At 40.2% G+C, this 72,089-nt stretch overlaps 2 protein-coding genes and 1 long non-coding RNA gene across 3 annotated transcripts; 1 reads left to right on the top strand and 2 right to left on the bottom strand.

The window, feature by feature from the left end:
- Positions 1–5,913: 5,913 nt before the first annotated feature.
- On the top strand, positions 5,914–7,661 carry LOC114298898 (putative pectinesterase/pectinesterase inhibitor 58). Its single transcript, XM_028243549.2, has 2 exons — positions 5,914–6,880; positions 6,979–7,661. The coding sequence occupies exons 1-2, from the start codon at positions 5,914–5,916 to the stop codon at positions 7,659–7,661; spliced, it is 1,650 nt and encodes a 549-aa protein (XP_028099350.2).
- Positions 7,662–38,726: 31,065 nt separating this feature from the next.
- On the bottom strand, positions 38,727–40,742 carry LOC114298890 (uncharacterized). The gene is made up of 2 exons (XR_003642133.2): positions 40,654–40,742; positions 38,727–39,038 (listed from the first exon to the last, which is right to left on the bottom strand). It is a non-coding gene; the product is annotated as an uncharacterized LOC114298890 (long non-coding RNA).
- Positions 40,743–46,883: 6,141 nt separating this feature from the next.
- LOC114298886 (RING-H2 finger protein ATL2) lies at positions 46,884–48,533 on the bottom strand. The gene has a single exon (XM_028243539.2). It carries the CDS (start codon positions 48,141–48,143, stop codon positions 47,253–47,255), a length of 891 nt encoding a protein of 296 aa, XP_028099340.2. The 5' UTR covers positions 48,144–48,533; the 3' UTR covers positions 46,884–47,252.
- Positions 48,534–72,089: the final 23,556 nt, after the last annotated feature.

Below are 72,089 nucleotides of genomic sequence, written 5' to 3'. Positions count from 1 at the left end.
TTTGTGAAAGTTTGGGGCTTTTGTGTAATTTTACAAAAGTTGGGGTTTTATTCATAATAAACCTAGATGCATGTTTGGCATAGAAAAATGGAATGATTGTTGAATCATTGATGAAAATGGGACCTAAGGGTTGAAATGTTAATTATGGGAATTGACCTAATTACATTGTTTAATTAATTGGGATAATTAATTGAGAAGAATGAAGAAATGAAATGTTGATTGAATATCCATTGTGTAATTATTTTCTGTTTAGAAATAACTGCTTTGGGCTATCGGTGGAGGATAGTCGTGATTGTTGTAGACAATGCATGATGATTAGGCAAACTGAAACTAATCAATGAAATGTGTCATGGAACTTGACGGTTGATAGAATACATTAATTGTATGTATTGGGTGATTGTATATAGAACCAATGTGTTTATATACGTTATGTGTAGAGGAGGAGATAGGGGATGTACTCCGCGGTTTAGGGGAAGATAGGGGATGTACCTCTAAACCGGTTAGTGTTGGGAGAAGATAGGGGATGAACTCCGTAGATACAGCTAATATGCTTGTCTAGAAGTGAAGATAGAGCTTATATGCTTATCTTTGTGATGTGTGGATATAGCTCATATGCTTATCTGTGGATATTGTGGTTATACATATCTGTTGTAGAATGTGGATATAGCTTATTTGCTTATCTGAGAATGTGGATATTGTTGTTATACATATCTGTTGAAAATGTGGTTAGTGCTTATATGCCTATCCGTTGAAAAAGGGAAAATGAAAGGAAACTTGGACTCATAAGTCGTATGACATAAATATGTGATTTATGTGATTGCATCAGTGTTGGCCATCTATCAATTGCTAATATTTTAGTCATTGTTCATGGTTGGTTTAGTGTATTTCTACTGGGCTGTGGCTCACCCTATATGGGAATATCATTTTCAGGTGCAGGTAGCATGCCACCTCCAAGGACATAGCTGGGAGGCTAGTGGTGGGCATACTTTTGTTGCTTAACTTTTGATGTATTACATGTAACTTCAAGCCAAGGGCTTAATGTGTAAACGAGTTAGCACTCTTTTGTTGTAACCAAGTGATAACTTGGAAAGCTGTAAGCCCGTAGGCCATTTTGTTATGATGTTAACATGTAATACTTATGTAATGGAACTCTAAGGAATATAAGAATGTGGCTAGTTCATATGTCAATGCATGTCTTATTTGATGGGTTTAATGTTATTATTTTGAGGGCGTTACATTGGGTGTCACCAATAGTGAAGCAGAAGACAAATACGCCTTGAGCTCGGTCAAAGCCCTGTCACATTCATCGTCCTATGAAAACTTGGATTTCAAGGCTCGAAAGAAAGGGCGGCAGCGATTTGATGACCGACTTATGAATCGATTAAGCGCGGCGGCCATTCTGGCCAGATGCTGCATATCCTTCGCCGAGTTGGTCTGCTTCAATTCTTGTATGGCTTTGATTTGTGTGGGGTCCACCTCGATGCCTCGGTTTGTTACTAGGAAGCCTAGGAATTTCCCGGATCCCACGCCTAAGGCACACTTTGACGCATTCAGGCGTAGCTTGTGCTGTTTGAGAATGGCAAACATCCTGGCTAGGTCGGACAAGTGGTCTGCCTGATGCCTGCTTTTGACCACCATGTCATCGATATAAGCCTCCATCGTCCGGCCTAGCAGAGGAGCGAATATTTTGGTCACTATTCTTTGGAAAGTTGCCTCGGCGTTCTTCAAACCAAAAGGCATGACTCGATAGCAGAAGAGTCCTCTTGGAGTGGTGAAAGAGGTTATCTCGCGGTCGGGGCCATGCATGGCGATCTGATGATAACCGCGGTAGGCATCCAAGAAACTGAGCCTGTTATGCCCGGCCGTTAGATCCACCAACTGGTCTATTCTGGGCAGAGGAAAGCTGTCTTTAGGGCAAGCTCGGTTGACGGTCTTGTAGTTAACGCAAACTCGCCACTTCCCATTCTTTTTGGGTACTACGACCGTGTTTGAAATCCACCGAGGGTAGTGCACTTCCTGGATAGCCCGTGCTTCTAACAGGTTCCTTACCTCCTCCGTGAGTACCTCGGCATGATGAAAGGTCGATCTCCTTGTTCTTTGAATGACAGGGTGTGCGTCCAGGAAGACATTGAGTTGGTGGCAAAAAAAGCTTGAGTCAACGCCGGGCATGTCATACGGCGTCCAGGCGAAGACTTTGTTATTCGCCATCAAGAAATCTACCATCTCGGTCCTTTCTTGGGCGGTCATGCTTAACCCCAGCAAAAAGAATTTGTTTGGACTTTCGGTGTTGATCCGCACTTCCACCAATTCTTCAACAACCTTGTCCTCGGCCTTGGCGCCCACATCTTCAAGGACACCCTGGTCTTCCGGACCTTCAATCATTTGGAAGAAGCCTTTGGCAGCTCAGTTCCCGTTCACTGCCACGAAGCATTGCTTCGACATGACTTGATTGCCCAAATTTCCTCAACTTCCCCCATAGTCGAGGGAAATCTCATAACCTGGTGGTAGGTCGATGCTACAGCCTGCATAGTGTGAAGCCATCCCCTACCGAGGATCAGATTGTATGTGGACGGCACCTTCAATACCCAAAACTCCACCTGCTTGACCACGGATCTGGCTTTGACCGGTAAAATTATCTTTCCCATACGCCACTCCGATTACGAGTTGAAACCAACTAGTGGCAAAGTTGCCAGAGTCAAGTCTGTATCTCGGAGTTTGAGTTGCTTGAACGCATCGTAGTACATAATCTCAACCGAGCTTCCTTGGTCAATCAAGATGCGCTTGACATCGAAGTCTCTAACACAGAGGGTGACCACTAGGGCGTCGTTGTGTGGCATTTGAATGCGCTCTAGGTCCCTAGTTAAGAAACTAATCACATCTTTCTCCTCGGTCTTTCCCTTTTTGATCGTGGGCTGGACTGACAAAACTTCCTTCATATGTTCCGCCTTTTTGATCATTTCTCGGAGCTCGCATACACACGCCGGCTCCACTATGCCGTGGATCACATTGACCACTCCTTGAGGGGGCGCCTCTAAGTCATCCAAACCATTTGGATCAGCCGGGATAGGATGTGCAGCTTTGACGCCTCCATCAATGTAAAGGTCTAAGTGACCGGCGGCGACTAACTCCTCCAAGTGTTGCTTCAAAGGCAAACAGTCCTCTGTCCCGTGGCCATGCTCCCTATGATATGTGCAGCGGTACCGCGGATTGAAGCCCTTTTGCGCATCGCCTAACTTAGCAGGAAATCGGACGTAATCCTCGTCACGGATTTCACTAAGTATATGATAGATTGGAATCTTAAATACCGTGGTGATGCCCGTCCGGGCGTTTAGTCTTCTATTAGCATCAGCAGCGTCATTGCGGGGATATTCTGTTCGGTCATTACGGTGACCTCTACCTCGGTTTCGATGATTTGGTCCACGGTCAGATTCCCCAGCGCGATCATTTGGACGGCTAGTCTCCTGTTCGACCGCGTGTACCTTGCCAGCTGCCCTTTTGTCTGTTACCACCGGATTTGTCTTCACGGTGGATGCCGCCGCATCATCCTCTACTCGGAGGTGCTCATTGATGCGCTACATTAGTTGCCCCATCGACGTCGGCTGGTTCATTGTAAGCGAGTCCCTGAGCCTATGCCCGACTCGGAGACCGTGCTTATATTGGGTGATTGTCAGGTTGATCGGGCAATTTAGGATCTCATTGAAGGTTTCCCAATACCTAGAGTTGTATGCCTTGAGGGTGTCACTCGACTCCATCTTGACACTTAGAATGTGGCCCACTTGCTTTGGCGTTTTGGTGTTGGTTTTGAAACGAGTCACGAATGCTTTCGCCAACTGCTGCCACCTCTCAATGCTCTCTTCTGGGAGTCTCTCAAACCATTTCAAGCCCAGTTCGCCCAAGCTGGATGGGAAAATAAGGCACATAAGAGCATCATTACGCCTGTGTCCGGCCATGACCTGCCGGAAGTGGCTCACATGCATGTACGGATCGCTTTTTCCGTCATAAAGTGTAAACTTGGGCTGGTGAAACCTCGCTGGGAGCGGCATGGTCTCTATTTCAAGGGAGAAGGGGGAGGCGTTCAGGCTCGCCAAGTCGGTGTCCAAAGGAACTGGTACGGTCAAACAGGGCGGCGGTATCATAACCTCCTCACTATGGTGACCTCTGTAAGATAACCGCTGGAACGCCGGCACCCTTTCAGCCTCCCGTCGGCGAGCTCGCTCCTTCAGGACATCCCTCAAGTCCTCTGAACGGACGGAGTAAGAATATCCTGAAGTGGTCGACGGACGTGAGGGATGGTAGGTACTATCTTACGCGCTAGACTTCTCTGCAGGCGTGTCTAGGTCTCCACCTCTATAGCTTCTGGTGATAGAAAGGGAGGGAGTGCACCACTGGCTCTGGCTGCCTGAACGGCGGGGTTGGGTGCACTCACTGTGGTCTCCCACTCCAGCAACACCCTTCCCTTTGACCTGGAGTTTGAGAGCTTTCATCTCTGCCGCCATTCTTTGGATGACGGTGTCTTAGTCCCTTAACTTGTGCTCCAGACGTCGAGCATGCGATTCTCTTTGCCGCCAGTGTCTGTCTGGGCTCCGTGAGCGACCAAAACTTCTGGCGCGGTTATCTCATTCATCTCTCGGAAGTCCTCCTGGGGAAGTTTCTAGGTCCGCCATGTTCGGAACGGCGGGGAGTCCGTCTCTCCGTCTGGTTGACTTCGGGGTAACACCGTCAATGGCGGACAACGGTATTTCGTCGTTGTTCGCCATGGAAGGTGATCAGATGAGCTCGGAGGACAAGGTTGTGTCTGCAAAAATATTCCCACAGACGATGATGTAGTTGAATCTTATGTGGTTCCATTAAAATTGTCTGATGTAGTTGTACAAGTAATGTACTTATAACAGAGTGAAATGCTACTATAGTATGAATTCAACAATAAGATGAAATAGTTGAATCAAATTAACTTGAATGAATTTAGTGATAAATGTTACTCTGGTGGTTTAGATTTCAGTTTGTTGGCTTGAGTTGGAAATACAATTTTATGTGATGAACAATTCAACATGAACTACCATTACCATACTCTCTGTGAGTTCATCTCTCCTTTAACAAGTTTCCATATTCTAGCAATGGTAATATATGCTACAAACACAAACACATAAGCATTCTTAAGCAGCAGCAATCAAATATTACCAAACATTTTTGTAGCACATTCCTTCTCTATAAAACTCTTCTTTGAAAATCAGATCACTACAAGCCATAACACCAAAAAGAGATTGAAAATAAAAACAATTTTTTTAATATATAAAAAATATTGGAGACACATGTGAAAACTGCATTTTCTTAACTAGGGTGCTAGTTTAAGAGAAATTCAAAATTTTAATGTGACTGTATATTTGTTCAATAACAAATGATTATCTAGCCATTTTATTTATATATTTATTGAAAAATAATCATGCGCCTCTATTATTCAATAAACACATAATCATGTGATATTCTCAGTAAATCAATTAGACAATTTCTCACACCATTTTGCTCAATGCCAGGTGTCATGCATATGAACAAATTAAGAACCAGTCATATCCATCCTAAAAATTAGAAAGGTTAAAACTTTTGCATGCAACAGATGGCCAATTCCAAAACCCATGCATGATTCTAGGGCTAAATTTAGATACCCCCAACTATTTTAGCTTATGACACTCCTAAATTTGGAAAACTCCCCTGAGCTCTTCACTCTCAACCTCACACCTACCCAATCCCCTCTCATTGTTTCTTCATTCTCATCCCAATCTCTCTCCTCTCCCACCCTATATAAACCCTCATTGCTTCTCAATCTTCCAAGCCAGAGCCAAGGGGCACAACAATCTCTCTCTTTTCAAAACAATAATAATAAAGCCCCAACAGCTCTGTTCTTACTGATTTTAAAAAATGGCTAAGAAGGCAGCCATTATTGGTATCTCCTCCATCCTCCTGGTTGCTATGGTGGTTGCCGTGACCGTCAGTGTCAGCCGCAACAACTCCTCAAGCAGCTCCGAAGGCGGTGAAATCTCAACCTCCACCAAGGCCGTCCAACAAATTTGCCAACCCACCGATTACAAAGAGGCCTGCGTGAAGAGCCTTTCCGAGTCCGCTGGAAACACCAGCGACCCCAAAGAGCTGATCAAGACGGCATTTAATGTTGCCGTCAAGGAGATCAGCGCGGCAATCCAGAATTCCAGCCTTCTCCAGAAAGCCGCAAAGGAGCCCCGGGCCCAGGACGCTCTGGAGAATTGCAAGGAGCTTCTGGATTTCTCAATTAACGATCTCCAGAACTCCTTCGATAAGTTGGGGTCCTTCGACGTGACGAAAATGGACGAGTACATGTCCGATCTCAAGACATGGCTCTCCGGTGCCATCACTTACCAGCAGACTTGCATCGACGGGTTCGATAACACCACCGGAGATATCGGTGCTCAGATGCAGAAGCTTTTGAAGCTCTCCGGCGAGCTCACGAGCAATGGTCTCGCCATTGTCACCGAGCTTTCTACGATGCTTGGGTCATCCGGTCTCCCGAGCACCACCAGCAGGAGGTTGCTATCCGAAGATGGGTTCCCATCATGGGTCAGCGATGGCAAGAGGAGACTGCTTCAGACAGGGAATGTGAAGCCTAATGCAGTGGTTGCTAAGGATGGGTCTGGAAAGTACAAGACTATTACTGATGCACTTAAAATGGTGCCCAAGAAAAACAAAACACCATTTGTCATCTACATTAAAGCTGGTGTTTATAAGGAGTATGTTAGTATCACCAAGCAAATGAGCAATGTTTTCTTGATCGGAGATGGACCCACCAAGACCAAGATCACCGGAAGCCGGAGCTTCGTTGGTGGCTACAATACATACAGAACCGCCACAGTCTGTAAGTGATATCTCCCCTCACTCTATCAATCTGTGTTCGATTATGTGATTAGTTTTTGTTTTTTGTTAGTTTATATCTAATTTTTTTCACAATGACAGCCGCTGATGGAGAGCACTTCATGGCAAAGAACCTCGCAATCGAGAACAGCGCAGGAGGAGACATGCACCAAGCCGTGGCACTTCGCGTCTCATCAGACAGAGCGATTATCTTCAATTGCCAAATCGACGGTTACCAAGATACCCTTTACGCCCACACCCACCGTCAGTTCTACCGCGACTGCTCCATCTCCGGCACAGTCGACTTCGTGTTCGGTGACTCCGCCGTCGTCTTCCAGAACTGTAAGTTCATCATCCGCAAGCCCCTCGACAACCAGAGCTGCATGGTCACCGCCCAAGGCCGTACTGACAAGCGCGGTGCCACCGGTATCGTCATCCAGAACTCCGTCGTGACTGCCGAGCCCGCTTACATGGCCGTAAAAGGCAAGTTCAAGTCATACCTTGGACGCCCATGGAAGCCATTCTCAAGGACCGTGATCATGAACTCTCAGATCGACGGTGTGATTGACCCCACTGGCTGGGCCCCATGGGCTGGAACCATCCATTTGGACACTCTTTGGTATGCTGAGTACAACAACAGAGGGCCAGGATCAGTGCAGACACAGAGAGTTAAGTGGAAAGGCATGCAGAAGATTTCTCCTCAGGCGGCTGCAAGTTTCAATCCCAGCAAGTTCATTGATGGGAATACATGGATTAGAACTGCTGGGGTTCCATATAATCCTTGAAGGATTTGAGTGAGAGTGGAGTTGGGAGGGGCTTTATTGTCTTTTTGTATTGGGTTTTGGTTTATTGTTTGATTTGGTTTGGTTGTTAATAGAGATGATCAGGAAAAAATGTCTGATGATGATCATAGTCATTTTGTAATCGGCGAAGAATATCTCACATTGTTTCTCATTCATGGCAATATATGGAAGAGATTGTTTTATAATGGTTTATATAAAAACTTTCTGATTAATGAAAACATACTATACATACCTATATAAACATGTTTTTTACTCGGTTTTTTATCAGTCAATATAAAGATTGGATCACTATCTTTGTGTATAATGATAAACAAATCCAGTAGTAAAATGAAATACAAGTTCACCTTTTAGACTCACTTTCTAAATCCGGTGATATGTCAATAAAATAATTGGTTAAAAATTAAAAAATATTTAATTATCAACCAATTATTTTTTTAATACATTATTGAATTTAGAGAGTGAGTCTAATTTTTTAGACTGAAAAATAATGCTCAATGGAGTAAGAATTATTTATTTCCAGCATTGCTCAAAATAAATTCTCACAATAAGAAAAACTAATATGATTTTTTTTATATATAATATTACTTTTTCTATTTAACAGGTGGTCACCAAACGGTAAATGGGAAACAAGCAAAAAGTCATGATAAGTGAAAAGTGCTATTCAATATTAATTACAGAGGTGCCGATCAAAAAAATATATATATATTAATTACAGAGATATTCTTGTATGTAATTAAATTTTCAATTTCTCCAATAAATAAAAAAAAATTCAAGTTCGAAAAAAGTTGTATTAGATTTTCTTTTTTTTTTAAAAAAAAAATCTCGAGTTTGATTTAATAATGTATTTCATTTATTTTATCATTTTTCTTATAAACTTAATATTAAAAGATATAAAAATTAATAGTTGTTATTTTAGTTAAATGATATTACAAATTTAATATGATATTGTGTGTGAAAATTAATATCATTATAAAATACCAATTTTAAACTAATAACTAATTGACTCAATAAATTATAAATATGGCATTGGCGCCCTCTCATGAAGAAAAAAGAAAATATACTGAGAGCATCTCCAACGGTAATAGGCATTTTACCTATTTAAACATTACTATAAAGTATATATTTTAGTTTGCCTATCAACTATTTCATGTTTTTACTCCAACCATGCTCTTTATTTTAGCTATTTATCTAAATACTATTAATTTTATAAAATGTCACATCAGCAACAAAGATGGAGGGAAATGATCCTAATGATTAAATACATTTTGCCTAGCCTTGAAGGCTAGCTACATGTAGCTAGTGAATGTGAGTTGAGCTAAAATGCCTAATCATATGCCTAGTGCATTCGAGTTGAAAAAAATGAGTTATACTAGGCATTTTGACTAACAAACATGATATACCTAGTGGGTTGGAGATGCTCTGATATAGATATAGATTTGTATAAGTTTGAAATGCGGATATAATTATGATAATTCCTTGTACAAATTTTAATTCCAAACAGAACCTACAAAAACTTCTATATGGGCCTGCTGGCTCTCTAAGCTTCCATTTAGGTTGTGTAACTCACCACAGGCCCAACCCAACAAAAGCTTTCACCTTCTCTCAAACAAAAACCACATCATCATTTTCTGAGCGCCAAAAAGGGCATCCAATTGGTTTGTGTCTGTAAAGTAATTTTTGAGATAAAAAGTACGAAAATTTGTTTGGTTTATCTTTTTTTAGAAATAGTTTTGGAAAATAATTTTGGGAAGAAAGTTTTAAAAAAGTGATTGATTTGATGTGTATGAGAGATATTGTGATTTTGGAAAGAAGCAAACCAAACAAAATTTTGAAATTTTTTTAAGAAAAATTTATTTGGTTTGATTACTCTTGAAAATTTGTTTGTAGAGAATTTTTTTCAAAAACCAACCAAACAAGCCCTTCATTTCTCTCTCTCTCTCTCTCTCCAAAATTTTCAAATCTCTCTGGTTTACATTCGAAACTCCAAGCCGATTTCTAGGGTTTTTGATGTCTCACTTCGAATTGTAGAACTAGGATTTGAAATGAAGTACGAGAGTAGCACCGGAATGGGGTTCGATTTGACGGAAGATAAAACAGCGATGGAGCCAATTTCACACACTGCAGCCACTTCATGAACTATTCGCGTTCAATTGGGCTGTCGATCTCTCCAAATACCTACTGGAGATTTAGGGTTGGTTTGGGATGTCCTAAAAAAATGTATTTTTTGTCTTTTTATGAAAAGATGTGCAGAAAAGTAGAGAGGTAATGTAATGGAAAAAAGATAAAAAGATAAAAAAATGGATTATATAGGTTATGCCAAACTCCGGAGAGGTCGCCAATCTCTCCGAGGGTTCGTATATCTGGACTCTGTAAATCTATTTTCAATTTTTGAGTGTGATTTTTCTTTTTGTTGGGTGTTTGTAGATGCTTTGCTGATTCAGGGCTCCATTCACTCACTGGTTATTCTTCTGCATGCCTCGGAGTTTATTTCGCTCGCAGAACAGAACAGGTTCGATTTTTAGCTACATTGATTTGATGTCCGCTTACCCAAATATATATTTTTTTTTTTGGCTTGTGTTGGTAAATTTTGACTACAAATTATTTAAAATTGACATAAAGTCCTAAGTATTATTGAATCCTGCTACAAGCCCACCCCCTTTGTCCCAAATTTTAACAAATTTTGAGTTTCTCAAATTATTAACGGTTGGTTTGAATGTAGGTTGATTTTTTATTTATTTTAATTTGGGATTAAAAAGTCTCGTTTGAGATAAATTTTTTGATTATTTTGACTTTTGTGGAAAAAAAAATGAAATGATTATGATTTGAATGTAACATTTTATCTCATTGGACTGAAGTTTTTTTTTTAAAAAAAAATTATTTTAGCCCAAATCCACTCCAACCTATTATGCCAAACGAGTGCTATTTTGAGAAAATTGATTTTGTTAGTATGTGAACAAATCATAGCTTACGATTGGTACATAACCAAAAAGTAAAATTCATTTAAAGTTGTGGATTCTGTTAATTTTAACTAGATATTAGTATTATTTTTTTCACCCTGTCTCTCAATTTCTCTTTAAAAAAAAAAAGATCAAATAGATAATAGCAATATCGATATGGAACATGAGTCACGACCTTACACAACGTAGGGCTATACACTAATTGGGAAAATGCCCCAAATTTTTTAAATATACGCATATATTACAGGTTCTACGAGTTAGTTTTAATTAATTTATTTATTTATTCTTCTCTCAATTTATAAATTCTATTTTTAGGATAACATATGACACTTTATATGTCATAATTCTCTCATAACCATTTTTAATTATCTCAAAAATTTTAATCACGAAAATCAAAGGACTCATTTTGAAAAGACTTTTACCTAACACGTTCAATAGATATGTGTATGAGAAGCGGTGACAGAAAAGGAAAAGAAAGGAGAAAAAAAAAATGAGAGAAAGGCAAAAGAGAAAGGGAAATAATGAAAATGGCATTTTGATAATTTGAAGGTGATTTTCACCACTTTATAATTATTTTTGCTCTTTTCATTTTTATTATAACTGTGCGTATCGAATACCCCGCATTAGATTATTGTGGACTGGAGTTTCGCACCCGATTGGACTATCTAGGAACTAAGACCCTGCAATAATGAGCACCGTTAGAACTGTCCGGCCGGAGTTGGCCGGGTAACCCCCCTGGTGTGGGAGTCAGCGATCGGAGAAAATGAAATATGCTCTCTAAGTGTAAAGAGTTGTGCTTAAGTGAGTATGGTTAAGTTTTTCTTGTTACTTTCAATGTGAACTCCTTGTAGTTTATATAGAACTCATTACTTGTTGCCCAAGATAGTTTCATGAAGTTTCAGTGTTGCCAAGCTTTTTTTAGCATTGCTAAAGGTAGGGGGCCATCTGGTAGTTGACACTGGGTGCATATACTCGTTGTAACCATGTTGATAACAGACTTCATTCCATTGATCAACCATTTCCGTGATTATAGGGAGAGGAGACCAGTTGAGGTGGCAGCCTGCATATGTATGCATTCATAGCTTCTACATTTCCCTGAGAGGTTCTTTCAGCTCGGTACCGTTGTGCCTTGGCTTGGCTCTTTGTGAGACTGCTTATAGAAATGGGCTGTCCCATTTAGATATCTTTATGTGGGCTCGGCCCACTTTGGTTTTTGGTGATGGGTTCAGCCCATTTGTTCGATCTAGAGATTATGTCTTGTAGCTCGGCTTAGCCCAGTATTACGGCTAGACTGACCTTTCCATTGCGAGTTGAGCCCAAGTTCTTGAGGACTTGGGCGGGCTGTTGACCATAGAATTGGGCTTAACTAGCTTGCCCACATATTTATCTGACCCACATGGACTTGGGTTTAATGGATTGAGCAAACCCAAGGCTTGGGTTCGACCTGTTTATATTTTGCTCCTTCATTTGCCCCCTAACTCGCGTTAAGGTTTCCCTTGAGGGGAGCTACTGTCCAGCACCCCAAGTGTTGTGTCGCTTCGGATCCTTCCCAGTTCGGCCTTAGTGACGGTTCGATCTTGATATATGCATTTTGCATGTGTTCTATCATGATAACACATAGCGGTGCTGAACTAGTGTGTAGAGGTAGTGCGCCAAATCCATACAGAGGGACATGATTTTGTACCTTCGCACCAATTGAGGGTAATAAATGCCCTAGGGGTGTCAATTCAAACCTCTTCGTCTATCTCTGAGTTTCAGGAAACCCCCAAAACCCTTTCGTTCTTTTATTTTGGTTTCGATAGTGTTTCGCCCAGACTCTTGCTGCCATAACTGTTGCCATTCTCGTTCCAGTCTCAAGGACCTCCCCTTGTTGTTGTTCCTTCGTTGAATCTCTATAAGTTCATTTGAAACCTATCTCTTCTTTCATTTTTTTGCCCTGATCGCCCTTTTTGGCCCTCGCGTCACTGTTTTCGGCGACTGGCTCTATTTTTTGCTCAGTTGAGTTTTATTCTTGCCCTACTAGGTCTAGATAATGGGAAAACTTTGAGCGTTGGTGGATACTCTTCAGGCAATGGCCTTGTTCCGCCATGACTATGGTATCCCTGATGATGTAACCCTTTTGCTGGCGAAAGTTGACGCCAAGCGCATGGGTAGCAGAAACACTGTTGCTTTACCTATCGTTGCTATTATTGAAGGAGGGATTTGGTTTCTCCTTGATCCATTAGTACGCTGTTTCTTGCACCAAGTTCAACTTACCCTAATGCAGGTGTCCGTAAACTTGTTCCGAGTTGTCTGTGGTGTCTTTGCCCTTAACAGGTGATTGCGTTTGAACCTGGACATCTGGGACATTTTAGGTTGTTATACCCTTTCACACAATAAAGATCATAGCACCTATTATCTCTGTGTCTGTTCGGTTGACTGTCACCTTGTCACCGGCTTACTTGATTCTGACAAACATAATGACGCTTTCTTGCAAGTTGGTGGTAACTGGGAGTTTCTTGTTGGGACCTAGTTCCAATCTGAATGGATGACCCAAAAAGATGGCTACCCAGGTCTGAGTCCTGTGCCCTATTATTTTTGTACTTTTGTCTTATTTGAATGCTATGCTAATGTTGTTCCTCATCTCTGTAGAGGCTTCTCGTTTCCAACGCAGGCTCAATCGAGAGAATGCTGAGGCGATCAAAGCCGTTTTAAAGTACAAAAAGAGGTTTACGCTTGAACTGCTAGACTATCAGGCAACCAACCGTACCACAATCCAGAAAAAACAAGGCTTGCTGCATCTCTTTTTGATTTCGATATTGAGACTGACACACCTCTTGTCCCTCTAGTCACAAACTGCCGTCGCGACCAAAGCTTGCTTGTTGAGAGGACCCATTTTCTTATCCCTAGTTTCATAGAGGGTGGGTCAATGTCGAAAAGGAGAGTGTTGGTGGATCTAGAAGCGGGGGCTTTTGGTTCTTCTGACGCTCTGGAGGCTTCTTTAGTCAATGTCGAACAAAAGAGCCTTATGGACGTAAAACTGGAGAAAGAGGCTTCTGGCCTTTTTGCCGCTACTACCAAACCCTTTACTTCAATCACTAAAATGGTGAAGAAGAGGAGAAGGGAGACTGGTAAGGCCATAATTGGAGAAGCTTCTAAGGATCCTGTTGAGGAATGAGTCATTTAAGAAGTGAGAGTCGCCTATGTTGCATCAAGGTAGACTTATTTCTACCTCTGATTCGGTTGTTGCTTCTGGGGACTTTGCTTTTGACCTAACCAAGACTTTGTCCATGTCAGTAGACATGGAGGGTCACAATGGGCCCCGTGATATTCCGATCCTGAAAGGGACCCTTCAAATGATGGTTGCTGTAAGTGATTCTATACTCCTTTTGGTGTTCTTTGCTGGTCTGTGCCATTTGCTTTCTTTTAATACATTGTTATCTGCTGTAGTGTATCCAAAGGATGCATCTGTCCATCACCCAAGTTGAAAAATTAGAGAGAGTCGCATTGGAGGCCACCATGGATGTCGAAAGGTTGATGGCAAATTTGGAGGTCGAAAAAGAAGGTAGAAAGGGAAGTGTTCCGCCTGAACAAGGTTGTCGCCTCTGTTGAAAAATTGAAAGAGGCTGCTATTAGGGTTCAGGCCTAACTTGAGAGCAAGGTTGCTGAACTGGAGGCAATTATAGTAGTTATGGCCGCTGAACGTTTGACTTTGGAGGCTAAGCACTGGTAGCAGAGTTGGGACGAAGCTGGAGCCGCTTATAAAGAAAAAGTGTTAATATTGCGTGACAAGTTTTTTCTTAAAGGCTGGATGAGTGCCCTTGTTGCTGCTTAGATTCCTGAAGAATCCTCCTTGTTTTAGAATATTTTTGTTCCCTCGAAGCCCTTGAGTTTGAAGACCAATACCAGCCTTATTACTCCTTCAGCAAAGATTCCTTTAGAGACTGATGCTGCAAGTAAGATTCTGGAAGGTGGTGATGTCAATGAAACAGTGGATGTTGAAAGGGATGAAAACCTGGAGACTGAAGTTGTGGGAAATGTGGTTAAGAAGTTTTCTGCTTCTCAAGAAGTTGGAGCTACCTCTACTTGTCCTCCCCAAGATGATGTGAACCAAACTGTGAATGCTGTCCCTGAAGTTCTTCTTACTGATGAGAGTTAGAGTGGTTTTCATTTGAAAAGACTTAAAGTTTATTTTACACATTTTTCCTTTCCTTCTCGTTTCCTTGATGTACTGGAGCTTGTTCTTCTTGACGAGTTGCCCCCTAATGCATGCTAAGACAATTTTTTTTTTTTTTTTTTTTACTTTTTTTTGTTGTGGCCAGTTGTGCCTTTTGTTGGATGATGAAATTCGTCTTTTAGACCTTACAATCTGCTGTTTAATGTTTGTGTTATCTATGTTGTTTGCCCCTGGCCAAGCATTGTTGAGACTGAAGGGCCGAATATATGCTCAGTCTAGTTTATTTGACATGCTGCAGGGTTATGCTTGACTTGCAATTAGAGTGTCTTACTTAAGTCCAGGTTGATTCCAAGAAAACAATCGTTTGCCCTCACTTGGAGCTAAGTAAGATTGGTACTGAAGATCTGTTCTTTGTGGCAGAACTGTTTGAGTCTGTTCCAAATCTTGAAGTCTTATTCAGGTCCAGGTTTGGTCTTTGAGAAACAATTGGTTGCCCTCACCTAGAGCTAAATAAGGCTGATGTTGGAAGTTTGGTGCTAAAAGAATGATCCAAGTCTGTTCCAACTCTGGGTGCATGCAGTAGTACTGAAGCAATTTCACCAAGCAATTCCACTTGGCTAAGGTCCATTTTAAAAAATAATTATTTGAAAAATACGTTAGTACAGTTTCCACCAAGCAATTCCACTTGGCTAAGGTCTGTTTTAGTTGCCAAACATAATTTCACCAAGCAATTCCAAATAGCATGTTTGAGCGCTAACTAAAACTAAATTTCGTTCGCTCGCTCCGAAACTAGGTCCGTTTGGGTTAAACCAAACCTAAATCCATTTGATAAACATCAAAGTTAATTCAGTTTGATAAACATCAAAGCTAATTTCGTTTGATAAACACCAAAGCTAAATCCGTTTGGTAAACACTAAAGTTAAATCCGAAAACTCTTGTAATGAAGTTGTTCATATATTGAATACAAAAGAAAAAAAAAATTCAAAGAAGTGGGGAGACATTTGTATTAATCAAAAGATAAATGTCTTTACACTTTGAGAGATAAGTTTGAGGCAATTTTATTGATAGTACTTCTTGAGGTTTGCTACATTCTAGGGCCGAGATATGGCTATGCCCTTAAGATTCTCTAGGTAGTATACTCTATTCCCAGCAACAACTGTAACCTTGTAAGGACCCTCTCAGTTAGGTCCCAGTTTGTCTTCACCAGGCACCCTTTTGTGATCCATGACTTTCCTTAAAACTAATTCGCCAGGTGTGAATTGCCTTGGGAATACTTTCTGGTTGAAACTCTTGATAAGTTGCTGCTGATAGGCTACAAGTCTAATCAGTGTTGCTTCTCTTCGGCCTTCTGCCATGTCCAGTGCCTATGCAATGGCTTCTTCATTACTTACATCTCTAAACAATTTTGACCGGATAGTTGGGAGACCGACTTCGAGTGGAATAACAACCTCCATTCCATAGGTTAAGGAGTAAGGCCTTTCCCCTGTTGAGCGCCGTGCTGTAGTTCGGTAGGTCCACAACACGTAGGGTAACTTTTCAACCCATTTTCCTTTTGCATTTTCAAGTCGCTTTTTTACCCTGTTAGTGATGGTCTTGTTCGAGGACTTTGCATGCCCATTGCTTTGTGGGTAACCAGGAGAGAGTTCTGATATTCAATTCTGAGATCGGCACAGAACTTCTTGAAAATCGTTCCATCAAACTGCATTCCATTGTCCGCAATCAGTACTAGTGAGATGCCAAAATGGACCATGACACTCTTCATCATAAACTGCTTTGTGTCTGCTTCTTTGATGCTTGCCAGGACTTCAACTTTCATCCACTTGGTGAAGTAATCGGTTGCCGCGATGAAGAAGCGTCTGTTTTCAATGCCTCGTGCCAAAGGTCTAACGATGTCTAAACCTCACTGAGCAAAAGGCCATGGGTTAGTAAGTGGAGTTAGATTTTTGGTTGGTTGATGAATTAGCGAAGCAAACCTTTGGCACTTATCACACTTCTAAACGTACTGCTGTGCATCTTGCTGCATCCGTGGCCACCAATACCCGTGAGTGAGGGCATAATGTGCCAGTGACCTTCCGCCAACGTGGCTTCCACAAATCCTATCGTGGATTTCATAAAGAACATTCTCGATTAGATTTGGATGCACACATAGCAAATAAGGGCTAAGGTAGGAGCGTCGGTACAATTTCCCGGATGGTGAAATCCAAAATCGAGCTGATTAATACCGATTTTGTTGGCTTCTTTCTTATCTTCAGGAAGAGTGCCCAATCTTAGAAAAACAAGTATTAGATCCATCCAGCTCGGTCCTAGGTTAGTGCAGAGGGCTGGATCTGGAGATACAATACTTGGTTCTGGCACAAACTCAACCCTGACTTTTCTAATACCTTTAGTGTCCACTAACAAGCCAAGATAGGTGAGGGCATCAACATGACTGTTTTTGTCCCAACTGATCCGTTTCACTCGTATGGATTGGAATTTCTTAAGCAAATCTATTGTCTTTTCTGCATACATGGCCATTCTTTCATCTCTTGCCTCGTAGACCCCAGTGAGTTGATTGACAACCAACTGAGAATCACTGAATACCAGTAGTTGATCTGCATTGAAGTGTTCGGCACTACATAACCCAGCTAGTAGGGTTTCATATTCCACCTCATTATTAAAGGCCTTCCATTCAAGTTTTCGAGTCTGCTCTTAGATGAATCTTTCTGGAGATATGAGTACCACTCCTGCCCTCGAGCTTAGTTATTGGATGATTTGTCGACGTAGAGCTGCCAGATGTCCTCAATGAAGAGTTTCCATGCTTCTGAAGCACTCTTTTTATTCAGTTCGGTGGTTTTTGGCGCCTGTACCAAGTTGGAGTTCTGATGTTCGATGCTCTGGGCGGCGGTGTATTCGGTGACAAAATCTACCAAAACTTGGGCCTTGATTGTTATTTTAGGCTGATACTGTATGTCAAACTCATCAAGCTCTACCGCTCATTTCGTCATTCAGCTCAAGAAATCAGCTCGATCGAAGACAAATTTGAGGGAGAATTCAGTGAGGACATTGATGGTATGAACCTAGAAGTAGTGTTACAGCTTCCTTGAGGTAATGAGCAGCGCATAAGCCAGCTTTTCCAATGGTAGATACCGTGTTTCGGCATCTAGGAGAGTCTTGCTAATGTAGTACACTGGTGTCTGCTCCTTTTCAACTTCACGAATCAATACTGCACTTACCACATGATCTGAGACCGCCAGATATAGGTACAACTCTTCCCCTGGTTCTAGAGTGGAAAGGAGATGTGGTGTACAGAGATATTTCTTGAGGTCCTACAGCGCTTCAATATAATCTGGACCTCATTCAAACGTAGACTTTTTCCTTAACAATTGAAAGAAAGGCTTCATCCGATCTGACGACTTGCTGATGAATCGGTTTAGGGCTGCTGCCATTCTAGCTAGCTTCTGCAATTCCTTGGCCTTTGTTGGTGTCACAACCCAAACCCGCCCCTATAGGTTTAGCATCGTAACCAGCCATTAATCATGGGATTACCGAAGGACTATAAGACAGACTAACATAATATTAGGGCTAGAGGAAGCAAATAGCAAATATACAACATCCATTGAGATGTGTAAACTTATATGAGACATAAAAATTTTAAACTTTACATTTACACATCATATATGTATATATATAAGTTAAACAAAAAGGGACTTAGCCCTATTTACATAGTAAAAAAAAACTTGTTTAACCAATCAAGAAAACAAAACTTAAACTTTAATCACATAGCCATAACCACTTGACATATCTGGAACCCCCTTGGGAGGCACATAGATTGGCTAACAAAAAAAGATTTCAAGCAGACGCCTTTAAGCCTGATCACGCACCTAATCACCTACATACGTAAGTAATACAGTAAGCTGGAGCCTAGTGAATAATAACAAAGTAAAAGGTTTTAATGAATGATGTCCATCACAAAGTCAGAAATTAGAGTTTATATCAAAAACATATGCTTATCATAAATAGAGTCTTATGCATATTCTGATTTCAATCAGAAACAGGTTCATATTTATATTCTTGTTCAAATCATATACAGAAATCAGAGTTCATGCTTAATCATACATGGTATATCCATTAGCGTTATCATGCTTGTCAGTTCCATTAAGGAACCTCCGGTACTTGGAAACTTGTAACATACTTGAGCTACGGCATTATTACCCCCGAGAAATGGCCTTGGGACTACGGTATTATTACCCCCGGGTACGGGCTATGAGACCACGATATTGTTACTCCCGGGCAAGGGCCCTATACTTATAGACCACGATATTATTACCCCCGGACAAGGGCCTTGTGCTAAGGATGCCACGAATACATTTCAGAAATTTGGACAATCATTCATTCATATAAAACATCGCATTTCAGAAAATTGATCATTTCATAGCATTAGAAAATAATTAAAGTTAAACATAACTTTACAGAGTTATTATTCATAGATGGCTTCGCTAGCAGATCAGATAATGCAGACAAATCAAATAGATCAGGCAAAAGATAGCGCGTGACCTACACAAACCCATAACATATACACATTGAAACACAATATTAATTCCTTGATTAAACTTGACTTTTCTTGTCTTCTGTTTAAATAATCCGAATGCCTACTGTGTGGGTGATTTTCCGATCACACTGCCCCACTCAGTATTCAGCTGGAGAATACTGACAGAATAGATGACACTTGGCTAGCCTGTAACAGAAAGAGAAGATTCCGGCGGTGGTTTCGACCACCCGGGGGCACTCCGATGATCAAGTCAGTATATCTCTCAAAGATAATCAATAATGCTAAACTCAATGCTCAAAGCACAAAATTGCGTACCTTAGACCCACGGGGGTGCCTTTCTTCTATAGTTACCTCAATCCTAATCCCAATAGAAGCCTAACTTCTATGGATTCCTGTTTAGTACTTACTTTGGACTCCCTCAGAGATAAAGATAAACTCCCTAAGAGTTTTATCCTTATCTTGGCTAACTCTCCTATTTATTCTCGGACTCTTGTCCCTTATCCGCTTTTCTCGGACTCTGATATCTTCGGAAATAATCTCGGCTTTACCCGAGATAACCTCGGCGTCATGACCCTACCACGTGGCACCTTGGCTGACATGTCGGCGTCACCTTGCCACGTGTCGGTACTCAAAAATATATCCCCACAACTGCCCCCTAGGTTCTATTATCTCGGTATTCTGAGGTGATGGAACCTATACCACTCCGTTTTCACAGTACGTCGGTTTTCAGTATCTCAGCAGAGATCATTATTTTGGCCGACATGTCTTTGCTGAAGAACAAGAACTTCAAGAGCCTTTCACGCGTATGAGCTGCCATATACTATAGTTCAACCATTTTTAGCCACGCGTTTCTTTTTTACTGGTTCATACCTGTGACGCACCGGTAAGCCGTCTCTCTCTCACGTACGCCGTTTGACGCATACGTTCTTCCAGGCGTATTAATTACTTTTTGCCGCCGTTTTTATTTTTAACAAAACACCCCTTCGATTTTTCCCTTTCACTTTATTCTCGTTCTTGGAAAACTTTTTCTCTCTCTGGCTTTTCTCATTTCTTCCATTGTTCCAGACCTCAAGCTCTGCAACTGCCCTCTTTCTTCTTTCCGGTGAAACTTCCGCTGTCTTGTTACTTCTGTAACCATCGCCTGACTTCGGCGATCCTTACACCGGCTTTATTTTTTCTGGTAAGCAACTGTTCCTTTTTTTTTTCAGTTCTTGATTATTTTTCTGGAACTTGTTGTTAGTACTGCTTTATTCGAATGTTCAATTTGTGAATCTGAATGCGTTTATTCCATGATTTGGCCCTTGCCCATATCTTGAACACACGCACTATTTCACCACTTCCCTGTATTTTTGCCACTGATCTTGGCCCTATATTTCTTGTATTCTTTATGCTCTTGATAGACCATCTGTGTCCCTGATTCTGAAACTCCGTTCTTGCTTTCTCTTTTTTGTGTCTTTTCCAGATCTATGCCTTTGATCTTCATCTCCATAGTTTTAGGTTTGGGATTTGTCTGTAGAACCCATAATTTAGGGCAAAACTGAAACATCCCTTACAAATTTCTGTACCAACTCAAACCTAGGTTTTTGTTGAGGTCCCAATAACCCTTTTTTGATACATCTTCTTTCTGAAATCCAATACCTTTAGTTATCCCGATATCATGGGTATGTGAAAACATCGGGTAGACACCCCTTCTAAGCTAGACTTTTTTAGGCAAGAGTTTGAAATCCTAGCCGATGTCAATCTGAGGTTGGCTGGGGATGATGACTCCATCATGCCTACTGATCACTCCATGCCCTTCCCTGTAGTTGCCTTTATTGAGTGTGGACTTCAGTTTCCACTTGACCATTTTTTTCGTCAAATCCTTCACTTTTATAAGTTAAACCCAATTCAACTCGCCATCAATTCTTACCGAGTTATTACCGGTACTATAGCCTTAGTCAAACAAGAGAATGCTAGGATTACGCTTGCCGATTTCCAGTACTGTCATACCATGTGTCGTCTTAGAAAAGACACAGACTACGTCTACTACCTAAAGCCGAGATCTACCGAATATAAAATCGTAGCCGACCTCCCAAACTCCAACAAGGGTGCTGGAGACAATTACTTCATCGTCTCGGGCAATTGGGAGTTTCAGCCAAACGACGACCTCAATCTTTATCCCTTAAGCCGAACTGTTTTGGGGAGAAGGAGCTGGTAAGGGCCACCCTTCATAAGTTTCTTTCTTTTTATCTTCTTGCATAAAGTTTTCAATATTTTTTGTTCTAATATCTGTGCTGTTTTTATCTTTGTAGTTCTTCCTCAGCCACCCAAGAATTTTCGCCAATCCTTTTATCCCAGCAAGGATTTGAAAAAACTTCTGAACTTGTCACTTCACAAACGAAAGGCGCCTCTGTTCTTCAACTTTATCCCAACTTATAAGTTAGCCTTGCCCGATGTCCCTAAGAGGAAGAAGAAAAGCCTCTCTCCACCTTCTGCCACAACTCCACTGACCGCATCCACATCCCGGACAGATCAGGGATCAACCTCTGATCCAGCTGAGTAACTGTCAACTTCAGCTCCATACTTGGTTCCAATATCCCAACGCTGCCGTCGACACCGATTAGTTTCTTACGCCGAGATGGGTCACCAAAAACCGGTTGCAAAAGATCTTCTGGCCAGTATTCCGTCATCCGTTGATGATCAACCAGCACATACCCTTCCTCCACCGAAACCGAAAAGAATAAAGAAGGCTCAACCCAAGGCTAAGGTAACTCAGGTTGAGTCTGAAGATACCTTGCCTATCTCAAAGTTGGTTGAGAGTGACAAACCTCAACCCTCTGTTGGGAAGAGGCGCTCTGAAGCCCAACCATCAGAATCCCCAAAATTCAAAAGCTGAAGTCATCCTCTGCTACAACTTCATGGTCTAAGAAGGCTGCTGCCCCCTGGGCCCCTGAAATTACTTTGGAGGATAATCCAGTCCTGGCAAATGATAGTGCCGAGGATATTAATGTCGGCATTGCGCTCAACACTGCTCTGCTGTTACCAGGCGATCTGGAGCGAAACGCCGAGTTGAGCGAATATGAAAACTATGCGTTGATGCTTCAACGCTCTGTTCAAGTAAGTGTCCTTCATCTGGCATTTTTCCTTTTCTTTTTCATACTTAGAAATTTTTGAAATAACTTTTACCTTGTGTTTTCTTCAGGCTATCCAACATGCCTATCTTTTTCTGTTTAATCTTTTGAAAATCGGCAGAAGCTGGTCGGTATGAAGAGGGAGTTCTCTTCTCTTTAAAAAACCAACAAAGGCTTACAGTCAAAAATGAAGAAGCTGGAAGACCAAGCTGAGGCCGCCATCAAAGCCCAAACTGATGCCGAGAAAAAGGCTGAATCTGCCGAGGCCATCAGGAAGGTCTTTGAGGCCCAAAGAAAAGAGGCCGAGGAGAAGATGGCCCAAGAAGAAAAAGAGCTTCAAAAAGCCTTGGCCACCAAAGAGGCTGAAATTAAGGATGCCGACAAAAAAGCATACGCTCAAGGCATGGCCGATGTCACGGAGGCTTATAAACTTCAAGTGAAGCAGGCATGCAACAAGGGTTTCACCCTTGGTTGGATGTCTCTTCTAAAGAAGCTCAATGTCCCCGAGGACTCGCCTTTCAGAAATGCCAACCTCATTCCTCTTCCATTCCCTCCATCTCCACCTCCAGGTCAAGACGTCAGCGAATCTGAGTCAGAGGAAGGTGATGAGGATGAGAATGAGGCCTTGGTGAGAAAATCCAAGGATGCTGATGGGGCCAAGTCCCCTCTTCAGAAGGAGCAAGTCCTAGACTTGACCCAAGATGAGGAAGGTGATGAGGTTCCCAAAGATGCTGCTCATGAGGAGTTATCAGCCGACGTTCCTTTAGCTAACAAGAGTATTGAAGAAACTTTACAAGAAATTGATGCTAAGCTGACGGCAGAGAAGGCGGCCGAGGTTGCTTCTCAACAATCGTCTAAACTTCAAATTCAATCAACCGCTACTGGGGAGGAGTCTTAACTTTATATTTTTCTTTTTCTTTCTTGTACTTTTGCTTCTTCTTTATCTTTTGAGACAATGTAAGCTCTTTGTATGGCCGATGTGCCCTTTTTTCGTTGAATGCTAATACAACTTTTCTTTGCTGATTGCTTGTACTTTTGTCTTTTCTTGACTGCTCTGGCGTGATTTTATACTTAGAATATTCTGCAATCCCTTCACACACTCTTCCTTCTTTGTACAATCTTCTCGGGGTGACACACCTCGAGTAGACGAACTTCTTGGTTCTAATCTTAACTTGTAAACTTTTAACAAGTGTTGAATATCATACTGGTTTAACTCAACTTATAAATTGTCCACAAATTTCAACAAGTGTTAAACAATGACTTCGGCTTAACTTTAACTTGTAAATTGTCCACAAATTTCAATAAGCGTTAAACAATGACTTCGGCTTAACTTTAACTTGTAAATTGTCCACAAATTTCAACAAGCGTTAAGTAATGATTTCGGTTTAACTCAACTTGTAAATTGTCCACAAATTTCAACAAGTGTTACACAATGATTTCGATTTAACTTATCTTGTAAATTGTCCACAAATTTCAACAAGTGATAAACAATGATTTCGGTTTAACTTAACTTGTAAATTGTCCACAAATTTCAACAAGTGTTAAACAATGACTTCGGCTTAATTTCAACTTGTAAATTGTCCATAAATTTCAACAAGTGTTAAACAATGACTTCGGCTTAACTTCAACTTGTAAATTGTCCATAAATTTCAACAAGTGTTTAACTTGTAAATTGTCCACAAATTTCAACAAGTGTTAAACAATGATTTCGGTTTAACTTACCTTGTAAATTGTCCACAAATTTCAACAAGTGTTAAACAACGATTTCGGTTTAACTTACCTTGTAAATTATCCACAAATTTCAACAAGTGTTAAACAACGAATTCGGTTTAACTTAACTTGCAAATTGTCCACAAATTTCAACAAGTGTTAAACAATGATTTCGGCTTAACTTCAACTTGCTAATTGTCCACAAATTTCAACAAGTGTTAAGCAATGATTTCCATTTAACTCAACTTGTAAATTGTCCACAAATTTCAACAAGTGTTAAGCAATGATTTTAGTTTAACTCAACTTGTAAATTATCCACAAATTTCAACAAGTGTTAACCAATGATTTCGGTTTAACACAACTTGTAAATTCTCCACAAATTCCAACAAGTGTTAAACAATGATTTCGGTTTAACTTATCTTGTAAATTGTTCGCAAATTTCAACAAGTGTTAAACAATGATTTCGGTTTAACTTAACTTGTAAATTGTCTGCAAATTTCAACAAGTGTTAAACAATGATTTCGGTTTAACTTAACTTGTAAATTGTCCACAAATTTCAGCAAGTGTTAAACAATGATTTCGGCTTAACTTCAACTTGTAAATTGTCCATAAATTTCAACAAGTGTTAAACAATGATTTCGGCTTAACTTAACTTGTAAATTGTCCACAAATTTCAACAAGTGTTAAACAATGATTTCGGTTTAACTTACCTTGTAAATTGTCCGCAAATTTCAACAAGTGTTAAACAATGATTTCGGTTTAACTTAACTTGTAAATTGTCCACAAATTTCAACAAGTGTTAAACAATGATTTCGGCTTAACTTCAACTTGTAAATTGTCCACAAATTTCAACAAGTGTTAAACATATTCTTCTTCTCTCTGCCCCCTAATGTGAACCTGAGTTCTACTTGGGTTCTCATTATGCATGTATTCTAGAGACAATGTCAAGTATCTTGAAAAGAGAACTGCATCTTTATTTATTTACTTCGGTAAATGGCAAAGGAACAAAAGATTATAATGATAGAAAAATTTCAAATTACAAGTGTTCCAAGGTCTTAGCAACTCTTTGCTCTCATTATCTTCAAGTCGATATGCCCCATTACCCAGTACCGAGATGATTCTGTAGGGTCCTTCCCAATTTGGGCCAAGTTTGCCCTCTCTGGGATCCTTCTTTTTACCAATGACTTTCCTCAGGACTAGGTCGCCGACTTGAAACTCTCTTGGATTGACCTTCTTGTTATAAGTTTTTGTAAGTTGTTGCTGGTATGCTGCAAGCTGGATTGCAGCTTTCTCCCTTCTTTCTTCTAAAAGATCCAGATCTCGGGCTAAGAGTACATCATTAGCCCCGTTTTCTACTCCTTGAGTTCTGATCCCAGGGATGCCGACTTCCAGTGAAATGACTGCTTCTGTGCCATAAGCCATGGCAAAGGGGGACTCTCCTGTTGATCTTCTCAGCGTAGTCCAATATTGTAGACACCCAATTTTTGACTGTCCTTAAGACTTGGACGTCATCGTTTGAACACTCGATGATTACCCTTGTTTGTGTTCGTCTCGAGTTCTCGGAGGTTTCGGCTACACGCCTTACCTCAAGACCTCTCGACTTGTTTTGTTTTGTGTTTGGTTTTGTATCAAACACTTGTTGTTTTGCTTCTGAGGGTGGGAAATAGCTTGTAGGCCATCCCCACACCTCACCGGCCATGGCTTGAGGCCACCGGCCTTGTTTCCTTGCCACCGGCCATTGGTGATCGCCGGTCGACACTATTTATGGTCGACCGACCACTGATTTTGGTCAATCGGCCACTTTTTCTGGCTGAGACCTTTTCTTGAGAGGGGTTTGAACCTTTTGAACCCTTGGTCTTAGCTTCTTGAGGAAGCTTGAACCTTTTGAACCCTTAGTTTTAGCTTCTTGAGGAAGCTTGAACCTTTCGAATCCTTGGTTTTAGCTTCATAGAGAAGCTTGTACCTTTTGTACCTTTGTTTTAGCTTCTCCAAGAAGCTTGAACCCTTGTCTAGCTTCTCCAAGTAGCTTAACCCTTTTGTTCTAAGCTTCTTGAAGAAGCTTGGCCCCTTTACTTTAGTTTCCCTTAGAAGCTTGCCCCCTTTGACCCTTTTGCCTTAGCTTCTCTAAGAAGCTTAGGCCTTTTGCCTTGCTCTATAAATGGAGGGCCTCTTCTCCCATTTCAAGGGTTAGAAAAAATCTGATATATAGGATATATATATATCACTCCCTCTCTATATCTCCCCCTCTCTCTACATTTGTGTGGGTTAGAGGGGTTCAAAAGGGTCTTGTTCTTGCACATTTACACTACAACTCTTGGCCTAACACCTCCATCATCAACCTAAGGAGCTTGGAGGCCATTTTCAGAGGCTAAGGGACTGTTTTTTTGGACCAAGAGGCTGCTGTCCCCTTTTGGCTACAAAGGTAACTCCTTCTCCTTCTTTATTCTCCGTTTTTGCACACACTTTTAGCCTATCTTTCTTGCTGTTTTGAGCTTTGTGTATAACATAAAAAAGTTCTATTTTTTTGTGTTTAAGATACTTCATTAAGGTCATTTTTGTGTTTGGGGTCGTTTACCCCTTCTTAGGCCTTGTTTGGCCTCATTTTTGTGTGTTTTTGGTGAGCTTCGGGACCACCTTGTTTGGGCCTCCTCACCACTGAAATCTTGAGGGATTTCAGTGGTAAGGATGGTGGTTTGAGGTCCTGAGAAGGAGAGGGCCATCCCCTCTCCTTATTGTCTTGATTACTTGCATTTTTGGCCTTACAAAGGAGCTCCTATTTGCAAGCTTCCAAGCTTTATTTCCAGCATTTTTCAGTGGGTTTTAGGACCCCTATAAGTCATTTCCAGATCTGGTTTTTCCATGTTAAGTGTCCTTGTTGCATATGTAGAGTAACCCTCTTATTGGCCTTTCAAAGGAACACATCTTTCTTGCATGCATGGACCTTGTTTCCATGGGTTTTTGGGGCTTATTTGACATACCATGTTACTGTTTTTAGCTGGTTTGATGAGCTCTCACATACTTCATATAGGTGTAGTGTAAACCATGCTTACTAGCCTATGTTGCATGTTGTTTTGGCCAAGCATGCTAGTTTATTTTGGCTACATTTCATACATGTTTTAGCATTATTTTGGGCTGCATAGGGACTGTTTGGGGCTGGTTTCACCATTTGAGTATCGCTTTGCATGTTTATAGTGTATTGCATTTCACTAGCTTTAGTGCTTGAGTCCTTAACAATGCATTACATGAGTATTTGCATGCTTTTGAGTCATTTGGAGTCATTTGGCATGCCATTTTAGATCTGAAACATGCACCATTGTATGCCATATTCCCTCCTTGCCATGCTTTGGTAGAGTTGCATTTTTGTGCCTTAAGCTTGGTTAATGCATTGTGCATGCATTCCATGTATTTTGTTGCCTCACTTGCACCATTATGGCCACTGATTTTGGCATGCTTGCGAGCTATCCATGTTAGTTTAAGTCCATCATCGCATGTTGTTGCATGCCATATTTGTTTACATGTTTAGGTTGTGTGCCTATTGCATATTAAATGCATTGCATAATCATGTTGCATTAGCCTTGCTTGCATGCTTAGGTTGCATTGCATTGTGCATGCATCCCTTGCCTCTTGATTAAGCATGATAGAGGTTGGGGCCTTTGATGTATTTTGTGTGTGCATTTCATTTGATATTGAAGTTGCACACTTGGCTTTTGGGCCATCACGCATTGAAATACGTGATTGGTGGTCCGAGAATCGAGCACCATACCCCTTTGAGTCACAAACATGTTAAGGGATGCGGTGGTGCACACATTTTCTTGAAATGCATTGCCATGCCATGTTTTGCCCTCTGCTGCTGTCAAAACAGGTTCTGTAGGAAGCTTTGGCCGGCCGGCCATCAATACTACCGACCGGCCATCCATTGTTGGCCGATGGCTTTACAGATGGTCGATGACCATCCGGACATGGCTGGTGGTGTTCTGTCTTAGCCGGTGGTGTTCCATAGTGTCCATAGAGTGCTCCCTGGGACTTGTGCAATTTTCAGAGGAGCAGAGCAAAGAAAACAGAGGCAAACTTGTGCATGGCGTTGGATTTCTGAGCAAACCCGAACACGCATTACATTGGGCCCTCTTCCCGAGGCTGTTTACTGCTTTCTTAGATTAGTTTATTTGCTTAACTAGTTTAACTAGTTTAATTTGTCTGTAATAATTAATTAGCTTGTAGGTTAGTTAATTGTATTATTCTTTTGGTCCCTCTGAGCGAGGGCAAATTTGTAATAAGTGTGGGTGCGTGTGTGCATGTTTTCCAACCCCCACTTCTTTCTCCCTTTTACTTACTTACTTTGATGGTTAGTATTAGGACATATTTAATTTAGCATACCTTATGCTCTGCATGCGTGCATCCATACATTTGTCTTGCATGCACCGGGCTCGGCACATCATACTAACTGCATTGTATTTCAATTCCAAGTTAAATACGTGTTAGTTGTAGCATCATCATATGCCATCCATAGATTAGCCGAGCCTATTGTAGCTGCATCTTGCATGTGTTGCATTAGTCATCTTAACATGAACTAGGATCATGCATATGATTACTAACTAGTTTCTGTTTTGGCTTGGAGTACTCAGTAAGCATTTATGTTTTAGTATCCTTGCATGCGTGTGAGTGTTGCCATGACAGCATGCTTACCATGAGACTACTTGCTTATGTGATATAACTGCTTGAATGCCAGTGGGTAGAGGTTAAATTACCTAAATTAGAATAATGCATTAAAACTGTGAGTTTTAAGCCCACTAGATAGTGGCAAAACCATCTTTTCTAAAGCCCACTTGAGGGTGGCGAAACCTGCATTTTAGCCTACTTGCGAGTAGCAAACCATTTTCAAAAAAAACATGCAATGTTTTGTTCTAATTTAGGCGATTTGGTCTATATTTGTTTGCTCTGCGCATAACATAGTAATTCTAGGCTAATAACCGGAATAGGAACACATAATGCTTTCAAAACAAGATATCACGGTTAGTATAGGATCTTTGATCGGGCGAGAGGGGGTGCTCATAGCTGACCTTCCCCAATCATACCCAAGTTCCTAAGCCGAGGCAACTTTGGTGATGACGGACACGTGGCCTTTGGCACCGAGTCAGGGTTTCCTAAATTTCCCAAAATAAAATATTTAAGTGGCGACTCTGTATCTGGCAAAGCAGTCCATGTTTGGCACTTCTTTTCTAAAAATCTATTTTTCTCAAAACAATTTGCCGGATTTGGACTCTTTGGTTTAGATTAAGAATCGTGACAATTCGAGAGTCCGAACTGTAGTGAGCCCAAAGTGAACAGAACGGGACTCATCCTCCCGGGGCGTTCGGGGACGTCTACAGATATGCCCAGAGTACATTGGGTAATTCGTCTACCCACTTGCCTTTTGCTGCCTGCAGCCTCTTCTTTATTCCATCCAAAATTACTTTGTTGGATGCTTCTGCTTGTCCATTGCTTTGTGGAAAGCTTGGGGTTGAAAAGTAGTTTTTGATCTTGAACTTGGCACAAAAGTTCTTAATTAGCTTGCTGTCAAATTGAGTTCCATTGTCTGCAACAATTGCTCTCGTCCCAAATCTGGTAATGATGTTTCTCCATATAAAGTTCTTGGCATCCACATCTCGGATCTTGGCAAGAAGTTCTGCTTCTATCCATTTTGTGAAGTAATCTGTTGCTACCAGCAAGTATTTTCTTTGTCCAGTTGCTTGGGATAATTGCCCAATGAGATCCATGCCCCATTGGGCAAATGGCCAAGGACTAGATACAGGGTTCAGGTCAGCAGCTGGCTGGTGTATCAAAGGTGCAAACCTTTGGCATTGTTCACACTTCTTCACGTAAGCTTCTGCATCTTTCTGCATGTAAGGCCATCAATACCCCTGGGTAATGGCCCTGTGAGCTAGTGATCTGCCCCCAGCGTGGCTTCCGCAAATTCCTTCATGGATTTCATATAAAAATTCTTCAACCTGCAAAGGGTGCACGTACCTTAAAAGGGGTCCAGTGAAGGATCTTCTGTAGAGGTGTCCCTCTGCTGTTAGACTGAATCTTTCCGACTTCAATCTGATCTTGTGTGCCTCCTTGCGGTCGTCTGGCAGTTTTTCTTCTTTTAGGAACGCAACAATTGCATCCATCTAGCTTGGTCCCATGTCTATGCACATTGCTTCATGTTCTGCGGTTGCTGGTTCAATGCTCGGGCCCGACAGGTAGTCAATCATTATTATTCTTGTTTTTCCAAGTTGTACTGCACTAGCTAAGTTGGCCAACGCATCAGCGTGGCTATTATCATCTCGGCTTACCTGAAGTAGTCGGCAGTTCTAAAACAAGGCTGACAATCTGATGACTTCCTTTGCGTAGGCCGACATTCGTTCATCTCAGACTGCAAACTCGCCTGTTGTCTTGTGAATCACAAAAAATTATTACCTCATCTGCATGCACGGTTGCTGCCAACTTCAGTCCTGCAATGAGTGCTTCATACTCTGCTTCATTGTTTGAGGCCTTGAACCCCAGGTGAATTGACTGTTCTAGTACCTGCCCATCTGGGGATATTAATACTACTCCTGCACCCGCTCCTTGTCAGTTTGAACTCCCATCAACAAACAGTCGAAAGGAGTCACTGATGTAAATGTTGCAGATTCTGAGTTTGTCCTCTCTCCTTTGTTCTTTTGCCTTTGGCTGTGCTTCTCCTTGTTTAGTTGGATATCGCTCATCCTGGCTCGACGGAGCCCGATGTTTGATGGATTCTGGTGTGAACTCGGCCACGAAGTCGGCCAGAACTTGGCCTTTGATTGCTGTTCTTGGCCTGTATTCTAGGTCATACTAGCCTAGGGTGACTGCCCACCTGGCTATTCTTCCTATCAAGTCTCCTTGTTGTAGTAAAGACTTCAAGGGGTGCTCTGTTAACACCACAATTTTGTGGGCCTAGAAATAATGGTTCAACTTCTTTGAAGCCATTACTAAAGCTAGTGCCAATTTTTCTAAGGGTAGATACCTTGTTTCTACATCGGGTAGGGTTTTACTTACATAGTAAATAGCCCTTTGCTCCACTTTTTCTTCTCGGATTAGTACTGCACTTATCACATGTTCTGAAATGGCTAAGTGCAGAAACAGCTCCTCCCCAGGTTCTAGATTTGAAAGAACTGGAGCTGTGGTCAAGTACTTCTTTAGATCGGCCAAAGCAGCTTCACATTCTTCGGTCCACAGGAAATCTGTGGCTTTCTTCACCAAGTTGAAGAAAGGTCTGCACTTGTCTAAGCTTCTGCTGATGAATCTATTCAGGGCTGCGGCCCTTCCAGTTAGCATCTGTACCTGTTTTGCCGACGTCGGGCTCTTCAACTCTAGGATGGCCTTGATCTGATCCGGGCTGGCCTCGATGCCCCTTCTAGTCACCAGCTATCCTAAAAACTTACCAGATCCAACTCTAAATGCACACTTTGATGCATTGAGTCGGAGCCGATATGTTTTAAGGATTTCAAAGACTACTTTTAGATCGGCGAGATGACCCTCAGGCTCCTTAGCTTTGACGACCATGTCGTCGATGTAGACTTCTACTGTTCGGCCGATCAAGTGTTTGAACATTTTTGTTACCAGCCTTTGGTAAGTTGCTCTTGCGTTTTTCAACCCGAAAGGCATTACTCTGTAACAGTACAGGCCTTTTGGGGTGATGACTGCGGTTTTTTCTTCGTCTGGGGGGTACATGGCGATCTGGTGGTACCCCCTGTAGGCGTCTAGAAAACTCATTCTTCCATGCCCTGAAGTGGCATCTACTAGTTGGTCAATCTTGGGCAGGGAAAAGCTGTCTTTGGGACAGGCTTTGTTGAGGCTGGTAAAGTCTACGCAAACCCTCTATTTATCGTTCTTCTTCTTCTTCACCACCACTGTGTTGGATAGCCATGTCGGGTAGTGAACTTCTCGAATGGCCCTGGCCTCTAGAAGTCTGTCTACTTCTTCTTCTACTACTTCGACGTGCATCAACGTCGGTCTTCTAGCTCGTTGAATTACAGGTTTTGACGACCTGTCGATATTCAGTTTGTGGCAAGTGACCTCAAGGTCAATGCCAGGCATTTCGTAAAGTGTCCAAGCAAACACCTCAATATTGGCTCTCAGAAAAGCTTCCAACTCTTTTTCCTCTTCTTCGGCTAAGCCTGAGCCGAGAAGAAAGAAGTATTCTTCATCCCAATCGTGGACGAGGATTTTCTTCAGTGCCTCTTCACTCTTCTCGGCTGGCTCCTTGCCGACGTCTTGTAGGACTTCCACGTCCTCATCTTCAATTTCTGCCTTTTTTGGCTCTCATATGCTGCAAGTTGATTTCATTGCTGCCATGGAATAGTTTTTCGCCTGCAGCTGATCGCCTCTGACTTCCTTTATCCCATGCTCTGTTGGGAATCGCAATAGTTGATGCAACATTGAGGGAACTGCCCCCATTACATGCAACCATAGTCTTCCCAAGATGATGTTGTAAGGGGAAGGTGTGTCGATGATGGTAAATTCTGTCTTGATCTTCCTGGTGCCTGCCTGCACCTCCAAGCTTACTATTCCCAGTGGCCATGTCGGAGTTCCATTGAACCCAACCATTGGGCCACTGGATTGTTCCATATTATCTGGGTGAAGGTCGAGCTCTTTGTAACATCGGACGTACATGATGTCACAAGAGCTGCCTTGGTCAATCAAGATGCGTTTCACTTGGCACTCCCCAACCTGGAGGGATACTACCAAGGCATCATTGTGCGGGTGCTGGACCATCTGTAGGTCAGCTTCAATAAAGGTTATCATTGGTCCCTAGCGCTCTTCTGCCCGATGTCTTTTCTCTCCGACTTGGTAGACATGTTGTAGGTGTTTCACTTTTTGGGTTTTCCCCCTAATTTCGTTCTCGTTGACCTTCGAATGGATCACATTGACTACTCGAGGTCCTCCTGCCTGAGGTTGTGGTGCTGGGGGAGGTGGAGCCGCGGCCGCTTGAGGCAATCTTGCATGCTCTTCCCTTGTTCTGGTCTCATCGACAAGGTCTCTCAGATGTCCTCGTCTCACAAGGTCTTCCAAATATGTTTTCAAGGCTCTACAACCCTAAGTTGTATGCCCATCTTCATTATGGTAGGCACAATGTCTGCCAATGTTTCTTCCCATAAACTCCCTTGGAGTCCTCTTTGGCGTTCTAAAATACGGATGGTTCCGAATTTGATCCAGGACTTTGGGAATTGAGATTCGGAACACAGTTGTTACTGCTTGGGTGGCCCTTAGTTCTGCCTCTTGCCTGCTCGTTCCATTGTTACCTCGGCCTCGCTTCGGCGAGCCGTTTCCTTTCTCTTGTCTTACTTCCCTGGTTCCCGACATGTCTTCTTCGGCTCTGGCGTACTTCTCGATTCTCGCCATGAGCTCCTCCATACTTTTTGGCAGTGTTTTTGCCAAAGACTTTCATAGTGGACAGTTGTCTTTCAAGCCGTTCTTGAAAGATACGACTGCCACCTCTTGATTGCATTCGGGTATTCGATTGAACACCTCATAATATCTTTTTGCATAAGCCCTAAGGCCTTCATCCTTGCTGATCTTCAGAGCCATCAATGCGTCCACCCTTAATGGCTGTAGCTTGTTTTTCACAAACCTGGCCACAAATATCTCGGCCAGGCCTTCCCAAGTCTTCACGCTTCCCTTCGGTAGTTTGTGGAACCAATATGATGCAACCTCCCGGAAGGATGAGGGGAACACTTTGTAGAGCAACGGCTCGTTCCCACTATACAATGCCATTGAATTCAAATATAGTCCAACGTGGAAGTTGGGGTTAACTTTCCGGCAATGCCATTGAAACCTCGGCATACTGAATCTTTTCGGCACCTCAAACCTGTCTAATTCTACCGAGAATGTTGTCCTCGGCTTATCCGGGGAGGTTACCTCGGCGTCGGCATTCTGTTGCTTCCTCTTGATGTAATCTCTTAAGTCTTCTTAGCTACGCCCAGGAGCTCGTCTATCTTTCGACTTCAGGGTTGGTTTGGGATGTTCTAAAAAAGTACACTTTTTGACTTATTGGCTTATATGGGTTGGGTTTGATGTGATGTGTTAGAGAGGTGATGTGATTTAAATAAGATGATGTGACTTAAATAGGATAGTGACTTTTTGACTTTTTGTATTATTTAGAAGATGCCAAACTTGGCCTCAGTCTTTTCGGTATACTACTCTCGGCCTCGTGGTGAGCCCTTTTCGACCCTTCTTCATGAGTTGTGTCGAAGAACAGTGCTTGCCCCTAAACATACTGATGTCCTCTGGGGTCTGCTTCCTTTGTGTGATGCGTCCTCCGTGTTTCTTCTCTTCTTGATCCTCTTTGTCCGACCTCCCTAGAAGGTCGGTGAGAGTGTCTTTCGTTTCCATTGTGCTGAGGGGCTATGGGGATTGTTTTCTAACCTCCCTTCTGTGTATTGGCCGCTGGAATCAGCCTGTCCTGCAGCGGGAATGGTGGCTGCATGACGTTATTTTGCTTCATGAAATTGACGACCGACTGTAGGTCTGCCAATTTGTTTGCCATCTCTTTTACCTCTTCGTCCCTCCGTAGGCACCTATCTTTCCAAACCTGGAGGTCGTCTTCGTTGTAATACCTGCTTTGATCAGGTTTTTTTGGTGCGTCGCTAGTCTGGCCAACGTCTTTCGCTCCGTGATTTTGTTCATGAGTTTCTGCGTTTGACCTTTCTCCTTCGCCATCAAGGTCAATAGGTCTCCCACTCTCAGTAGGAGTGTCGTTCCCATTCTTTTCCTTCTGTCCGTTACTGGCCATCTATTCTACTTTCGTTCCCACAGTCGGCGCCAAATTGTGTGAGTGATTTTCCGATCACACTGCCCCATTCAGTATTCAGCTGGAGAACACTGGCAAAATAGATGACACCTGGCTAACTTGTAACAGAAAGAGAAGATTCCGGCGGTGGTTTTGACTACCCGGGGGCACTCCGACGATCAAGTCAGTATATCTCTCAAAGATAATCAATAATGCTAAACTCAATACTCAAAGCACAAAATTGCGTACCTTAGACCCACGGGGGTGCCTCTCTTTTATGGTTACCTCAATCCTAATCCCAATAAAAGCCTAACTTTTATGGATTCCTGTTTAGTACTTACTTTGGACTCCCTCAGAGATAAAGATAAACTCCCTAAGAGCTTTATCCTTATCTTGGCTAAGTCTTCTCTTTATTCTAGGACTCTTGTCCCTTATCTGCTTTTCTCGGACTCCGATATCTTCAGAAACAACCTCGGCTTTACCCGAGATAACCTCGGCGTCATGACCCTGCCACGTGGCACCTTGGCTGACATGTCGGCATCACCTTGTCACATGTCGGTACTCAAAAATATATCCCCACACCTACTACGCTTATTCTTTCTTTATTCAAATGAATTGAGTTCTTGTTTCACATATTCTTTCATTACTAAATTATTCTTTTCTAAATAAATCAATTTCTTACTTGGCTTCTTAATCAATTATTACTAAGTCAATGACTTATTCTTTAACCAACTAATTTATGTTGATTGGTAGTTTATTAATCTTGTTGAGTCATAATTCTTGCCTAAGAATGCTTGGAAGTGAAAGAGAATGGAAATTGAAATATGAAACTACTTTTCAAAATTTTCTGAAACAGGACTCTTCGCTCGAGCCAACATTGGTCGCTCGAGCGGACCCCTTGGTCTACAAAAATACTGGTTGTTTGCATTCTACACTCGAGCGACAACTTCTTTGCTCGAGCGATGATGACAAATTCTGAATTTTCCAAAATGTTGTTTAAACTTAAAAACACATTACCAAGACTCCAAATTCATGTATGACTCACTCGAATATGCAAAAACATTCCCAATTCATATATTTAAAGTTAATTCCATGATTTTAATTTAAATTTAAACCTTGGGTTTCATGTTTAAAAATCATCTTTCAATTTTTTCTTTGTTTAATGAAACTTAAAGTTGAATTTATAAAGCCCTTCCAAAAATATTTGAATGTATGAAATTTAAATCAAAAATCAAACTAATTTTTGATTCTCAAATATAAATTATAATTTATTTCCATATTTGTCCAAATTTAAATTTCATTCATTTTCTTCATGTCAAGCCCAATTTCAAATCCACAAATTCTAAAACATGAATTGATCTTCTAAAACTCTTAAAAATTCATGATGCATGTACAATTGAAACTCAATTTCATGTTAAGACAACTAAATTCAAACCCAAAATAATTAATTTCTAAATTAATTTCCATAAATTTGAATCTAACTCCTTTGCATGGATCAAATCTTAAATAAATCCTTATTGCATGTAATTTATGGAGCTTAATTTAAGAGCAACTCCAACTGCGCTCTTCATTTTTCACTGGCTAAAGTACAAAAAAGATAAGCTCTTTATTTTACCTAAGTACTTTAGCTATTGTGTGTTCCAATCATACTCTTTATTTTAACTAGTCATTTAAATAAACTTAACCAATTTTTAAAATAAAAAACATTATATATCACTGTTGACATAGTTGCTGAGGTGGCATTTATAATAATATAATTTTTAACATATTTTAAAATAATGTTAGTTATTGTTTGTTAAAATATATAGTGCATAATTTATTTATTTTTAATCAGCAAAAAAGGAAGTTTTATTGATGATAATAGCATACAATACATATGAGATTTCATCGATAAAGGAGGAGAATGCACAAAGCTTAATCATGAGCAAGCACAACTACAAAGGTTGGAGAGGAACCAACATAAGCCAAAAGAAGAGGAGAAAAAATTAAGAGGTTCAGACCTACATTGTTACAGCATGTTGCTATTGCTACAGCATGTTGTTGCCACAATGCACCAACGCTATTATCATTTCAAAAACATAGTGACACAAAACTCCAAAGTGAATTTTCCATTACTCAAGCAATTCTTATCACAACCACCCAAGGCTATTCTAACAAAATACACCAAGGCACACTGCAACATATCAAGAACCAAGGCCAGACCAAAGCAAAGCCCAGACCCAAACACACCAGACCCTGCCACAAAGCTATTGCTGCTCTGCTGTTACTGTTCTAACCCAGGCGCCTTCTAACCTGATGCATATTGTATATCAAGTCATTGACACAAATGGAAGCTTATCAAAATTAAGAATTGAAATAACACAAATTAACCCTGTAAAATAATTAAGTAGTTCAGCAAGTATGAAGAGATAGAAAATGCAGAGAGTACATAGTTGAAACTTGTAAATAACTAACACTTTAACAAGCATTCACCTTTGTAATTAAACTACTAGTAGTTCACGCATTCATTCATTTCAATTCCAACATTGTTCAAACAAACGATAACTAGTTCCAAAATAAACTAATAGAAACAAAATTCTACTTGCAAGGGGAAATATTCACCAATAATCTAAGTCAAAAACATAGTTCGAAATAACTAAATTCCTTTTCGGAGAATTTCCATTTGGCGGCGATGAATATATTCGGCTTGCAATGGGAGGATCCCACTCGTATCTATAGACATTATTCTTTCTTCCTCCTTTAGTTGTTCCATTTGCATCTTCTTTCTCGTTCTGAATCCTTTCTTTTTCATTATCAATCTTTTTTTGCTCTTGTAAATAGGACCTTTCATACATTTCTATTTTCTTCTCACTCATTTTGCTTTTATCTTCCTTTAACTCTTCTAACAATATCATAATAGGCGACCCTCGTTGATCATTTCCATGATCTTTGCCATTTTTTTTATTCAGACGATCCTTTTCAGCCTTCCTACCCAGTGCTCTTTCCAAGTCTACGTAGTTATCATTCGAGGCATTGTTGTCTCATAAATTGATTGAATTCATTATAGGAGAACAAATGTCGGGAGTCACTGCTTTGTTTGTTTTTTGTTTCTTCAGGTTATATTTCTTTCGCCATTTTGGTTGATCCCTTAACTCATTCCAACAATGTTCAAATGGAAATGACGATTTATACAATTCTTTATACAATTTCTTCGCATCACAAATCTGAAAATATATAAAATAACATTAATTATCATGTAACCAAACAACGACTACAATAATAAGTATAAAAAAATTAATGGCATTGATACCTTATCTTTTTCAGTAAGACCACTTTGATTCAACTTTCGGATTTGGGCAAAGTACCCACAGAACTTATTCGCGGCAAGTTGAATCGCTAACCAGCGATTCATTAGAGAAGTTTGACTACGAGTAGATGAAAAAGTTTTATACTGGTGGATATACTCCCAGACTCTTAGCTAATATGCCTTTGATTTTTGTTTATTTCCTTGCACTAGATCTAAGCTAATGTTAAGCCAAGCAATTATGATCATAGCGTCGTCTTCTGTAGTGAAGTTGTCACCTCGATGTGATTTCGTGGTGGTGTTTATTTGAGGGGGGATTACAGAAGATTGCCCCCCTTGGTCAAGAGGTTGATCTACAAATTCGTAGTTGGTGCCATCGTTTGTCAAGTTGGTGTAATAAGCATTTTGTTGATGATCCATCTACAGATAATACCATAAACATTTTTTGAATTCTTAAAACTCAAAAATAAAACATTACAATGTAGTAATTTATGTAAACACAAGACTAAATGAAAAAGAAAAGCAAAAGAACAAGCTAAATTGAATTAGTTACATTCATCCAAAATAAATTGAATCAATCACATTCATCCAAAACAAACCACCTTCAACAGTATTAAAAAACCCAAAGAAAATTGTTGTTCCATTAAGGAGGTTAAGAAATGGTCATTCCATTCCAATATATCTTTATTTCAATGAACCAAACACAACCTCAAAGTTACAATATCTTCACGAGAGGGAATCATTCTAATCAAATAATGACCCCTGTTAATGCATTCAAGTTGATTATTAGTGTCATTCAAGTGGTTGCATTGGGCTCATCCATATCTCTTTTCCACCAGTAGCTCTATTTACACACAACATAATTTTAAAGGAATTAAGATTATGCAAAAAAAGATTACACTATAGATAAAATTACACATGCATATCAAGATTTTACAATAGTTGGCCAGCAACAATAAACTTTTCTAATCCATCAATTGAAACGAAAATTATTAGTTACCTTTCAAACATACAAAACAAATTAAAAAAGTGACCAAACACATTGCTGAACCAAAATAACAACCAAATCAAACCAACATGATAATAAAATAAATAAATAAAATCCTATACCTCCTATTAAATTGAATATATTTTCCCTTTTCAATATCTTTTTAAATTGAATAAAATGTTACTTTTGCTGGAAACAAAAAAAATCAGAGATCGAATAGATTTTGGGTATTTAGAAAGTAGAACAAATCATCATCAAACAATTTCTACCAAAATCTATGAATTTCCAAAGCCATCAGATGCTATCACTGTTGTGGTTTGACAATATATATTTCTGATTTCATAAATTAATCTAGTCGAAGAGGGTTGCAGGGAGGGAAATGGGGTTTTAGCAGAGGGGTTTGGGAAAAGGATTTCACATGTAGAAGATGTCAGAAGATGGGTTCTAGTGGCATGGAGTGAAGGAGTTGTATAGAGAGAAAAAGAAAGGTTAAAGATAGGTTTTGAAATAGGGTTTTGTAGGTAGGGATGTGGGGACTTGAAGAGGGAAAAAAGGGAGAGAAATGACTTTGCCAACCATGGAGGAGGAGAGAGAGATAGATTGAGAATGATACATACCTTGATGAAGGAAAGAAATGCAGAGATGGAGTTGCCCAACGATTTTGCGGGAAAAGACTACAGTTGTATTATTTGAAGAGCTTCTTGTGCTCTTTGAATGTAGCCAGCGGGTAAGGGTGATGGTAAAATACCTAGCCTTTCGACCAGCCTATTAGAGGGCCCAAAATGGATTGAGGTTGGTTAAAATGCTTAACAAGCCTATTTTATCCAATTCTTTGGAGTTGCTCTAATAATAACTTTTCAAATTAAATTTAAAATAATTAATTTCTAATTTAACTTCATAAACTTGATCTTAGCTCCAATTCTTCATTTTCTTGCCAATCTCCTAGCAAACATTGAATATATGTAATTCAAATAAAACTAACTAATTTACTATATACCAAAATTTGTTTAAATTAAATAAGACTCTTAAATTACATTACATGCTTGGGTTACTAATCAAAATCAAAATTCATATTTTCGTGAACTCGTGGTTGTCAAAACTTTTCTTCAAAACATGAAATGGATCATCTTAAATTCTTCAAAACCCATGATGCATGTATAAAACACTTACCAAAATCCAACCAATTCTATTTCTTCTTGATTTTCAAAACATAAAATTAAACATGCGAGCCATAATTTTTTTTTGAAAACATACAAGATATATATATATATACACTCTTATGTTATGCAAGATCTTCAAAACCAAGTTCAAAATGATGAAACTTGAGACATGCAACCATAGATGTGAACTTAGTTTACTATTCATCATCTTCTTGACATTTCTTAACAAATTTCATGTAATTAATCCCAATTACTTCATGAATTCAGCCCTTAGCTGATTCATTTACAAGAACTAAGGATTAAAATCTTACCTAAAGTCTTTAGCTTGAAGAGTTTTAGCCAAATTTTCAGCTTCTCCTACAATCCTCCTTCTCTTGAAAATTTGGAACTCACTCTCTCTGTTGGGATCGGGGATCCCGCCCAAGACTTTCCAGAAATTATACCAAGTAGAAAAACACACCCACACAGAAGGAGACACCATATTTAACGTGGTTCGGCCTTAAAGCCTACGTCCACGGGAGAGTAACCGGTTATCACTATAACAATGGAGAGATTACAGAAAGATTATAATAGGAGAGGAGCTCACACTCTCCTCACTCACCCACTCACCCGTCTCCCTCTCTCACACCGAGAGAGACGGTCTCTCCACCTCACATCTCTCACTCTCTTCTCTCTTGGTTCTCTCTCTCAATTTCAACCCTCCCCTCAACCTCTATTTATACACCAATGAGGGAGAGCCTCATTGGTCACCACCTACCCTCTTCCACTCTCTAATGGGGTTGGTAGAGTGGGAGAGCCACTTCCATTGGGTGGAGAAAGTGGGTTCTCCAATGGGAGCTCACATGGGATGATCCAACAAAGCCAACACTCTCTACAGTTGGTCTCTCTCTCTCTAAAGTGAGCTCTCAGCACAGCTAAATAAACAACTCATCTATAACTCACCAACACATATCACTTACACACACCACACATCTTCACACCACACTAGCACACGTGCACTCTTCTTTGAATTCCAACACATCACTCATACACACACACAAATTTCTCAATACACTCACACCTATTTATACCCCCAATTCTAATTTAGTCCATAATTCAATTTTATGATTAAGATTAAGTTACTTAAATGACACTTAGTTTTAATAAATCTTGATTAACACATAATTAATTAATTATAACTAATCTCAAATCCCACATAGTTTAATTAGTCTATTATGACTTCCATTAGAGCCTAATTAATTATATTTAATTTTATGAATCTGAATTTGAATAAGATTTTTAGTCGAACTTCCAAAAAGCTCCAAATGATAGATTAAACTTATTTCTATTTTCAATTTTGGTTTCTTAGATCATTAAGGTCTTCAATTTCAAATTAAACTTCAAAATCTTCGCCAATAAATTACATATTCAATTGAACACCTCATGAATAAATTTAATTCATAATAATCTTAATTTCTAATTCATATAACTTAATTAACTTCAATTCAGACCCAATTAATCAAATCTCAATTTTATAAATCTGAATCGAATATTTAATTGAACTCCTATATGGTCGGATACTCAAACTTAAAATAATTCAATTCACCATTTGTACTATCTTGAGTTATTTAGGCTTTCAATTTCTAATTCTAAATTAAATCATCAATAGAATCAAATACGAATCAATCTCCATAATTTTCATAAATCTCAGATTAAATTAGAATAATTGGCAATTAAAATTTAAATCTCCTTAATTAATTAACTTCTAATCATTTTTTGTGATGGAGTCATTACAGTTGGCATCTTGATTCCTTGTATTGCTTTGATTTGATCCGGATTTGCCTCAATTCCTCTGTAAGTCACCATGTATCCTAAGAACTTCCTTGTTCCTAGCTTGAAAGTGCATTTCGAGGCATTGAGGCGAAGCTGATGGGTTTTTAGGATGTTGAAAACTTCTCTCAGATCCGTGAGGTGATTTGAAACAAGCTTGCTATTTATTACCATATCATCTATGTAGGCTTTCATAGTTTGGTCAATAGTTTGGTCAAGCTGCTCCTTGAATATTCGAGTTACCATACGTTGGTACATTGTTCCGGCATTCTTAAGGCTGAACGTTATTACTCTATAGCAGTAGGTGTCTCTTGGAGTAATAAATGATGTCTTTTCTTAATCTGGGCCGAACAGTGGTATCTGGTAATAGTCGCTGTAAGCGTCCAGAAAGCTTATACGCACATGCCCTGCTGTTGAGTCTACCAATTGGTCTATGTGAGGCAAAGGGAAACTGTCTTTTGGACAGGCTTTATTGAGGCAAGTAAAGTCAACGTAGACTCTCCATTTTCTGTTCTTCTTTTTTACTACGATTGTGTTGGACAACCATTGTAGGTACTGAATTTCTCGGATTGCCCCCGTCGTCAGGAGCTTGTCGACCTCCACAATTACTGCTTTGGTGTGCTCAACTGAAGGTCTTCTGCTTTTCTGCACAATAGGCCGAGTGGAAGGATTGACGTTGAGTTTATGGCAAGCAAATTCTGGATTAAACCCCGGAGTATCATATGCTGACAATGCGAATACCTCCATATTTTCCTCAACAAATCTAGCAGCTGAAGTTTCTCATCAGTGCCTTGCGAGGTACCGATAAGGAAGTATTTTTTCGGGTCATCTTCCTTCACTAAAACTTTCTCCAAATTGTCTATTATCTTCTCAGCTGGGGTTCTCCCGACATCCTCCAGAACTAGCTGCTCTACTACTTCAACTGTCTGAACTTGATTGCAAAGCTGTTTAGCCTTCATGGCTGCCATGAAATAATGTTTTGATGTGACTTGGTCCCCTGAGATTTGCTTTACTCTGTGTTCCGTCGGGAAGCGGATGAGCTAGTGGTAGGTTGAGGGGACTATTTCTATTTGATGAAGCCAAGGCCGACCGAGTATAACATTGTAAGGAGACGGCGTGTTAATAACTATGAATTCTATTTGAAGGGTCTTTGTCCCAGCCATTACTGGCAACACTATCCTATCAAATGGCCATTCAAGTTATGAATTAAAGCCAACTAACAGAGCTGCCGTTGGGGTAAGGTGTTGCTCACAGAGACCGAGCTTCATGAACAAGTTGTAATAAAATATATTTGTTGTGCAACCTTGATCTACCAAAAATCGTTTCACGCCAAATCGTTTCTCAATTCTCACAGTTATAATCAATGCGTCGATATGTGGGTATTGAATGCCTCCAAATCATTCTTAGTAAATAAAACAGTACATAAGGGGTTCTTAGGTATTGTTCGTTTCTTTTTTGGCACTGCTCCCACTGACATGACTTGCTAAATCTGCACAAATTTTGCAATTTCCTCTTGAAGTGTCTTTTCACGCTCGTGACTAGTTGTGCCATGAATTACATTTATTTCCAATCGAGGTGGATGCTCGACGTTCGATTCTAGTAGGGGGTTCCCCAGTTCGGCCACTACTTTATCCGGATCAATATAGCCTTGGAGGTGCCTAACAGCTACCAAATCCTCCAGGTGTTGCTTCAATGCTCTGCAATTTTGAGTCATATGCCCTCTATCTTGATGATAGGTGCATCTGAGCTTTTGGTTGTGCCGAGCTAGGTCTCCTAGCATCTTTGGCGGCCAAGTAAAGAACGACTCTCTCTTGATTTTTTCCATAATACAATAGATAGGTTCTTTAAAGACTATAACAACTGCTTTATGAGATTTAAATTTGTCTACTTCATTCACTGTGAGTCCTCGAGGTTCCCCTTGGTCTGCTTTTCTTTTGTTCCCCAGAGTTGTCTGTTCAACCGATGTTACCTCGATGGGAATCTGATCATCTCCGAGGCGAGCGTACTGCTCAATCCGGGCGCGTAAGTCCTTCAGTGCTGTGGTAGGGCGCTTGGTAAGTGATTATCTCAACTTGCTCTCTGAATGCAGACCGTGTTTAAAAGACATTACAACCATCTGTTCACTGTAAACATTTTCGTCCAAATCATTATGCTCTTCTCAATACCTTATAGCATGATTACGTAATGTTTCCTTTTATTCCTTTCGGAGGCCGAACAAGGTGTCTGACTTTTTCAGGATTTTTGTGTTGGAAACGAATCTGGCCAGGAACTCTTCAGAGAGATGCTTCTAGTCGTAAATCGATCTAGCGGGGAGACGATCGCATCATTGGAGTTCGAACTCTCCCAAGCTAGATGGAAAGACTTGGCACATCAACGCCTCGTCTTGGCTACACAAGGACATCATCAACTTATAATGGCTGATATGTGTTAGTGGGTTTGATTTTCCATCGTATGACGTGAATTTTGGTGGAGTGAACTTCTTGGAGGGTCTCATAGCTTTGATTTCCAAAGAGAAAGGAGAGGAGACGAGAGGAGACGAGTCGATCTGGTGCTCGGTGGACTTTCTGATGGACAATACGGTCAAGTTGTTAAGCCTGATGATCTCGTCGTTGCTCATTTTATCTGTTGCCGACCAACCAAGTGCGGAGATCTTGAGGAGGATACTTTGTCTGCTGGCTGGCCGTTTTCTGCCTCTTAGCCCTTCGCCGACGTGAACTACGGGTGTGGTTGCTCGCTGCTTCACTTTACACTGGGATTGGCCGACTTTGCTGCCTAGATTCATTTCTAGGGACCTTCTTTACCGATAGCTCTCGGGATGGGCTTTTCTGGCGCAGACGAGAGGGTTCTGCGTCAGTCCTCTTCTGATTTGCCCATCATCCTTTTGAGCTGTGCTTTCAATTCCTGTATCTCCATTCCAATGGAATCAATGATACAATCTCTATAATCTTTCTCCAACAGAAAATGGTGGGAAGAACCACCAGCAAAGGGTTGTCGATGCTCAATAGATTCGGGAGTCTGGTTGTTGTTTCCGGTCTATTCCTCCAGAACTGTCGATAGCGCCAGGCCTTTATCCTTCGTCTTCTCCGTTTGTGGAGTCAATGTCGAGGGTAGGATATCCTCAATTCCTATCGTCAGAATCAAATGCAAAACTCAGAGATTATGGGTCTACGTTCACCGCACCAATTGTGCATATCGAATACCGCACTAGATAATTGTGGACCACAGTTCCGCACCTGATTGGACTATCTAAGAACTGAGACCCTAAAACTATGAGCACCGTTAGAGCTGCCCCGCTGGAGTTGGCCAGATAACCCCTCTGGTGTGAGAGTCAGCGATCGGAGAAAATGAAATATGCTCTCTAAGTGTAGAGAGTAATGTTTAAGTGAGTATGGTTCAACTTTTTTTATTACCTTCAATGTGAAGTCTTTGTAGTTTATATAGAACTTCTTACTTATTTCCCAAGATGGTTTCATGAAGTTTCGGTGTTGCCAGGCTTCTTTTAGCATTGCTCAAGGTAGGGGACCACCTGGTAGTTGACAGACCTCATTTCCTTGATCAATCATTTCTGTGATTATAAGGAGAGGAGATCAGTTGAGTTGGTAGCTTGCACATACATGCATTCACCGCTTCCACGTTTCTCTGAGAGGTTCCCGCAGCTTGGTACCATTGTACCTCGGCTCAGCCTTTTGTGAGACTACTTATAGAGATGGGCTGGCTCCTTTAGATATCTTGGTGTGGGCTCGACCCACTTTGGTTTTTGGTGATGGGTTCAGCCCATCAATTTGATCTAGAGATTGTGTACTGCAGCTCGGTCCAGCCCAGCGTCACGGCTGGACTGACCTTTCCACTGCGAGTTGAGCCCAAGTGCTTGAGGACTTGTGCTGACTGTTAACCATGGAATTAGGCTTAATTGCTTGCCCACATATTTATCTGACTCACTTGGACTTAGGTTTAATGGATTAGATCAACCCAAGACTAAGATCCAACCCGTTTATATTTTGCCCCTTCAGTAACTAAAATTTATCTCCATTGATTTGCAAGTGTTTGCCCTCACAAATGGAGATATTTTGTAATTTTTATTAATATTGTTTGCCCATTAGAATGAACAAAGCATATAATTGTGTGAAGAAAAATAAATAAATAATGAATAGGAAAATAAACAAATGAAACAAAAAATAGTCTTTGTATACACAATGGTCATGTTTGTTTACCCACATTAGGGGATTGGATTGGTATTACTGTGAATCTTATCTACAATTTGTTTGGGATTAGCTGTGTGAGGGACTTAGGTCTCGTTTGGGAACCCTCTATTTTAATTAAAAAGTCAAAAAGTTACTAAATTAGCTAAAAAGCCAACAACCTATACCAAAAAGTCAAAGATTCTCTTTTCTCTTTACTTTTTGCACATCTTTTTGTAAAAAGTCAAAAAGTCATCCCAAACATACTAGTTTTTTTTAGCTCATATTTTAGCCAAATAGCTAAAAAGTTACTAAATTAGTCTGTTTCTAAACGAGGACTTAGTAACCTCTCAGTAAGGAAATTAGTTTGGTTGAGTATTAGATGCGATTAAAAAAATAATGAACAGGTTGAATTTATTTTATATAAAAAAATTAATTAATTTTATTTTTTTATCAAATGCACTTATTTATTCTAATATAAAAATAATTTATTTATTTATTTTATATAAAAATAATTTAATAATTTTATCATCAATCATCTTTACACTATCATCAAAATAAACATATTTTTATTTAATATTTTCATTAACAATCTGTTCATTAATTATTTTTTCACCAGCAATTAACAATTTCATCCAACTTGACAAAAACAAACGTGGCCAAGGAGACTACAAGTCCATAATTGGCCGCCCACGAAAGCAAGAAACTTGCAAACTACCCGCTCTCCAGTTACATGCCACGTGTACTAATCTACGACAAGGGCTGCTTTAGAAACTGTCACGTGTACGCATCACGGGATCCTCAGTGAGACAAAGTCGGCAGAATGTTCACACTTTTAACACGACTCAACGTTGTTTCAAGCCGTCGAGTGACTGCGACTGTAAAAAGGTTTGAATAATCAAATTTTTTCCCTCTTATCTCTCTCACCTCGGTGTCTGAACCCGTGACCGCTGCTGAGTTAACTCATCCCTTCCACCGCACTCGATGTCCTCACTCGTTCCGACCATCCCAGACGACGGCGAAACAGCGGAACCTTTTCTGTTCATGCCGATTATCCTCTTCAGCGACAGTAAACGAGTCGCCGGCGACTTCCACCCCTGACTCGCAGGCGAACTCGGTCCTAACTCGTCCTCCGACTCGGTCCTTCTCGGCACCTCTATCTCCACTCCCACTACCTTCCTGCGATCACCCAACGACGTTGACGACGAACCCATGGACTCACCTTCTTCGTGGTTGCACATGGGGCAGAACCCAGAACTCGAACCGGGTTCGATCTCAGCTGGTTCATCATCACCCACAGAAACAACCACGTCGGGTTTGTTTTCCGGCGGCGGGTCGGCCGGAGATCGGCAGAGCGGACAAGTGGAGTGGGAGTGAAACCACATGTCGATGCAATCGATGTGGAAGCTGTGGTTGCATTTGGGTAAGAGACGGCCTTTCTCGTTCTCTTGGAATTCGGATAAGCACACGGCGCATTCTAGCGATTCGGGGTGGGTCTCGGCGGAGTAGACGAAGACGGGGAGGGAGCTTAGGATATGGGCGTCGAGGCCGCGAGAGGCGGATGTGACGGTGAGGGAGTTGGGTTCGAGGGTGAAGATGAGGTGGTTGCGGCGGCGGAGTTGGCGACGCCGCGAGCGGAGGAGGTAGAAGCGGGCGTAGATGTGGAGGCAGATGAGAAAGATGACTACAGCGAACAGAATTAGAATTGCGCTGAGCATGACTTTGCCAGTTAGTGCATAGCCCTCTGTTGTTGTGTAAGGCCGTGCTGGCTCGTGTTCCGTCATATCGTTGTTGCTACTATCCATTAGTACCATTTGATGTTTCACAGAGAGAGAGAGAGAATGAAGTTGTGTTGTGGAAACTGGAGAGACAGGGGGGGTTTGTGTTTGAGGAGGAATGAGAGGGAAGGTTCTGGGTTATAGAGGAGGGGACTTGGAGAGAAAAGAAGAGGAAGGTTCTTGATGGTTTCAGGGTATGTTGTGGGTTAGGTTTACTTTATAGTCATAGTAGTACTACTATGGTCTCACAATCTACCACGGTTGACGCGGGATTGCTGAAATGCCAAAGGACTTGGGGGCAATATAAATAACTAATATTTTATAATATTATAATTAATGAAAAAAATAAATAAGTGGTAAGTATAAACCTATGTTATTCCGGAAATAATGTATAATTTTCGGACTTCTTCTCCCAGTCCAATTCGATGAGCAATTATTCACACTGCCACGTCATATATAGATCTCAAGTCATCCATGTGGGCCACTTCGGTTGATTATCAATTGAATTGAGAAGTTAAATTTTTTTTTTTCTTTCAAATAATTAGTTGTTCAAATCAATTTTTATGTTACGGTGCTGAAATTAATTGCTAGCCCAATATTTGATGATTGGTTAGAGGGATTCAAACTTAAGATTTGGGCAAATTACATATACTCTCTTGAGATTTAGTTAAATTACAAATATTTTTTCTGAAGTTTGAGAAATTACAAATTTTCTCCTAAATGTTATATTTGCATAACAAATTAGGAGGTAATTTGTTATGAAATTTAAACTTCATGGGGCAAATTGTTATGAAACTACAAACCTTAGGGGCAGGATGTAATTTCCAAATCTTTAGGGGGTATCTGCAATTTAGCCAAACCTCAAGGGAGGTATATGTAATTTGCCCCATTCATTTGATTTTTTTACATAAATATTTTACTAAAAATATTTAAAAAATAAATAATTTAAATCACTAAAGCTTGTCACAAATCCTTAACCCTCAAATGCAATTTCTTAACTAGAGGGAAGTTGATCCTACGGCCAAAATATTCGATTTCATCCTCCAAATCCATTACTGGAAAGTGGGCTAGTTGGTGAGTTTTGTTGGAGTAGATATTCTTCTCAGTATGATTTATAAATTAATTTATTTAGTTTATTTGTTAAAAAAATATTTGATTAATAGTATTTGTTTATAATTTTATATTATAACTTAAAGATAAATTATGCTAACATATTTTGAGATTTAAAAAGAAATATAATAAATCTTGTTGATTTAACATAACTACATTCGATACTATTAAAATTTTAATTTGCATAATAGTTAACCCTCTGTAATTCTTGTAATTCACATAATTATATTGAGTCTAAGCCTCTGTTTGGCAAGTTGATTTTCAGGCTTTTTTGGCTATTTTAGCCACAAAAAATAAAATAGGCTATTTTAGCCATAACAAACAAAACATCACATCCAACCTATAATCATTACATTCTTCTCTCACAAAAAAAGTCAAAAAAGCCAAAAAGCCAAAAAGCCCTTCCCAAACCAAGCTTTTTAGCCCAGGCTAAAATAGCCAAAAAAGCCAAAAAGCCAAAAAGCCAACCTACTTCCCAAACCAAGCCTAACTTCAATTACTTGAACTGTTTATTTTTTAAAATTCGTTAAGCAAAATATTTATGTAAAAAATCATGATAATCAAATATCGATAATTATATTTTTGAATTACATTTGTTTTAAAAAAATGGATGATAGATATAATTTCAATAATATCTATCTAATTTTTGTCATAGAAATGTGATACAAACCTATAAATATCGATACTCGATCATTTTATTTTATTTTTTTACATGAATATTTTATTAAACAGATCTTTAAAAATAAATGATTCAGATTTTTGAAGACTGTCCCGAAATGGGTTCACACTGAGCCCGAATTGTTCTCTTAAATTTGATGATGAACTTAAAAAAATCCAAGCCCTTTCTTACAATAGAAAAATTGCCTTTTTAAGTATAGAAGAGATAAACACAAAAAGAAAAAGAATATATATTTATAAAAAGGTTTTTTATTTTTTTTTATTACAGTTTAATCAAATAAGATAACAGAAAAATTAATATATATTTTTTAATTTTCTTTTCTTTTATTTTCTCACATTTTATTTATTTATTCATACTGTAAAAAAACAAAAACAAAAAAAACAAAAGAAAAAGAAAAAAGATTATGTGGCATAACAGCATATACGTTGCGATTGAACTCCTCACTGGCTTCAATGTTGTGAATCGTTTGCGTCTGAATTACCACCGAAAGTTCGTATTGGAAGTTCCCACTGGCGGGTCTTATTAGTCTTCTGAAGGGGAATCCACTACCACTTAAAATTAAAAAAAAAAAAAACACTTAGTGCTGAATATTTAAATAATAATATTATTGTTTTAATAATCTGTTCTCTTATTTTGTATCTGATTCAGAAATTGACATATTTATTCATTCGATTGATCGGAATAAATCTTGATTTCCATTCGGTTGGTTAGGTTTTAAAGCTTATGATAATGCAATTTGTAAGTCAAGTTTGGTTTGAAATTTGAATATTAACCCGTGTAGACCGACTTATGTGAGTCTTTGACCCTCTGAATTTTGATTTCAGTCGGCTATCGGTCCAAATAACATGTCAATCGGTTCCATTAGTGGTCCCCTCACTTGTGAACCTCTCCTGTGAGCGTACCCAAGGTCATCATTTCACTCCCGACCTGGAGTAAATTCAAAACAGGAATTTGCTTACCATTCCGTCTCTGCTCCTTTCCTGAGCGTTTCACGCTAAGCGCTTCGATTTTGCCTTGCGCGTCTCAAGGCTTTGCTATCACTCATGACTAGTAGATGGATCCCTCTATGTAGTGGTCGGACTACTAGAAGCGTCACCAAAACGCTTCCCGAAAGTGATTTTAATTATCAAAGATTACTTATTGTAATTATTTGTATTGTCATTTGTTGTAATTATTTGTATTGTCATGTGATGCATACGAAACACATTGTATTTGAGAATAACTAAATAATCTTTGCTATCCCATTAAATTAATAATTGTTTGAGCCGGATCTGAATTTATAATGCATTAATTGAAAAAAAATGCAATTACAAGGTACTAGCGTGAACCTAATAATTTTAGTGATTGATAGGTTATTAATAGGAAATGTTCTTTTTCTTTTTGAATTATTATTCACACATAACTTTTTATTGTCAATATTTTATGCTTTGTCTTGTTCTAATATAAAATATAGAGCATATGAATAGCAAAAGCTTCACTTTTTATATTTTTTTTCCTTATCCTTTATTTTGATGAAAGATATGTGTGCGTACTGAACACTGCACTAGATAATTGTGGATCGGAGCTCCACACTTGATCGAACTATCTAGGAATTAAGACCCTGCAACAAGGAGCACCGTCAGAGTTGCCCAGCCGGGATTGGCCAGATGAGCCTTCCGGTGTGGGAATGAGTAATCGGAGAAGAAGCCAGGTGCTCTCTAAGTGCAGAGAGTTAAGTTTCAGTGAGTAGGGTTTAGTTTAGATCAGTTACCTTCAATGTGAAATCAGTATTGTTTATATATAACTCCTTGCTTGTTACTCAAGATGGTTTCATGGAGCTATGGTGCTGCCAACTTTCCTTTTAGCACTGCCCAAGGTTGAGGACCATCTGGTAGTTGTCATAGGGTGTTTATACTCGTTGTAGCCATGCTGATAACAAACCACATTCATTTGGTTAACTATTTCCATGATTCTAGGTGTAAGGGAGCAGCTGAGGTGGCAACTTGCACATGCAAATACTCACAGCTTTCACATTTCTCTGGTGTGTTCCCTCGTCTCGGCATTGTGTACCTCAGTTCGGCCCTCTATGGGATTACTTGTGGAGATGGGCTGGCCCAGTATGAAATCTTTGTATGGGCTTAGCCCCTTTTGGGTTCTATCCAAGGGTCAGGTCCTGCGGCTCACCCCAGCCCAGCATCGTGGCTAGACTGACCTTTCTACCACAGATTAGGCCCGAGTGCTTGAGGACTTGGATGGATTGTTGATAATGTGATTGGGCTGAACTGACTAGCCCAATTGCTTATCCTGGTTCTCAAATCTTGAGTCTAATGGATTGGGCCGGCCCAGGGATAGAATCTGACCCATTTCGTATTTAGCCCCTTCATTTGCCCCCTAGCTCGTGCTAAGGTTCCCCTTGGAGGGAGCTATTACTCTGTACTCCAAGCGTCGCGTCGCTTCAGATCTGCCCCAGTTCGGCCTTGGTGATGGTTCAATCCTGACACATACTCTTTGCATGTGTCCTTTCATGGAGACACGTGGCGGCGTGGTACAAGTGCGTCGATTCCATACTGATGGTCGTGATTTATGTACCTTCACGCCGATTGGTGCAATAAATGCTCTAGATTCATCAATCCAAATCCTTTCATCTGTTTTCAAAATTTCTAAAGAGTCTAAAACCCTTTCCGTTCCTCTAAGTTGGTCTCGTCGGTGCTCTGTCTAGACGTTCTGCTGTCGTTTTCATTTCAGTGCCGCCTACGTGCCATTGTTGTTCCAATCTCTGTAAGTTTCCTTGAGAGCCTTCTTTTATTGTCTTTTTTTTTTTTTTTTTATCTTGATCGCCCTCTTTGGCCCTTGCGCCATTGTCTCTGGCGTTTGGTTTTATTTTCCGCCTAGTTTAAGTTTCGTCTTTGTACCATTTGGACTGTTTGATGGGGAATTTTCAATCATTAGTTGATACTCCGAGGCTATGGCCATGTTTCGCCGAGACTACAATATCCTTGATGAAGTGACCCTTTCGCTGACAAAGGTTAATGCCAAGCACATGAGCACTAGGAGTACTGTGGCCTTTCCAGTCGTAGCCATTGTTGAGGGAGGGGTTCGGTTTCCCCTCGACCTTTTGGTGCGTCGGTTCTTGCACCAAGTTCAGCTTACCCCTATGCAGGTGTCTGTTAATCTGTTCTGAGTCGTCTACGGTGTCTCCACTCTTAACAGGCAGTTGGGTTTAAATCTAGACATCTAGGACATTTTGGGTTGCTACACTCTTTCACACAACAAGGATCACAACACATACTACCTTCGTGTTCGTTTGGTTTATTGCCATCTTGTGATTGGTTTACCTGATTCAAACAAACATAACGATGATTTTCTACAAGTCGGTGGCAATTGGGAGTTTCCTCTTAGGACTGAGTTCCAATCTGAATGGATGCACTGGAAGGATGGCTACCCAGGCTTGAGTCATTCATTCTAGTGTTTTTGCGTTCTTTGCCTTGTTTTGAATGTTGCTCTAATGTTGCCTTTCTTTTCTGCAGATGCTTCCCGTTTTCAGCGTAGGCTAAACCGAGAGAATATCGAGGCCATAAAAGCTGTTTTGAGGTAAAAGAAGAGTTCCGCACCCGAGCTATTGGATTACCAAGCGACTTATCGTTCCACCATTCTGAAGAAAGCAAGGCTCGCTGCATCTCTTCTGGATTCCGACACTGAAACTAATACATCCCTTACCCTTCTGGTCACGAATTGCCTCCGAAGCCAAGGTGTGCCGTCTGAGAGGACATCTTCTCCTACCCCCAGTTTCGCAGGGGGTGGATCTATGTTAAAAAGGAGGGTACTGGTGGAATTGGAAGCAGAGGCTTTTGGTTCCTCTGACGCTTTGGAGGCTCTTTTGGTGAAGGCCGAAATGAAGAGCCTCATGGATGTGAAGTTAGAGGTAGGAGCCTCTAGAACTCATGCTACCGCTGTCGAACCCTTTACTTCGGTTGCTGCGAGAGCAAAGAAGAGAATGAGGGTGACCAACAAGGAGGTAGCTAGAGAGGCTTCTGAAGATCCTGTTGAGGATGAGTCGTTTGAGAAGTGGGAACTGTAAATGTTGCATCAGGATAGGCCCATTTCTACTTCAGATTCAATTGTTACTTCTAGAGACTTTGCTTTTGGCAGCAGCAATGGAAGCCGACGAGGTGGTAGTCTTCTGTGACTCCAAGCTTATTGCGAACCAGGCAACATGCGAGTATGCAGCTTGAGATGAAAGAATGATAGCCTACGTCAAAGAGGTTGTTAGACTGTTAGCCTTGTTTCAAGACTGCTGACTATAACAAGTTAGCCGAGATGACAATAGCCATGCCGATGCCTTGGCTAACCTGGCTAATGTAATGAAATTAGGGAAGACAAGGACAATAATGGTTAATTATTTGTCAAGACCAAGTGTGGAACCACTAATCACAGAGTATGAAGCAATGTGTATAGAGATGGGTCCAATTTGAATGGATACAATAGTGATGTTTCTTAGGGATGGCAAGTTGCCGGATGATCTCAAAGAGGCACACAAGACTAAATTGAAGTCAGCAAAGTTTAGCCTAACAGCAGAAGGACATCTCTATAAAAGGTCCTTTACTGGCCCCCTTTTGAGTTGTGTGCACCCCTTCTAGATCGAAGACTTCTTGTATGAAATACATGAAGGGGTATGTAACAGCCATGCTGGGACAGATCACTTGCTCATAGGACCATTACTTAAGGGTATTGGTGACCCTACATGCAGAAGGATGCTGAAGTCTATGTCAGAAGTGTAAGAAGTGTCAAAGGTTTGCACCTTTGATACATCAACCAGCAGCAGATTTGAACCCAGTAGCCAGTCCTTGGCCATTTGCCTAGTGGGGCATGGATCTTGTTGGATGACTGCCCCAAGCAACTAGGCAAAGAAAGTTTCTGTTAGTAACAACTAATTATTTTACAAAGTGGGTAGAAGCTGAACCCCTTGCGAAGATTCGGGATATTGATGTAAAGAACTTCATATGGAAGAACATCATTACCAGGTTTGAGATCCCAAGGGCAATAATAGCAGACAATGGTACACAATTTGACAGTAAGCTAATCAAGAGCTTCTATGCAAAGTACAAAATCAAGAACAACTACTCTACTCCAAGTTTCCCTCAGAGTAATGGTCAGACAGAAGCATCCAATAAGAGTATCTTAGATGGGATCAAAAAGAGGCTGGAGGAAGTAAAAGGGAAATGGGTGGAAGAATTGCCTAATGTATTTTAGGCATATTGGACTACGCCGAGAAGATCAATTGGGGAATCCTCATTTGCCATGGCTTATGGCACAGAAGTAGTCATCCTACTGGAAGTCGGCATCCCAGGGATTAGAACCAAAAGAGTAAAGAATGGGACTAACGAGGCATTCCTAGCATAAGATCTAGACTTGCTTGAGGAGATAAGGGAGAGAGTAACAATTCGGCTGGGGGCATAACAGTAACAACTTGCTAGGGCTTATAACAAAAAGGTCAACTCAAGAGAGTTCAAAGTTAGGGACCTGGTGCTAAGGAAAGTGGTCGGCAACAAGAAGAATCCTAGGGACGGCAAACTGGGCTCAAATTGGGAGGGGTCTTATAGAATCATCGCGATCGCCGATAATGGGGCATATCAGCTTGAGGACAGCAAAGGCAAAAAGTTGCCAAGGCCCTAGAACACTTGCAACTTAGAGTTTTTTTATCATTAGATTTTTGTTTTTATCATTAGCCGAAGTAATAATAAAATTTTAGCTTGATTTTTAGTTTGAAATTTGTGTGAATGGACTGACCAGTCCTGTGGCGATGTTTCTGATTGAAACATGATGAATAACTTATACTTATTATATGGCAGAGTTGAATTATACTTGCATATAATAGAGTTGAACTAAGTTGGTGATATTTCTGATTAAAACATGATGAATAACTTAGGCTTATTATATGGGAAAGTTGAATTATATTTGCATATAATAAAGTTGAACTATGTTGGTGATATTTCTGATTGAAACATGACGAATAACTTAGACTTATCATATGACAAAGTTGAATTATACTTGCATATAATAGAGTTGAACTAAATTGAAATAACCTTGACTTGCCATGTCGACAGAGTTAAACTTAAAATGGCAGCAAGTGTACTTAAATCAAATTAAACATAGAAGCCAAGGTTGAAACACCTCGGCTAGTCTTTCTTTGAATCTGACTTCAGCAACGAGCTATAGGCACTTAATGTGAACTTAAGTGGAACTTAGGTTCATATTAGGGGGTAACAAGCTAGAGAATGATGAATAAACTTAAAAATTTGAAGTGCTTGGGACTTGTTGAAATTTTATAGACAAAATTTATAAGTCAGAATGGGCTTAACACTTGTTGAAATTTCAGAAAAATTTACAAGTTGAAATTAGCCGAGGTTATATTGGAAAAAGTATCCGAGATACATAATTGCCAAGATGGCCAACCAGGTTGCCAGGCTTGGAAAGGATAGAAGGAAAAAGTCTTGATAGAAGATAGCATGTGAAACTAAAAAGAAATACTGAATAAACAATTGCAAAAATATTTTTGATATTTTTAAGTGTTCGCTGAGGTATGCTAATGGTTGGCCAAGGCAAACAGTCAAGGTTTGTATCTAAGGTATTATACCCCAGAGTTATTATACAATTAAAGGTATATTTTGAAGAAATGCAAAAATATTCTAAGTATGGGAGCGTGAAAGGCATGAAAGAAAGCAGTAAAGCCCACAAACATTCAACACTTAGAAGAAAGGAGGAGACTTGCATTTAAAAAAGATTACTTTTTCAATTACAAAAGGGGCACATCGGCCAAATATGAAGCTAAACATTATTCAGACAAAACAAAATACAACTGGAAGAAGAAAGAGTACAAAGAAAAGATGAAATATCCTAAGTACTAGGATTGGTTTGTGATTTCTAAACCTCGGCTGGCAGTGTTACATTCTTTTCAGCCGCTATCTCGGCATCGGCGTCTATTTCTAACAAAGTCTGATCCAGTCGACTTTCGACGCACTGGACCTCGGCCTCAGAGATGGTTGCTTTAGGAGAGACGCCCTTGGAACCCAAGTCATCCTCTTCATCTTGAGTCAAGTCTATTTGCTCATTGAGGGTGAGAGACTTGGCATCAGCGACAGCCTCTTCCTTCACTTCATCAGCTTCACCATCCTCGGCATCATCTTCATTGGCTTCATTGCCAGAGTCCTTGGGCTCTGGAGGGAAAGACACTTGAAGCTGACTGATGTCGTAGAGGTCGGAATCCATTTGAACAGAGAACTTATTGAGCACCGTCGTCTAACCAAGGTAATAACCTCTGTTATAAGCCAGGTTGACTTGCCCTTTGTATTGATCTCGTACGGTGGCTTGCCCTTCTTCAAAAGCTTTCTCATCGGCCGTCTTGACCTCGACTTCCTTTGAGTCAAGGGCCTCCTGAAACTTGGTCTCTAAGTCGACTGCCTTGGCCTTGGCAATCTCAAGATTGAATTTGGCGGCCTCGACTTCAGCATCGGCCTTTTTTACTTTTTCATCGGCCAAATCTTGATTAGCTTTGGAAGCCTTGGCTTGATCCAGCAAGGCTCGATTGTTGACCTCAACTTAATTGAGTGAGAAGAGGAGCTTGGCAGGTTCTTTTGTCTTCTTTACCAACTCTTTCCTTGTCATCTCAGTCTTGACAGCGTAAGAGTGAACATATTGGATGGCCTGCAAAGAAGTAAAACAGATTAGTGAGATTTGACTAAAAGTATAGAAAGATCACAAAAGAGTAAAAAAGAGACATACCAAGACTGAGTGCTGCATCATAAGGGCAAAGTTTTCACATTCATGCAGTTCGGCCATACGGATCATGTCTAATGGTAAAAGAACAGCCGTTGACAGGGCTGTACCGACTTGAAGACTCATTGTGCTGTCACCGGCTGTCAGGGGTCTGTCATCCACCATGACCTCAGGAGCCCAAGTCATATTGCGAGGGAAACTTTGGCTACCCACAGGTTGGTTGGACCTCAGCCTTTTGGGCGGTTGAGAATCAGGTGCATCGACCCTGGCTAGCCTTTTCTAGGCTACCGTTTGACTCTTCCCTACCTCGGTGAATTTCAAAATTGGTACAGTGTTACGACCCAAACACGCCCCTAAAGGTTTAGCATCGTAACCGACCAGTAATCCGTGATTACCAAAGGTCTGCTTAACAGTAATGACAATAGTACAGAGTAAGGGTTGGCGGAAGCCAAACAGTAAATAAAATATGTCCAATGAGCCATGAAAATCTGAATGAAAAAGACTTTTATTGACATAACCACATTTAACCATATACATATACACATATCAGATACACATAGCATACAAGTTAGGGACCTAATCCCTTTACCATAACTGTACAGTCAAGTCTTAAATAGTCGATACATAACAGAGACAAAAGGGTGAATCTGAAACACCCCAAAAACAACCTTGGCTGGAGCAGACTCGGAACCTTAAAGTGAGGCACAACGGTTGGCTGGACAAAACATGAGCTTAACTCGACGCTTCTAGCTCTGGTCCGGTGCTTGGCCACCTACATATAAATATAAACAGTGAGCTAAAGCTCAGTGAATAACAACTGTGTAAAGGGGTTAAGATTGAATGTCGTTTTAGTAATTAAAACAGTCATTTGCATCAGTAGATCAGTTATTCAATCAGTGGCTCATATTTCATGCCATATCAGTCATTTAGGAATCATAGCAATCATACGTGGTACATCCACTAGCAGAACAGTACGGTAGGTCTTAATAAATCGCACAGTCAGTTGATGGCCATCAATATAATAACAGCAGTTCCAAGGATAGGAACTGAAAGAGATCTCTGTAGCAGCAACAGTAACAGTAACAGTAACAGTAACAGTCAGTTGCTATGGATGCCACGAGCAATGTTTTGAAAATCGGACCAGTGAGCGAACCGGAAAAGGGACCGAGTGGACGGGTCACCGGTTCAACCGTCGGGTCAAAGCGGTCGAACCGTGACGTTATAATTAATATTATATAATTAAAAAATATAATTAAAAATTATAAATAAATAAAAATATATATAAATACTCAAATAAAAATAAAAATTGTTGTATAATATTTATTAATAATATTTAATAAAGTCATAATTGATAAAAAAAAGTCACTTGTTTTAAAGAAATTAAATTTTTTAAACATTCCCTCCAAACAAATTGATTGAATGTTAGGTTTAATTCTGGAGGGAAATGAAATTTTCAACTCTCCCTCCAATCAATATGTTTCAAATAATTTGATTGAATTTCACATAGAATTTTGTAGGTTCTTTTTGAAAAATCTTTTCCTATAAATAGGAATAGACTTTCATAATCTTCTCCAACTTCCAATGAGACTCTTCCTTATGAGAGGAGACTCTTGAAGTAAGAATTTTTAGTCAAAATTTTAAAATATATTTATAATATATATATATATATATATATAAATATATAAGGAAGAAAGAAAGAAAAGAAATAAAAGAATAAAAAAAAGAAAAGAAAAAATCACCGGTCTGACCGGCCAAAACCCGGTCTGGGTCACCGGTTATCCCGATTCGACCGCCGGGTCCGGCGGTTTTTCATTTCCAGGCCGGTTTTGCTCCTAGTCCGGTTCTAGGGGGTTGACCGGACCAAAAAAAGGCCCGGTTCCCGGTCCAACCGGTTCGAACGGCCGGTCCGGTCCGGTCTGGGTTTCACAACATTGGCCACGAGTACAGTTCATAAAATAGGACAAACATTCATTCAGTAAACAATGTCACTTCAGAAAGCAGTACAATCGATTGTTTAGAAAATAATTATAATTGAACGTATCTTTACAACATTGTTACTCACAGATTACTGGGCTATAGGCAGGCTAATCAACGTTCTCGGGTGCCAACCCTACACAGTTGCAGAACGAATACACACCAAGTTACGCACTCGAGATTAATAACTTAGCCCCTATCTTGACTTGGTGCGGTTCCATAATATTATCCTCATTAAGATGCCTTAAACATGGCCTAGGAATGCCTAAGATGGAATGAGGATGCAAAAATGCACTTAACAACATTTTTCAAAACTTGCTGAAAATAGGGGTCTCGCTCGTGCGTGGCTTTCTTCGCTCGAGCGAGCTTATCGAAACAAAGAGGTTGCTCGAGCGTAGACTCCCTTGCTCGAGCGGTCTGTAAAAATGTAAAAAGTACTGGTTGCTGAAATTCTCCGCTCGATGCTCGCTCGAGCGTGAGACACAGTTCCTCGCTCGAGCGTAGGTCTCATCGCTCGAGCGTACGTCTGCACACACAAAAACCTAAGAGCTCGCAATTTACGCTCGAGCCAGCATTCCATCGCTCGAGCAAAACTCTGAAAACAAAGGTGGTCGCTCGAGCGTGGAAGCCAAAATCTGGGTTTTCCAGATTTGCTCCCAAAGCTCAAACCAAGAATCAAACATGCTAAAACTCATCCTTTTGGGCCAATTTTCTGGAAAATACTTAGAAACTCATAATACACCATGTTTTAAAGATCATTTCATAAAATCAAGCCCAAATGTGTGACAATTGAACACAAATTTTAATGTAAACTTGAAGAACGATGCAAGAACATAACATGCATGAGTTCTTATGAACTCTAATGCTCCAAAGCATGATCAAATGCAAGATTGAACTCAAAAACATCGTGAATTCTTGGATCACAACTAAAATATGAACATGCATGTGTGAATCCCATGAAGACAACTTCAAACTTTCCTTGATATGACCATGCATGTATGAATGGACTCTCAAATGAACACTTTAAGCTAATTCTTGACTCTAATCACTAATTTTTCCATGAATCATGCATGTAACAACTTAAATTCACAATTAAGAGAATGAATTTCATACCTTAAGTCTTGAATTCCAAGTGTGGTAGCTCAATGTTGCAAGTCCTCTTCAATTCCTCTAAATGTTCAAGTCAATCTCTTGTTGAATTCAATTTTTTTCCTACTCTCTCTCTCTCTCTCTCTCTCTCTCTCTCTCTCTCTCTCTCACGTTTTGCTCAAGAAGGTGGATGAGGAAAGGTGCCAACAAATATGAGGTCAAACAAATGGCCTTGAAAAGGCCCAGTAATGGCAAGAGTGTAAATAACTCTAGCCAATGTAATTTAACTTTATTTATTCTAATTTAATCCTTTCAAATTGAATTTTAATTAAACCTACCATAAAATCATATAAATCCTAATTAGCATATAACACTAATCAATTTCTGAATCGGTCGCCGATAAGGCTTTCAATTCGCAATTCGAAATCAAAACGTGAACAGATCATTTAGTAACAAACAGATAGAAATGCATTTAAAAAAACACACTCATGTAATCAATTTAGGATTTCATTTTAATCAATTACTTATCATGCTTAATCACAATTTAACGCTAATCAGAGGTGAAGGTTGTCAAACTCTTTCCCCCTTTAGAAAGAGTTTGGTCCTTCAAACTCGAATTACCTTCATTTTGAAAGAACACTGGATCCAAGGGGAACAAGTCTAGATATCTTTTCATCATATCGTCTTTCCTTTCCCAAGTGGCATAAACGCCACCATGGTTTTGCCAATCCACTTTTACTAACGGGATTTCCTTATTTCTCAACCTCTTGATTCGTCGGTTTACAATCTGAATATGCCGTTCTTCATAAGTGTAATCATCACTTAACACCACACGGGTACACTCAATAACATGGAAGGGATCCCGAAGATAATCCTGCAACATTGAGATATGAAAGACATTATGCATATGCTCCATTTCAGGAGGAAACGCTACTTAGTACGCCATTGGATTGATCTTTTTAATGATTTCAAAAAGCCCAACACTTAACCTTAGCCCCAAAACGAGTCTGTCCTTTCATTGGTGTCACTTTAACAAAAACATGATCACCCACTTCATATTCCCTGTCTCGCCTTCGTACATCCGCATAACTTTTCTTTCGGCTTTGTGTGGTTTTCAATCTTTGTTGAATCAGTTTCACCTTTTCCGTGGTCTTTTGTACAATCTCGGGCCCAAGCAAAGGCGCATCTCCAACTTCTGCCCAGCAAATAGGAGACCGACATTTTCTGCCATATAAAGCCTCGAAAAGTGCCATACCAATGCTTGAGTGAAAACTGTTGTTGTAGGCGAATTCGGCTAAAGGTAAATGACTTTCCCAATTTCCTTGGAAATCAAGAACACACATACGAGTAGGTCTTCTAGAGTTTGGATTGTTCTTTCTGATCGGCCATCTGTCTGAGGATGGTATGCATTACTCAGTCTCAATTCAGTACCCAATGCCGTTTATAGATTTTGCCAAAATCTCGATGTAAACTTCGAGTCCCTATCTGAAACAATAGACACATGCACTCCATGCAATCTGACAATCTCATCAATATAAATTGTAGCTAATTTGTTCGCATTATAAATTGTTTTGATAGGTAAGAAGTGAGCAGATTTAGTCAACCGATCAACAATAACCCAAATTGAATCTATACCTTTATTGGAGCGAAGCAATCCAACAATGAAATCCATAGTAATATGTTTCCATTTCCACTCCGGTATTGGCAAGGATTGAAGTAAATCTGCGGGTAGTTGATGTTCAGCTTTGACTTGTTGGCAATGTAGGCATTTTGATACAAATTCAGCAATCTCTTTCTTCATTCCTGGCCACCAGAAATTAAGTTTCAGATCTTGGTACATTTTTGTATTTCCTGGATGGATAGAAAGTTTTGAATTGTGGCCTTCTTGCAAAACTCGCTTTTTCAATTCAGGATCATTTGGTACACACAACCTTCCTTGAAATTTCAATACATTGTTCTCAAATTTAAAATCTGGCCTTCGTTTGGATTCCCTTTCATCAATGATCTTTTTCAAAAAGTCATCTTGTTATTGTTTCTCTTTGATCTCTTCAATAAGTGTTGGTTGAGCAAAAATAGCGGCCAATATCCCACCTTGTTCTCGCTAAACAATTTCAACTTCAAATTTTTCAAGATCACATAACAGTTCTTTCTGTCCGGGGAGTAAACAGGCCAAATTCCCAATTGATTTCTGACTAAGTGCATCAGCAACAGTATTAGCTTTCCCCGGATGGTACAAAATTTGTAAGTCATAGTCTTTTATCAATTCTAACCATCTCCGTTGTCTCATGTTTAACTCTTTCTGTGTAAAGAAATATTTTAAACTTTTGTGATTAGTGTACACTTCACATGTTGCCCCATACAAGTAGTGGCGCCAAATTTTCAATGCAAATACTACTGCAGCAAGTTCCAAGTCATGAGTTGGGTAATTCTTTTCGTGTGGTCTCAGTTGTCGGGAAGCATACGCAATAACTTTACCATTCTGCATTAATACACATCCAAACCCTTATAAGAAGCATCACTAAAAATAGTAAATCCATCCGTACCTGAGGGTTGGGTGAGAATCGGTGCAGTCACAAGTCGAGTCTTCAATTCTTGGAATGTTGATTCTCTCTGATCGGTCCAGTCAAATGGTATTCCCTTTTGAGTCAACTGAGTCAGTGGCAGAGCAATTTTGGAAAAATCCTTCACAAACCTTCTGTAGTACCCGGCTAAACCCAAGAAACTCCGAACTTCGGTAACATTAGTCAGTCGAGGCCAATTCACCGCTGCTTCAATCTTCTGTGGGTCAACTGAATGGCATTCTTACTAATCACATGCCCCCAAAACATGACATTATCAAGCCAAAATTCACACTTTATTAGTTTTGCATATAGTTTTTGCTCTCTTAGGGTCTGTAAAGTAATTCTCAAATGATGTTCATGTTCCTCCTTACTCTTGGAATAAATCAAAATGTCATCTATAAAAACAACCACAAATTCATCGAGGAATGGTTTGAAAATTCTTTTCATAAGATCCATAAATGCAGCAGGCGTATTAATAACTCCGAAAGGCATAACAAGAAATTCATAATGTCCGTACCTTGTTCGGAAGGCAGTCTTTTCCATGTCCTCTGCTTTTACTTTCAGCTGGTGATATCCGGATCTAAGGTCAATTTTGGAGAAAACCTGAGCACCTGCAATTGGTCAAATAAATCATCAATACGAGGCAATGGGTATTTGTTTTTCACTGTCACCTTGTTCAATTCACGGTAGTCAATGCAGAGCCTTAATGAGCCATCCTTCTTCACAAATAAAACTGGCGCGCCCCACGGTGAACTACTGGGTCTGATGAAGTTCTTATCTTGCAGCTGAATTTTCAATTCTTTCAATTCCGTAGGTGCCATCCTGTACGGAGCCTTGGAAATTGGTTGTGTACCCGGTAAAACTTCAATGGTGAACTCAATCTCTCTATCAATCAAATCCCCTGGAAAAACATCTGGGAATTCTTTAACTATAGGAATACTGTCCACATTAGCTTTAGTATCAGCAGGTACAATCCATATGCAACATAAATACCCTCTATACCCTTTTTTAATTAATTTGAATGCTTTCATGGACGAAATCAGATATGGGGGAGGTATTACACCCACTCCGTTAAATACAAATTCAGGTAAACCACGTGGACAAAAAATAACTTGTTTCGTTACACAATCATTGAAAGCATGGTATTTTGTCAACCAGTCCATTCCCAAAATTACATCAAAATGATCAAGGTTCAAGGGTAGCAAGTCAACATACAAAAGTACATCCCCAATAACAATCTCACATGCAGGATACACATAAGCACAAGTCATAGATCCCTCAGCAGGCGAAGATACAACTAACAAATAGTTCATGGGTTCCAGTAGTCTATTTAATTTTCGTGAAAAAGCATGCAAGACAAACGAATGTGTAGACCCCGAATCAATCAGAATATAAGCATTTTGGGCACAAATTGAGAGTATACCTGACACAACTGTCTCGGTGTTCTGCACGTCTCCCGGTACTAGTGCAAACACCCGGCCTTGCCTTAAAGGTTCCTTTCCATTAGCTTTGGAATTGGGTTTTGGTGTAATAGTTGATGTTGCGGCACTAGCTACAGCCTTACTATTGCCTTGAGACGTGGAAGGGCAATCTTTGACCATGTGACCCACCTTGCCACACCTGTAACATGCCCCAGAAATTTTATAGTAAACCCCTTATGTCTTTTGTCGCATTCGGAGCAGGGTGGTATGGAACTGTTTCCCTGACTAGAGCTGTTCGATGATCCAGTGTTTTGCTTCTTGTTCAATGAACTATTCCGGCCTTTCTTAAAATTAAAGCCTTGCCTCTTACCCCGCCATTCAGCTACCGATGTCTTAGTCTGTTTCAATGCAGTGACATTTGTCTCTGCCATAATTGCTCGGTCAAGAACATCCACATATTTGAGCAGTTTCAAGACATTGATTCGATCAAGTATCTCTACATTAAGCCCGGCTTCAAACTTTCTGGCCTTTTTATAATCAATATCAACCATGTGTGGTGCATATCGGGCGACTTCAATGACTTAGATTCATATTCTGCTACTGTCATGGTAACCTACACACTGAGGAAAATACTTCTCATAAAAAGCTTCCTTAAACTGAGCCCAAGTCATAGCATTGTTAGTATCACGTATAAGCATCCACTATCGTCTGGCCTCTTCTTATAAGGTAAAGGTAGCCAGTAGTACTTTGTGTGCCTCAGAGTACGGAAACACTTCAAACAACTTTTCGGTTTCTAAAACTCATGCTTCGGCCTTTAGTCGCTCAAGACCTCCTTGGAATATTGGTGGCTTCATTTTATTGAACTTCTGTGTCAAAACAATTACATCATCATGGACATTTGGTTCTGGCTGTATTAGAGGAGGTGGGGGCTGTTGGTTCTGTTGTTGCCTTAGAGTCTCAGTCAACAGTTCAACCATTCTTTCTAACCTTGTCATTCTTGCCTCAGATGATTCAGATTCATCGGCATCTCTTGCATTCTCCATTTTACTATATGCAATACGGTAATAATAGACATAGGAAAACTGCTTACGTAAGCACATTAGCACATATATTCGTATCATGGCCACACACACTTTCACATGCTCATGCAATGTCCTAATTCCTTTTTTAGGACATCCTATAGCTCATTTGGACACATCTGTACGGTATAACTCGTGTTCTGATACCACTATGTCATGACCAAAATCCGCCCCTAAGAGTTTAGCATCATAACCGGCCAGTAATCCATGATTACCAAAGGCCTGCTTAACAGTAATGACAATAGTACAGAGTAAGGAGCAAGCGAAAGCCAAACAGTAAATAAAAGATGTCCAATGAGCCGTGAAAATCTGAATGGAAAAAGACTTTTATGAACATAACCACATTCAACCATATACATATACACATATCAGATACACATAGCATACAGGTTAGGGACTTAATCCCTTTACCATAACTGTACAGTCAAGTCTTAAACAGTCGATACATAACAGAGACAAAAGGGTGAATCTGAAACACCCCAAAAACAATCTTGGCTTGAGCAGACTCGAAACCTCGAAGTGAGGCACAACGGTTGGCTGGACAAAACATGAGCTTAACTCGACGCTTCTAGCTCTGGTCCGGTGCTTGGCCACCTACATATAAATATAAACAGTGAACTAAAACTCAGTGAATAACAATTGTGTAAAGGGGTTAAGATTGAATGTCGTTTTAGTAATTAAAACAGTCATTTGCATCAGTAGATTAGTTATTCAATCAGTGGCTCATATTTCATGCCATATCAGTCGTTTAGAAATCATAGCAATCATACGTAGTACATCCACTAGCAGAACAGTACGGTAGGTCTTAATAAATCGCACAGTCAGTTAATGGCCATCAATACAATAACAGCAATTCCAAGGATAGGAACTGACAGAGATCTCTGTAACAGTCAGTGGCTATGGATGCCACGAGTACAATTCATAAAATAGGGCAAACATTCATTCAGTGAACAATGTCACTTCAGAAAGCAGTACAGTCGATCGTTCAGAAAATAATTGTAATTGAACGTATCTTTACAATATTGTTACTCACAGATTACTGGGCTATAGGCAGGCTAATCAGCGCCCTCGGGTGCCAACCCTACACAGTTGCAGAACGAACACACACCAAGTTACACACATGGGATTAATAACTTAGCTCCTATCTTGACTTGGTGTGGTTCCATAATATTATCCTCATTAAGATGCCTTAAACATGGCCTAGGAATGCCTAGGATGGAATGAGGATGCAAAAATTCACTTAACAACATTTTTCAAAACTTGCTGAAAATAAGGGTCTCGCTCGAGCGTGGCTTTCTTCGCTCGAGCGAGCTTATCGAAACAGAGAGGTCGCTTGAGCGTAGACTCCCTCACTCGAGCGGTCTGTAAAAATGTAAAAAGTACTGGTTGCTGAAATTCTCCGCTCGATGCTTGCTCGAGCGTGAGACACAGTTCCGAGCGTAGGTCTCGTCGCTTGAGCGTGCGTCTGCACACACAAAAACCTGAGAGCTTGCAATTTACGCTCGAGCCAGCATTCCGTCACTCGAGCGGAACTCTGAAAACAAGGGTGGTCGCTCGAGCGTGGAAACCAAAATCTGGGTTTTCCAGATTTGCTCCCAAAGCTCAAACCAAGAATCAAACATGCCAAAACTCATCCTTTTAGGCCAATTTTCTGGAAAATACTTAGAAACTCATAATACACCATGTTTTAAAGATCATTTCATAAAATCAAGCCCAAATGTGTGACAATTGAACACAAATTTTAATGTAAACTTGAAGAACAATGCAAGAGCATAACATGCATGAGTTCTTATGAACTCTAATGCTCCAAAGCATGATCAAATGCAAGATTGAACTCAAAAACATCGTGAATTCTTGGATCACAACTAAAATATGAACTTGCATGTGTGAATCCCATGAAGACAACTTCAAAATTTCCTTGATATGATCATGCATGTATGAATGGACTCTCAAATGAACACTTTAAGCTAATTCTTGACTCTAATCACCAATTTTTCCATGAACCATGCATGTAACAACTTAAATTCACAATTAAGAGAATGAATTTCCTACCTTAAGTCTTGAATTCCAAGTGTGGTAGCTCAATGTTGCAAGTTCTCTTCAATTCCTCTAAATGTTCAAGCCAATCTCTTGTCGAATTCAATTTTTTTCCTACTCTCTCTCTCTCTCTCTCTCTCTCTCTCTCTCTCTCTCTCTCTCTCTCACGTTTTGCTCAAGAAGGTGGATAAAGAAAGGTGCCAACAAATATGAGGTCAAACAAATGGCCTTGAAAAGGCCCAGTAATGGCAAGAGTGTAAATAACTCTAGCCAATGTAATTTAACTTTATTTATTCTAATTTAATCATTCCAAATTGAATTTTAATTAAACCTACCATAAAATCATATAAATCATAATTAGTATATAACACTAATTAATTTCTGAATCGGTCGTCGATAAGGCTTTCAATTCGCAATTCGAAATCAAAACGTGAACAGATCATTTAGTAACAAACAGATAGAAATGCATTTAAAACAACACACTCATGTAATCAATTTAAGATTTTATCTTAATCAATTATTTATTATGCTTAATCACAATTTAACGCTAATCAGAGGTGAGAGTTGTCACACACAGTATCCTCAAAGTCAATCTAAGTGACTGTGGTCTTGGCCTTGGCCTTGGCCTTCTTCAATCTTCTTGGCTTTGGCTTTGGCTTTGTTTGGGATAGAGAAGTCGAGGATTGCATCGTCACAACCCTGGGGATATTGGCAAGGAGATCCTTAACAATGGCTGGTTTTTAGCCTATCTCTTCGGCAGTGGTGGCTACAGTGACTTTGGTGCCAAAACGGATTGCTAGGAATGCAACAGGTGGGTTTGTTGGATCGTAAGCCGACGCCTCAGTGTTTTGGAATTTATAGCTACGAGTTCTGCCTATAGGAGAAAAGAGTGGAGCGTGACGTCGGCGTTGGCATTAGGCTGGAGGAATTAGTTAGGAAGCAGATGTTGATGGCTGCTTCGCTGGATCAGAAGTTGAGGCTTGATCAGGCCTTGGTGATGAAGTAACAGTGAGAGATGTTGCGGAAGGTAGAGATTTTCTCTTTCGAGGGACGTCGGGCAGGGCCGACTTGTAAGTTGGGATATAGTTCAGTAGAAGAGCCACCTTGCGCTTCTGCATAAGGGGATCTAACAGCCTCTTTAGATCTCGGCTAGGAATGAATGATTGCTGAAATCCCTTTGCCGGCTGGAGAAGAGCTGCAAAAAATAGTAAGAAGGAAAAAGTATTTAAATAAAGATATATCGAGTTGGCAAGTCCTAACATAAATGTGATTAGAAGAATGACTCAGTTCTTACCATCACCTTATTTAAACATCGTTCGGCTCAGAAGCTAGAGTTGGAGGTCGTCATCAGATGAGAACTTCAGTTGCCCAAGATGATGAAGTAACCATCTCCAGCACCCTTGTTGGAGTCTAGGAGGTTGGCTATTAGTTTGAAGGCGGTGGATCTAGGCTTGAGGTGGTATATGTAGCCTTTTTCAGATTTAAGGCCACACATAGTGTAGCAAAATTGGATATCGGCTAAGGTAATCCAAATTTTTTCTCAATGTGCTAGTTTAATTATGCTATTGATGACCCTATAGGAGTTTATGGCGAGTTGCATGGGGTTAAGTTTGTAGTAGTGAAGGATTTCTCGAAAGAGAATATCAAAGGGAAACCGAAGTCCGCACTCGATGAATGCAACAACGGGAAAGGGCATAGAGTCTCCATCAGGCATGATGGAGTCCTCCTCCTCAGCTAACCTGAGGTAAACATCGGCTAGGATGGAGAACTCTCGACAGAAATACTCTATTTTTTCTAGGATGTGTACTCTGCACCTAAACATTCCCACGATGTCGGCTTAGGGTGGATTGGTGCACAGTTCAGGAGAGAAAATTTAGTATGGGTTTGAGATAATCTCGGCTAAACCCTAATCTGGCAGCTTCTAGGGTTTTTTCGAATCTAAGGGGGGTTTTGGTTCAGTTTTTCCTAAGAATACAATTTCTATCAAATCCCAAACCAAAATTTATGCGGAAACAAGAAATCAAAGGCTAGAATTTGGAAATCAGCAAGAAAAACAGAAAAGAACATGGTTTAGACTCAAGCAAATAAACAGAATATCAAGAACACTGAGTAAGTGTGTGCAGATGTGCAAAGGCTAAGAACAGTGGCAAAGTTCTTAAAACCTTCAAATTTATGAACACTACGAATCACAAACAATGTGCATAAAACAGAGTGGTATATTGAATAGCATACAGCAACAAGATTCGTACAAATGGGCAACACAAATTAACACTCAAGAGACATAATGACGAACTTCGAAACATGAAACATATTCAAGAAATGATTCATCATAGAAGAAAAAATCGAATACAACTATGATAACGGGTCCAATGGTAACAGAATAGACATGTGGCAAAGAAGGAACCTATTCAGATCAATAAAAGACTGAAGTTGAAGAAAAAGAAGTTAAGAACTTACTGAATGAGGCTGAGAACGTAGACGCTGGTTTGAGGTTCGCTGGAATTGGATGAAAATGACGACTGCGACCAAGCAATGAAAAGTTCACTGGAAGAGATGAAGCACGGATTCAAAGCTTTGAAGAAACAGTAATAGCGGTTCGAGAATGGAAGCTTGGAGATAGAATCTGTGAAACGAGGGAGATTGAATTTTTTGCAAAAGTGAAACGACGGAGAAAGAGAAATTGTTTTTGTTAAAAATTCGAAAAGGAGGCAAACATAATGATCTGCCTTGGACGATGTGTCTGTCAGGCGGCGTGCGCAAAAGCGATGCGACCTGATAGCGCGTGTCAGGTACGAATCAATGAGAGAATGACACATGGCGGAAACGGTTGAGAAAATCATGCATGACAGCTCATGCGCAAATAGAACTCTTGGAGTTCTTGATTTAATGAAGCAAAAGCCTCAGCTAGATGAGCGATCTCGGTTAAGGAACTCGAAGAACTTGGTTCTTGATTCTTGGTCATTGATAAAGTAGACTGTAGAGTCTTGGTCATATGCAGCTGACGAGTGATGATCTCGGTCGTGAAGGATAGATTGAGTCTTAGCCAACGTGTTATGTGGACAAACGGTATAGGTTCCATTACCTCAGGTTGCCGAGGTAATAGAACATAGAGGGCATTTGTGGAGGCATATTTTGTGAATAACAGCACGTGGCCGAGATGACGCTGATGTGTCAGCCAGAATGCCACGTGGCTTAGTCATGATGCCGAGGTGATCTCGACTAGACCGAGGTTATCTACGGAGATATCGGAACCCAAGATGAGCAGATAAGGGACAAGAGCCCAAGATTGGGGGAGGACCTCAGTCTGGATAAAGGTAAAGCTTTTAGAGAGTTTATCTCTATCTAGCTGGGAGTCCAAGATGAGCATTGAGCCAGAATCCATTGAAGCTAGGCTTCTATAGGGACCAGGTTAGTGCTGGCTATAAAAGTAAGGCACCTTCGTGGGTCTAAGGTACGCTTTTTGTATTATGGCTAGTGAGTTAAGAACTATTTGTTATCTTTGAGAAATAACTGAGTACTGACTTGATCATCGGAGTACTCCCGGGTAGACGAACCACCGCCGGAGTCTTATCTTTTTATGACAGGTTGTTCGGGCATGATATATTCTGTCTGTGCTTTCCTGCTGAGTTTCTGTTTGGTAGTGTGGTCAGAAATCAACACCCACAGGTATGAAACTGTAACAACCCTCACCACTGTTTACCGATAAACTACCGATTATTGCTAAACTGAGACTGATTATGGTTGGTAATTGAACTGATTGAAATACTGAACTGACTGACTGAAATCTGAAACTGATTGATTGACTATATCTGTTTAAATGCATTATCTATCTGTTTGACTGTTTGATTATCTGTTTATGTTTTTATGTTTAACCTGCAAATTGAAGGCCTTATCGGCTGCCAAACCAGAAATTGATTAGTGTTTCATGATCAGTAGAATTTATGTGATTTAATGATGTATTTATCTGAAATGTGTTTTGGTATGATTAAATTAGTTGAAGTAAAGCTAATTAAAGAGTTAGACTTATCTACAACTTTGCCATTGTGAGTGGGCCACTTCATGAACTATATTTGAGCCTTATTATACACTTAGGCAAACATTTTATCAGCTCATCTCCCTTGCCTTAGCCAACCTAGAGAGAGAGAGGGAGAGGAATTGAATTGTTCTTGTTGATTTGTTTAGAAACCAAAAGAAATTGAAGGTTGATTTCAAAATTGTGCTTCCATTCTTGTACTACAAGACCTAAGGTAGTGTAACTACCCTTTTGTTTGTGAATTCAA

The sequence above is a fragment of the Camellia sinensis genome, chromosome 6 (genome assembly GCF_055761805.1).
Source record: "Camellia sinensis isolate YWXY chromosome 6, ASM5576180v1, whole genome shotgun sequence".
NCBI lineage: Eukaryota > Viridiplantae > Streptophyta > Magnoliopsida > Ericales > Theaceae > Camellia > Camellia sinensis.
This window is presented reverse-complemented; position numbering and strand designations above follow the sequence as displayed.

What these genes read in the sequence shown, in the direction of transcription:
- LOC114298898 (XM_028243549.2), top strand. Translation starts at nt 5,914, where the DNA reads ATGGCTAAGAAGGCAGCCATTATTGGTATCTCCTCCATCCTCCTGGTT. An exon ending in ATACAGAACCGCCACAGTCT is followed by an intron (nt 6,881 to 6,978) that starts GTAAGTGATATC and finishes TCACAATGACAG; the next exon opens with CCGCTGATGGAGAGCACTTC.
- LOC114298886 (XM_028243539.2), bottom strand. Translation starts at nt 48,143, where the DNA reads ATGGTACTAATGGATAGTAGCAACAACGATATGACGGAACACGAGCCA.